At 47.6% G+C, this 70,810-nt stretch overlaps 2 protein-coding genes and 1 pseudogene across 2 annotated transcripts; all 3 read left to right on the forward strand.

The window, feature by feature from the left end:
• Positions 1 to 7,856: 7,856 nt before the first annotated feature.
• On the forward strand, positions 7,857 to 17,092 carry BPIFA2 (BPI fold containing family A member 2). The gene is made up of 8 exons (XM_059407687.1): positions 7,857 to 8,013; positions 9,680 to 9,824; positions 10,473 to 10,580; positions 11,916 to 12,065; positions 14,411 to 14,492; positions 15,515 to 15,578; positions 16,074 to 16,152; positions 17,020 to 17,092. The coding sequence occupies exons 1-8, from the start codon at positions 7,857 to 7,859 to the stop codon at positions 17,090 to 17,092; spliced, it is 858 nt and encodes a 285-aa protein (XP_059263670.1).
• A 12,001-nt stretch (positions 17,093 to 29,093) lies between these two features.
• LOC132022721 (latherin-like) lies at positions 29,094 to 37,978 on the forward strand (annotated as a pseudogene).
• A 16,433-nt stretch (positions 37,979 to 54,411) lies between these two features.
• On the forward strand, positions 54,412 to 63,953 carry BPIFA3 (BPI fold containing family A member 3). The gene is made up of 7 exons (XM_059407688.1): positions 54,412 to 54,532; positions 58,728 to 58,878; positions 60,722 to 60,829; positions 61,449 to 61,598; positions 62,841 to 62,925; positions 63,348 to 63,411; positions 63,919 to 63,953. Exons 1-7 carry the CDS (start codon positions 54,412 to 54,414, stop codon positions 63,951 to 63,953), a joined length of 714 nt encoding a protein of 237 aa, XP_059263671.1.
• The last annotated feature ends 6,857 nt before the right edge of the window (positions 63,954 to 70,810 follow it).

Here is a 70,810-nt window from a genome sequence, read left to right on the forward strand (position 1 = left end):
GACACAAAGGAATTCCAATCCAACAGAGGAGAAAGAGGGAGCACACATTCCTTCCACTAATGCACTTTTATGGAGAGCTTCCTCTGACACTGACCTTGGGTCAGTGTCACCCCAAAGGGGTGCCGGTTATCAGGATATAAACGAATGTGTAGTGCGAGAAACTCTGAGCACAGACTCTGGGACCAGGAGACCTGGGCTCAGATCCCCAGCACTGGCTACATCTGTGACCCTGAGCAATTCACTTTGCCTCCCTGTGCCTCGGTTTCCTTGTCTATGAAATGGGAACGAAGTAGCACCGGCCTCTGGTGGTTTGGGAGAGTGAGCAAGCCTGAGTCCATGCTCTCCGACACTCCTAAGCTGAGGGCTGTGGCTTAGCCACCACCCTGGGGGGCGGCCATCATTGGGACAAGTTCGCCTCGGGATCTAACATAGGGCGTGGCACTCGGCAGGTGCCCCATAAATGGTGATCAGATGGAATAGTAGTCCCAGCTCACAACAATTTATATTTGTTAAATGATTGAACAAATGGGTACAGAAGAGGAATGAGGAAAATGAGAGGTGAAAAAGCAAAACACATTGTATCTAAAATCAGAAAAACAGCAATGTCAAAACTGCGGCATGTACAACTAAAGGTCTTCAGACAGCATTGTGACTTGATTCACTGTTATGTGTAGCAGTCATGAAAATGACAGCGTGTCGGAAAACATTTGTTACTCGGATCTTTCTTCTTTGCCAAGAGTTCCTGGGCGGGCAGTTCAAGTGTGGGAAACTGGGGCCTCTTATAAATTGGATGAATTATCTGTACCTGACTGATTTCAGAGGAAAAAGGGACAAATCCTTTTAGCCTTTTTATAGTAAAATAAAGGAATATCACTCAGTGGGTGAGAGTGATCCCTCGTCACCTCTGGAAAGGGGGGCGGGGTGGGGGGTGGGGGGACAGAGCCTCAGCCCAGCCACACCACCCCCAACTCTTGGTCTCAGTGGGCTGGATGACCTTCTAGGACCTTTCTTGCCAGGAAATTAAGCCATGTTTGGAAAAAGATACCAGCTCAGAGGTTAAGAGCTGGGTCAGTGGGACCAGGAAGCTGCCACAGTGGGGATTAGTAGTCACACTGAGCTAGCTTGTCCCACTGCGACAGCTAATCCGTAATGCCTCGCTGGAGATTCTCAATGAGAAATTCATCCCACGACCCTCAAGGCTGGGGCCCTTGTCCCCAGGAGGCAAATACCTGCTATGCAAGGAGAACCCGTACCCTGGAGAGGGGAGAGAGGGGGGCCGGACGGCACCTCTTCTCTTTCCGGGATGACTTGGGCGCCTGGGCCTGGACCTCAGATGACTTCTGAAAGGAGTGATCTCCCCAACCACCACCAAAGACCCTTCCCGTGTCCCCTCGCACTCACGGCCTGGGGGGCTTAGAAGGTGTCTGCGGTGACACGGTGCCCCAGCATCGTGCCAGCCCCACACTGACATCCTGTCATGGTGTGTCGTAGCAGATGGGAGCAGCACTGAGCCCCGCACCTGTGCCCAGAGCAGAGAAATGGGCTCAGAGAGGCCAGGGATGCCCGAGGCCACAGCTGAGGGGAGAAGTCGGCCTGGCCAGCCAAGCCCACACTCCAGGCAACCTCCCAGACCCAGGGTCATGAGGAGCAAGCGGGGGCCAGAGAACAGAAAGGAGAGGTGGGTTGTACCATAACATCTAGGGATAGGTGGATACGTGTGGAAAGTACTGGAAACAGAGCACCATGGTTTTTCTCCTTGGGGAGCCACCTGGGGACAAAGTTCCTGACCTGTGTGTAGAAATCCTAAAAGCAACTCAACGAGCATTTCTTCAACAAGGGGTCGTTATGGCACTGAGGACGTGGCAGGGAGCAAAACAGAATCCCCACCCCCTAGAGCTTCCTCGGAAGATTCTCCCATTAGAAAGCACCCACAGGATGTATACATGATAACTGTCTGCTCTTTAGACGGGGCTGACACTCATGGTGTCCACTTTACAGATGAGTAAGCTGAGTCTCTGAGAGGGGAAGGCCACAGGACCAGAGAACGGCAGAGCGAGGATTTGAACCCAGGCCTGTTGCGTCTCAATGTCCCTGTTTATTGCAGTAATGATGATGACAACAGTGACAGGGATCCTTGGGGCACCTTCTCCAGCAGGAGCCCAGCTGGGCTCTCCACCCCCATCTCCGCATTTAGTCCCCACCAGTGGCTCTTCTGAGGTAGAGACCATTCTAATTCTCATTCTGTGCTAAAAATAAATAAATTAATAATAATAATAATAAATAAAAATAAACAACAACAACAACAAAAAACAGAGGCTCAGGGGCACATGGGTGGCTCAGTCGTTAAGTGTCTGCCTTTGGCTCAGGTCATGATCCCAAGGTCCCAAGATCTAGCCCTGCTCGGCCGGAAGCCTGTTTCTCCCTCTCCCACTCCTGCTTGTGTTCCCTTTCTCTCTGTCTCTCTCTGTCAAGTAAGTAAATAATCTTAAAAAAAAATAAAATCTTAAAACAAAACAAAACAAAACCCAGAGGCTCAGAAAGGTGAAGGCACCTGTCTGCTGTCACACAGTCATCCAGGGGCTCATCAGGACTTCCCTGCGCATGAGGGTCAGAAGCACATTCAGTGAGCAGTGAGCATCCTGGGGCGCCGTCTCAGTTCATCTTCTCCGTGATGCCAGGGTGGTACGGTGTGCAGGTGGGGAAACTGAGGTTGGGAGCAGCAGAGTGACCAGAAACCAGCAGTACCTATAATCGTCATGTGTCAAGGGCCTGCGGCATGCTAACCCTTTCATGCGGGTTGTCCTCAGAAACCTGAGGCTCAGGGAAATGACGCCCTTCATCCAGGCTGTTCAGCCAGCAACAGGTGAGGGAGAGGATTGGAACCCAGGCCTACCCAAGCCCGGAGCCAGGCTCTGAGCATCACCCTCAGGGCCCCCTCAGTACCCTTTTGATTTCCATGGGCCAATGCTAGGCCTGAGGACTGAGCCATGTTCCCCCAGGGCGGGAAAAACTCTCCTCAGAGATTTCGGCACTGCCCTCAGCTCCATGCCCCATGGCTGGAGGAAGAGAAGATAGAGCTTTGCAGAACTCTGTGCCGGACAGCAGGGCCGGGAGGAGGTGGGGGGCAATGACTGGTCCAAGGCCTCCCAGCAAGTGCCTACTGGAGGGTTCTGCTGGACCCGGACTCTCCCTGCTCTGTGCTCTCATGGTGGAGCCTGGGTCCGTGTGAACAGAGCTAGCTCCCCAGCCACCAGTCCTCTCCCACCCTTATCCAGGCCAAGTTCGTGTGAAGGACAGGCCCGCCGGGAACAGAGGAGCCCTCTGCCAGGGCCCCCCAGCCTCACGCCAAGTGGCACACTGGGGTTGCTTGTGGTCTGTTCCGGGTTGACACAGGCCCAATGCAGCAGGCGTTACAACCAACTCAAACAGCAGAGGCCAAGGGATAAACAGGATATTCGAGCTCAAACAGCTGGCCTCAGTGCGACAGGGGTGAAAGGACCGTCCCCGGGGACCCAAACACCCAGTTCCTGTTTGCGAAAGGCCTGGCCGAGCCATCCCCTTTCCCTGGACCTCGGTCTCCTCCATGGGTAAAGGGGCTCTCAGGGCCTCCTTGGGGCTTGGGGTTACTGTCTCCTAGCCCTGCCCGGTCCTGTCCGCCGCATAGTCCTTCCTTTCCAAGCTCCACGTTCCTCACCTGAAAAACAGGGCAGTAACATGCCCCACGGGGTTGCCGAGGGGCTGAACCCAGATGAAGCAGAAGCGCCCGGGACAGAGCAGGAGCCGAGTAAATGGCAGTTGTTCTTCTCAAAGGTCCGCTCTTAGGGTCTTGGCTTCAGCAGGATGGTCAGGCCACACTGTAGAGTGCTATGCACTTGAGCTGTAGCATTGCAAGGGTCATGTCTAGGCTGAGCTGGGGCTCCGGAGGTTGGGCTGGGGTCACTGCTCATAGGACTCAAGGCACAGTGCACCTCTGGGCCATCCAGTGCGATGGCTTCCATTTCTAATCAACCGCGCCCCACCCAGGGTAGCTGGGACACAGACTGCCCCTGGGGCTCCCAGAGCCCCTTGTCCAAACTAGCTGGGGAGGGACAGGAACTCCAGTGCCTCTATGGTACATATGCTTCCTAAGTCATTTTGTTCAATATTTTTTGTACAGCTATTGCCCAAAGTAAAATATTCCAACAAAACTAAAAGAGATACAATAAAAGAGGAAGAGAAGCAGGGTCCAACGTGACTGTGTGGCCTTGGACATGTACTTCTTTTCTGGGCCACAGGCTCTCCAGACTTCTCGGCAAGGAGGTTAAACTGATGCGCTCTAATCTTGCTCTGGCTTCGGGCCCTGCAATGCTTCCAGTGTAGTGTGTGACCCTCGAGCAGCCCTCAGAAGGGAGGAGGCCAATGTGCCACTATGAATGCCTGAGTCGGAACTGCTGTGGGAACGAGTGGCAGGAGACCCATTCACATGGGCCTAAGAAAGAAAGAGGGAAGAAGAATTTTATTCGAACTGAAAAGTCCTGGCACAGTTGGATCTAGGTGCTCAAACGACATTTTCTCATTTCCTTAGTATTGGCTTCACTCTCCAGTGGGCTTTGCCAGATCATTGTATCTAAAATCGTTAAAGAGCAAAACAGACCCAAGTGATCTATGGAGACCCAAATCCCCCTATGTAGGATGTGAGCTCTTGCATCTGAAGCAGCGGTAACATGATCTCTGGGCTTCTGTAAAAGTTCTCTTTGCAGGCAGGGAAACATATCCGTGTTGTTCATAGAAGTCTAGCTTGTGCCGACTTGTTCTTGCACGAGCACATACATACACGTGTATATGTGTGAACACGTATGTATATGTGCTTGTTCAGGAATCCCACACCACTGTCGGGAGTAGCATCTGGAGAGCCAGCCTCAGGAAGAAGGAAGCCTGGTTTCTCCCCACTTTGGTAGAGTTACACCAGACTTGGGGGTCCCCTAGATGCTTCAGCAGAAGGGGGCCCTGGAGGGGCAAGGTCCTGTCGTCATGTGAAGCGGGCCAAGGAAGCAGCAAAGGAGTTAATGACTGGGAGAATATGGCTCCTTAGGCAGCAGAACTCTTGAGCTGCTCAGGCGAGGACAGGGTCCACTACTCGCTGACCTGCCTCTGTGCCACCCCAGGCCCACCCCAGGGGACAGAAGCTTCTCATCAACATCACCTTAGAGCTCAGCTGTGAGTGCCAGTGGGAGGGGCAGTAGCCATGGTGGCTTCCAGAGGCTACAGTGGGGCAAGGCTGGGGGTAGAGGTGGGGGGGAGTTGGGGAGAGGAAAGGAAAGAGGCGAGAAGCCTGAGCCCTGAGCAAACCACATTCCTGCAAGGTGGTTGGGCACAGGCAGAAAGGAAACCTGAGGGGAGGAATCATAAACATGTAGATCACCGTTTAAGCACTAGGCCAAGGAGATCTAGACTCATGGCTCTAGCCATGTGAAGCCACACAGGACCCCAGCAGTTACCTAGTCCAATTTCTGAGCATCTCTGGTGATGGGGACCTCACCACCTACCCAGGTGGTAGCTGCTCTACAGGGTCCTCCAGGGAGAGGCTTGGAGCTTTCCAAGGACCGATCAGGGTCCCAGGGACCCATGCGACAGGAAGGGCCCAGAGCACAGGGCGGTTAGCTACTTGCTGGGGACAGGGAACCAGTTCAAACAAAAAATCCAATTGTGGTGATTTGTTGTGAAAAGAGTAGCAAGTTGCTGAGGGGAGGGAGCATCCGGCTATCTCAGCTAGACCCTCGGGGAGGTTCTGAGGAGGCAGAGTCTAGGGCTGGGGACAGCTGGGGAGGAGAGCTCTGGGCCGAGAGCACAGCCTATGCAAGGGTCCAAGGCAGGAAAGAGGGGGGCATCTTTCTGGAACAGAAGGAAGGCCAGTAGGGGCTGGGAGAGGCAGGTGAGTTTTGAAAGGCAGACAGCAGACGACACACGCTCTGTGGGCCACGGTGGGGACCCTGGGGGTGGGCTGAGCGACGCCTCTCTGGCTGCTGTGTTGACAGAGGAGCAAATGGGAGCAAGTGGGCAGAGGGAGACCGGAGATAAGGCTGTTGGGACGTGCCTTCTGACACTGGCTGTGCAGCCTCAGGCAAGGCTCTTAACTTTTCTGGGCCTCACTCTTGCTCACATTTGGGGCGGTAATGGGGGAGGGGGCAAATTTCGTTTACTCTCAGGAGGAACTCTCTGCCAACTAGATGGAACCACAGGCAGGCTTCCATGAAGCCCTCCGCTGTCAAAAACATTCACACCGAGGCTGGCTCCATTGAGCCTGGTGCTGAGGGCACTCGGATACCGCAAGAGCGTTAGGCAGAATGACCTCCCTGGTCCCTGACCCTGACTCTCCGTGGGCCACAGTTACAGCCCCTCCTCTGAACCTGTCCTACTGGATGACCTCAGACTGGTTGCTTCCCCTCTCTATACCTCAGCTCCCAAGTGAGGACAGAATTAGCCGCTTGATCGCTATGGGGCCTCTCACCAGAATGTTCTCCTGTTCATCCACTCTCAGTCTTTACCTCAGCCCCCATTCACGATGGCCGCTGTCTTGGCTGGCCGCTGGAGGCTCCGTGAATTTTGTCTTAGCCTTGGCGAAAAGGTCTCTACATGTCCATCCACTTCCGTTCAAGCATCCCGGGTGACCTTTCGGTTGGAAATCTCTCTGCTCATCCTGGACTGGGTTTATTTACTTTGGAATCTCTCTGGATGGCCCTGGAACTGGTGCTAGCTTCTGTGGGCAGCCTCCCATCCTGTCACCATCCTATAAAGGCCACCAACACTCAGCAGAATCCCAGCGGGACCATACAGAGGAGCAAGGATTTACGACCATCCTCCTCCAAACCTGTGAGTGGTGGGCTTTCCCCCGATGGCACCCCACATGGTGATCTTCAGAATGTTTTGGGGGAAAGAGGCAGAAGTATGGGGCCACTTAGATTAGCTAATATTCTGAATATAGCATATTTAGAGATAAATTTTATTAGAAGCATCAAACCAATGAGCAATGCAGGGTCATGACACGGTGTCCCTTTATTTGTTCATACTTTTATTCAGCAAATATATATTTCTCATTCCAAACTAAGTCCAGGTTTTTTACTGGGGGCTGGAGAGTGAATAGTAAAGTGGGTTGTGATCTCTCCCCTCAGGAGGTCACAGCCTTGTGGGAAAGGCAAACAAGTCATCACTAAATGGCACCAGAACTCTGATCAGAGAACAAAAATGGCAGGATGATGTGGTGGGACCCCCTAATCTCGACTCTAGGAAGGGAAGGGGCCTAGAGTGGGCTTCGCAGAGGGCGTGGTGTCTTACTAAAGCTGGAGAGTCAGTAGGAAATGACTTAGGTAAAATTGCAAAGATGAGGAAAGATGTTCCAGGCAGAGGAGCCAGCATGTACAAAGGACTTTTTTAAAAAAATTTAATTTAATTTATTTATTTGACAGAGAGAGATCACAAGTAGGCAGAGAGGCAGGCAGAGAGAGAGGGAAGCAGGCTCCCTGCTGAGCAGAGAGCCTGATGTGGGGCTCCATCCCAGGACCCTGGGATCATGACCTGAGCTGAAGGTGATTAACCCACTGAGCCACCCAGGTGCCCTATGTACAAAGGACTTTTGTGTAAAGAGCACAGACTTAGGGCTAAGTGTGACTTTTCAAATTTCAGCTCCTCCACTCACTGGCTGTGTACCTCTGGACAAGTTGCTCTAGGTTTCTGAACTGACTGCCCATCTATAAAACAGAAGCGAACCACATCTATCTTACAGGAATGTGAAGTTAAAAATAATAGGTGCTTTTCAAGGGTGCTTATCTGGGTAATTCTCACTCCTGTCCCTCCTATGACTGTTCAGGTGTCAAGTCAAGATGCTTCAGCTTTGGAAACTTGTTCTCGTATGTGGCCTGATCGCTGGGACCTCAGCATCCCTTCTTGAAAATCTTGGTGATAATCTGAGTAATACCGTGAACAAGCTGAAACCTGCTGTTGAGAAAGGACTCCAGACCGTTGACAATACACTTGATTGTGAGTCAGGACACAAGTGCCTCCTAAATGCTATCCCTGCATTACCAGAGGCTACCACCAAGGAATGCTATTTACGGGTGGTTTACCAAGAAAGTGGGCTGTTCAGTTCTTGGTTCATTCCCTTATTTTTCTGAGAACAGGGAATCTCAAATGAATATCCTCTTATATATTATATCATGGCAAGTTTTTCCTAATATATCCATAGGATAAGTTCCTAAAGTGGAGTTTCAAAAGTTCGGAAGGTATGCACAGTTTAAATTGTAGGAAGTGTTGACAAATAATCCTCTACATTAATATTCTCTCCAAAAGTCTTGGAAAAGTGCCTTTTTCTCTACTCCCTTGACAGCATTGGTATGGACAACTTAACAGTTTTGCTAATATCATAGATAAAAGATTATAGCTCATTTCACTTTGCATTTCTCCAATTATGAAAGAATTCACTCATTTTTAATATTTTATTCACTATTTACATATTTTAGCACAAATATTTTGTTCATATTTATAGCATATTCTTCTGCTAGGCTGTTCAGTTTTCTTACTGACATGTATTAATTCATTGGAAATTAAGGAAATTAGCCATAACTCAGCCTAGGTAGCTTTAAAGCCACCTAGCTTTACATTTAATCATGTCTCTTTTTAATTCTTATTTCTTAAAAGAATTTGGCTTTCTTTTCATTTTCAACATTAGCACACTGATAAACATTATAGGAGGAAGTAAATGCTATGTCTACCTTTCAAACGCTGTCAGGGCTTAGGTCTTGTTAGGGCTTAGAGCTTCAAAGATACAGAAGGGACCACTCTCCAATTTCACTGTTGGGAAAACTGAGTTCAGAAACAGAAGTGTCTGGATCAAGGTCACCTAATGAGTTACATGACCAAAAAGAGTTTTATTGAAATGAACTCCATTTGTTATACCATTATAACTAGGTAGATACCATCCACTGCACAGCCAAGTTGGAAAACCATAGTTAACATTTCTTCTCTTGTACAGCCTTTGTTTTTCCTTGAGTTAATAATTGCCTTGTTTTTCACTTGAATTATTTGCTACACATAATTCTTAATTCTTTACATATGCAATATTCTACATCTGCCATGTCTATCTAATCCCTCTTTTCTCTGGAGTCCTTCCATTAAGACACTTTGTTTTTGTACTCCTGTATGAATTGTTGCTCTCTGGGCTTGCTGCAAAGCTGTCATTCTGGGACTCCCATTTGCCACTTTTATGAGGTGGACCATACTTTTTCCTGGATTCTAGATTCTCTATTTCTTATTCTCTCATTTAGTTTGACCTAGTTTTTCAAACTTGCATGAACATCTCAGAGCAATAGACATTCTCCCTGTCTCGAGTCACAAATAGAAGCTGGTGTACAAGCAATTTGAATTGCCTGGTTAATTGATCACTTTGTTTATTAATGATGAATATATATTAGTAGGAAGGCAGCATGGAAGGAACAAAGGCTCCCCAGCCGCATGAATTTAGGCACATTTCTTAACCTTTTGATCCTTTATTTTCTCATCTGAAAATGCAGATAAAACCATATCTGGCTCATCTGTGTTATTATGAAGAGTAAATGAAATAACATAGGCAATAGTCTTACTTGGTGTCTGGTACATAGTCACTGCTTCCTAAGTGATGCACGACACTAATGGCAATTGTTTTTTTTAGCTGTCGTTCAGAAACTGACCTCTGACTTCAAGAAGCTTCAGGAATCCAAGGCTTGGCACCTGGCCCAGGAGAAGGTGCAGGAAGTGAAGAACTTGGTGAACGATGCTCTTGCTAAGATCACACCAGCTAAGGATGAGACTATGGGGTGAGTTTGTGCTTCAAGGTGGAGATCTTTGCTCCAAGAAAAAGGAACACGCATCTTTGGGGAGGTGAGTTTAAGGTCAAAGACAGAAAGGTTGATAAACCTTGTTGTCCTTGAGTCAAGGTGGTCTGAGGCCAGGTTCATCAGAGCTTGAGCAAATTAGAGGCAGGGCTGCAAGGCCAGTCTGGGCATCTCATGGGTTCGGACTTCCGTGTTATGTAATTTCAGGATCAGGGTGAAGATCCTCTCAATCCTTACCTCCACCTCTTTGGTGGTGCCTGAGGTCCCCTTTCCAAGGAGTAAGATGTTCTTCAAATATAGCTGAGGATGAAAGTACCAATCCCCTTCAGGAGAGAGAAGACAAGTTCATACCACATTGCTGGCTTCATGCGTGGAGTTTGGGAGTCAAGCAGTTCTGGGTTTGAATTCTGATTCTGGCACTTATTCCTCCCTGAATCCCTGTGGGCAATTACATCTGTCTGAGCATCCGTATGCCATGCCATAACATGGAGAGGGTCAAACCTCTGAATAGGGCGATTGCGAAGGCCAAAGTGGTGAGGCCCAAATGCTCAGCCTGATGCTGGCATAGAGAAGCATTCGGACCATGGCTGGCCCGAGGAATGCCAAAGAGAAATTGTGGCTTTCACACAGGTTGAACATCATTAACTCCCGCATCCTGAAAATCAAAGCGGAACTGACTCCTGATGGCGAAGGCATTAACATAAGGGTCCCCATCGTCGCTAATGTCACCCTGGCCCTGTGAGTATGCATTAGAATCTGGGATTTGGGAGAGGCTGTGCAGCATGGCCAATGATCTCCACACTGGAATCGGGCTCTTTCCCATGTTACCGTGTGACCTTGGGTCTCAGTCTCCTGCTCTGTACATGAAGGGGCCTTTCCCTGCTCTAAAATCTGAAGCTTTGAAATGTTATAATGAACTCTGGCCGTAATCAAGCCTCTTTGAAAAGAATCCTCCATTAAATATTTCTGAAATCATCACATTTCTCTAATTGTAAAATCTGAAAAACTGAGAAGACATGAGCACTCATAACTCTTTTTTTTTTTTTTTTGAAGATTTTATTTATCAGAGAGAGTCGGGGGGAGAGAGCGAGCACAGGCAGACAGACTGGCAGGCAGAGGCGGAGGGAGAAGCAGGCTCCCTGCTGAGCAAGGAGCCCGATGTGGGACTCGATCCCAGGACACTGGGATCATGACCTGAGGCCGAAGGCAGCCGCTTAACCAACTGAGCCACCCAGGCGTCCCGAGCACTCATAACTCTTTGGCAAAATTTCCACCAGCATTATTTCGTCTTGTGAGATTCTCTTTAAGTAACAGTGACCATTACGCTCAACATCTATTGTAGTGTACAGTATATAATGAAGGGCATGGGTTAAGAAGATGATCTTAAAGCATTTTGATTACTTTAAAAGAGAGATAGGAAAATGAGTGGAAGGAGAGAAATTGAGGACCCAGGGATTCCATCCTTCATTAGCTATGAGATCTTGGGATGGTTACTTAACCTCTCTATACCAATGTTTCCCCATTTTGAAAATAAAGATAATAATAGTACTTATACCTCATGGTATTGCTGTAATGATGACATGGATTAATCCAGGAAAAAAAATTTTTTTCTTTCACAGATTTATTTATTTTAGAGAGACAGAGAGAGGGGGCGGGGAGGATCAGAAGGAGAGGGAGAGAGAATCTCAAGCAGACTCCCCGCTGAGTGGGAAGCCCCACATGGGGCTCGATCTCATGTCCCTGAGATCATGACCTGAGCCAAAATTGAGAGTCAGATGCTTAGCCCACTGAGCCACCCAGGTGTCCTGAAAAAATGCTTTTTAGAAATGCCTACCATATCATTTGCCCTCCGTAAATGTTAACTGTTATTATTATTTTCATTATTAGGGTGGTGTTAAATAAAACTGTTATACGGACCAAATGGCAAGAAGCCCTTAATGTCGATGTCCAGTAAGAATCCAGACGATGCTGACATTACCCACAGACAAGCTGGAGGGTTAAATATCCACACAGGTGGAGGAACCCTAGGGCACCTTGGAGACCTCTGTTCACTGGGAATCTTATCTCCTGCAGGCCTGTCATTGGCAAGGTCAACCTGAAGGCCTCGCTGGACCTCCTGACTGCTGTCAAAGTTGCAATCGATCCCCAGACCGGCACCCCCCGACTGATCATAGGGAAATGCAGCAGTGACCCCGACAGCATCTCGCTCACCGTGCTGGACAGGTGAGGCCCGTCCATCTCAGAGGAGTGGGGCACTCGGAGGAGTGGAGGACCCCTAGCTTCCGCCCTATCCCCGTACCCCATAAGGTGGCACAACGTGGCAAAGGAACACAGGCTCTGGAGTCAGACCTTGGTTCAGGTATCAGCTATAGACTTACAACTTTGTGAACAGCTTAGCCCCTCCGAGCCTCAGTTTTTCCATCTGTAACCTGAAGGTGACAATAACATCTCCTCCCTGGCTGCTGACCGGACCATCTGGGAAACTAAAGTGTTGAGCCCAGAGCCTGGGTGCACGCTCGGCCCTCAGGGATAGTGCCATCCATGCTGACCGTGTCTTCTTGTTTTCCCCATTCCCAAGACAGGAGTGTTGGCCCCCGATCCCTTGGCAGCTCTGTCAAACCCACTTCCTGCTTTTGGAGTCTCTGTTTTTCCCCGCAGCACATTGCGGGTTATTACTGCTTCTTGAAAACTTGACCCCTTTATCATTATGTTATATCCCTCAACAACCATAACAGTAATAGTAAATGGTATTTTCCTTCCTGCCTCTGTGTGGGAGAGGGAGGAGAAGTAAATCCTTACCAGGGGCTCTAATTTCAGATTGTTCCCAGAGTCCTCCATTCATTTGGAAAATTCCCGAAATCAGAGATCTTAACAAACCGAATCCTCTCCATTGAAATCACAGATCCCTGCTAATCCATTATCTACTTCTTTTTAAGATTTTATTTATTTATTTGACAGATAGAGAGATCACAAGTAGGCAGAGCAGCAGGCAGAGAGTGGGGTGGGGGTGGGGAGGAGGCTCCCTGCTGAGCAGAAAGCCAGATGCGGGGCTTGATCCCAGAACCCTGAGATCATGACCTCAGCCGAAGGCAGAGGCTTAACTGACTGAGCCACCCAGGCGCCCCTCCATATCTATTTATTAAACTGTGTGCATGCAAGGGCAGGTTTGGTGGAGGAAGAGGGTGGTGGGGAGGCAGGGTGACCCTGGCGGCAGCTTTTGGAGAATGGTCTAGAAGTCAAAACCAGGGGCAGGTTGGCTTTGGCAGAAACAAGGCTGGGTTCTCAGCTCTCAGACCGGAGGGCCATGAGCAGAGGTCACTCCACCGTACCCCCTCAAGGGATCTGATCAAGGCATCTCAACCCCACGTACCAAAGAAAGGCTCTCCTGTCTGATGTTACTGGGGAAGGCTGGGATGTCAATGGAAACCCTGAACCCTGCTGGATACTGCCTTGTCTGCAGCCCCGGGGACTTCATCCTACCGCTCTGGGTCTCAGTGTCCGCATCTGTGAAATGGTCTTCCACTCTGTGGCCCAAGACAGCTCAGCCCAAGCACTCCCACCGCCAACCAGGCTCAACCCTCCTACCACTGCCCTCTCGCTCACTCCACTGCAGACACACTGGCCTTTTCTAGCCTCAGACAGGTTCCTGCCCACCTCCAGACCTGTGCACATGCTCTTCTGGCCTTCTAGAACACCTTTCCCCTCACTTCCACGTACTTCTCAAACTTCAGGTTCTAAAAAGGGTTCTTCCTCTTCTCCCTCAAACTCATCTACTCTTGGCCTCCATAGTAATTGTCACAAGCTGTCATTCTACGTTTTTCCAAAGATTTTATTTATTTATTTATTTATTTATTTGAGAGAGAGAGAAAGAGAATGAGTGGGGGTGGGAGGAGCAGAGGGAGAGGGAGAAGCAGACTCCCTGCTGAGCCGGCAGCCCAGTGCGGGACTCCATCCCAGGACCCCAGGATCATGACCCGAGCCAAAGGCAGACACTTACCCCACTGAGTCACCCAGACCTCCCATCATTCTATATTTACTTCTACGTTTACTTCAGTCCTTCTTTCAGCCAAAAATATTTGCTCATCTGCTCTGTTCCAGATAGGCTCTGAGCTCTAGAGAATGTATTGGTGACAAGAGACAAGGACCCAGCTTTCCCAAAGGCCTCCCTTAGGCAAGCAGTCAGGGAGGGCTTCCCTAAGGAGGTGTCGGTCAAGCTGAATGCTGAAGGTGGGCAGGAACCAGCCTTAGCAAGACCTGTTTGGTGTCTAGGTACCAGCTGAGGAGCTATTTGTGCTTTGCTCATCCCCACGTCCTCAGTGTAGTCAACGTCTGGCATGCAGGTGGTGATCAGAGTGGGATCTTAAGCCTGTGATGAGACTCTCACAGGTTGAGGTGAGCCTCTGGTCAGAAGTGGGGAACCCACAGGCTCAGGCTGTGGTTAGAAAGGCATTGCAGCACTCCTGGGTTTACCTGATTTCCAGGTGCTCAGCCATCTCCCCCTCCCCCACGCCCACCCCCACTGTGTGGCCACTCTGCCCACGGTTTTATCAGTTGCTACTCTTTTCCAGCCAAAATGCTATGATTGAGAAGGCCGTGAACACCCTGAGCAGCTTCCTGACAAAGACCATGTCCCAACTGGTAGAGAAGGATGTGAGTCCTCCACACCCTGGGGCCCAGAGCCATGCGTGGGGGGCGGGGGTGGGAGCGGTCAGGTGTGCCATTCACAGGAGCTACTGTACTCTCTGAGTGCCTTTTCTTCTTGGGGGCAAACTCCTCATTGGCCTGTCAGCTGGAACCTGTGCCCCTCTGCTCAGCCTGGGGAGAGGGAGAAATGACAAGCGGAGGCCCCACATTAGCTGAAATCACTGGATCCCAAGTTTGGGTCATTTGCCATACCCACCTACTCCCAATATGCCTTTTTAGCTAGTGTGGTCCTCCTTTAGACAACGCAATTTTACTCAAGCTTATTTAAATATGTATTTTAAAAAGAAAACTATCTACCATAATTAGAAATGCATATCATTCAGATAATTAATTTAAAACATAACAGGCCTATAAAATTGGTATTTTCATCTATGCATCACACAAAACCATTTTTACTGCATGCCCAAAGTTCCAGAGAGTCTGAATCCTTCTGGAAGGCGGCTGGGAATCTGGGTTTAGGAAAGAAAAACCCTCCAGGTGGCTCCATCACTCATTGGACTGGAGCCTCAGGACTCAAAATACGGTCCTCTGCCCAGCAGCTCGGGGGCCCTCATGTGGGAGCTGGTTAGAAACGCAAGCTCTCAGCCCCCCAGCCCTGCTGAATCAGAATGTGCACTTTAATGAAATCTTCAGGGAACTGTACAGAGTGAGAAACTCTCTGCTCTATGGTGCCCAGGACCCAATCTGATTTCTTAAAATTCCAGGGTTCCCAAGTTTAAGGTTTCTAAGAGTGTAGGATTCTGGGATGTTTAACACTCTAGATTCTCAGGGTTCTAGGATTCCAACGTTCTAAGGATTTAGAATTCTAGCATCCTATGGTTCTCCCGTTTGGGACTTTTAGGTTTCTATTGTTCTAGAATCCTAAGGGTCAAAGGTTCTGAGATCTTGGTGGGTGGGTGGCAGTGTGGCCCCAGCTGATAATGATCTGTTCTCCTCCCTCTCTCTCTCTCTCCCTCCCTCCCCCTCAGGTGTGCCCACTGATCCATGCCTTACTTTCCACCGTGGATGCGTCTCTTGTTCAGGACGTCATTGGTAAGTTACAGCCTGGGGACCGGGGGTACTTTCTCTCTGCAGCCTTCCAAGGGCAGGTGTACACCCTGTGCCCACCCCAGAGCAGGTGTGATCAGGGACCCCTGGAGAAGCAGGAGGACCCAGCGTCTGAGAGAGCTGGGAGAGTGTGGCAGGACCGAGGGGGTTCTGTAGGCCTCTGTGAGCCTCTGTGAGCTCTCTACCATCATCCCTCTTTAAATCTGCGGAACCTTCCTGGCAGAACGATGTGAGAAAGAAGGATGGGCCAGATCTGGGTTCAAATCCCGACTCTGCTATTTAGCAACCGTGGGGCCTTATTCAAGTGGCTCTGCCTCTCTGAGCCTTGGTTTCCTGCTGGGTGAACCCAAGATTAGAAACACTGGAGGGTGATGAGTGGATGAAAAGAAAAAACATAGAGTCTAATATCCAGTAAGCAATACTAGTAAACACCTGCCCTTCCCTTTCGCTCTTTATGAAAAGCTGTGGGTTCGCCTCCAGCCATGCGGGAGCTGTCTTTGGCCTTTGAGTTTCTAGGCAAGGCTGGGGTTGCTCGGAACACTAGAGCAACAGAAATGGGGTAAGTGAAGGTGTCAGGGTCCCGGAGGCGGCCCTTCTATGGAAACAGCCATAAGCCAGTTTCTTGGGCAATCGCTCTGTGCTTTGCATACCCCATTCCACTGAATCCAACAAACCTGTGGGGTGGTTACTGTCATTATACCCATTTTACAGGTGAACAAACTGAGGGTCAGAGTGGTAGACTGACGTGCCTGAGGTCCCATGGCTGTCAGACTGACCCCCTGGAGAGTGGCAGCCTTTGGGGTCTGGTTTCTATTGGAGACTGAGGCCTGCTATTTATTTTATTCCTTCAGATAAATTACAAAAGGAAAACCACCCACAAAACGATGTCTGAAGAGGGAGATGGGGAGGACTGCTGGTGATGCCCACCTGAAGGTAAGGGGTGGCTCTGTGCCTCATATAGAGGATGAGGTAGGCTGAACCCTAATCTTAGTCATAGACTGAGCTGTGACCCTGGCCCCAGCCTGAGACCTGATCCTGGTCATACCCTGCATCCTGAGCCTTATTCACATATCCAGACTGAGCCTAGATCCTGCTCACAGACTGAGATTTGACCTCAGTGATTTACTGAGCAATGACCTCAAGTCATAGACTGAGCCCTGACCTTGATCTCAGACTGATCCATGATCCTAATCCTACACTAAGCCTTGAACCCTAGCTCCAGTCTTGGCCTATGATCAGTCTTTTCACATCTGCATTATTCCTAAAATGAGAGGAGAGGACAATAAGGGGAGGAGCGGTTAGGGCTACGTGCCAGAGACAAACCCCAACCACAGATGCCAGCCCCCTCTTCAAGGCCTTCGACTCTGCAGGGGATTGTAGGAAGGAGTTTGTCTGGCAGTGTCTGATCGCTGTGGTCTCGTTCCAGATCGGTGCCCCATGGCTTGATGGTGTCCCTGGTAGCATCTCCATCTGGGAAGGTGCTGCCACCCCTAGCCTGAGCACAGCCAGAAGGGACCCTCCCAGAGATGATTCCTTGCAGTCAGGACAGCAGCCTCTGTGCTCACCACCCTCCACCCCCTGCAATAAAAGACCATTTCTGCACCCTCCTGTGTGGCCCATTTTATCCCTCCTTTGGGATTAAGGGGGAGAGGGCAACTAGAGGGGTAGAGACCTGGGTGGGAGCTGGAAGGGACCTCTGGGACTATTCAGCTTGTTTTATAAATGGGGACACTGATGCACAGAGAGGGGAGGGCAAGAGACTGTCCCAGGGTCACATAGCCAGTTGGTGGCAATGGCAGACTTGTTTCATCCATTCACAAGCTCAGCCAAGCATTTAGTGAGGGGAGGGCAAGAGACTACCCTGGGCCAGGCAGGCAGTGAGAATGGGACAGTCTCATTTGGGGTAAGCCCACCCAGGGTCTTTCTCCCTTCCCCTCCAGAGACTTCTAAGAGGCCTTATGGAGGATGGGGCACACTGGGTCTGTGGGCTCAGGAGTACAGGGACGAGTGACACAGGATCAGAGGCCTGAGCCAGATCTCAGCCTGCCCCTCCATGCCCTCCAAAGGGCTAGGATTTCCCCCGCAACGGAGATCAATTCAAGCAGCACCTGAGAACACCCATGGTCTCTCAACGCCATGGCTCACCTGCCTCCTACCTCCAGCCCTGAGAGCCTGTGCACCTACCAGCCAGACTGCACAGGTCCCTGCTTGCTTGGCAAAGCCAACCACCTAGAGGGTGCTCAGCCATCCCATGGAGACCAGCTCCTCTCTCTGGCAAGACCCCTCCACCCACACCCTAGAACTCAGCTCACCCCAGGCTATGCCTGGCTGTGATCATCACTCTGGGATGCTAATACCACCACCATCATGGACAGCTGACTTTGCTGGCACATGTGACCTCAGCAATTCCTAAGAATGCCAGGAGACACTATTCTTGTCCCCATTTAACAGATGAGGAAACTCAGGCTCACAGAGGCAAATGACTCATCAAGGTCACACAGTGAGCAAGTAGCAGAGTCAGGATTTGAACACATGACTATGAGAACCGTTGCTCAGAGAGCTTACATGCCTGCGCCCAGGCACTCGGCTGCCTCCCCAGTCCCCAGCAGGTGCTGCTTTCTTCTGCCCAGGACAGATGAGAACCTCCTGAGGCTATTCCGCCTACACGCAGGCCCCAGTCTCCCTTTGCCCTGCAGGGAGGAGCCCGCCACCCCTTCCACAAGGGCCTTCCCTCTGAAGAAGGCTGCCTCACAGGGTCAAGTCACCTCAGAGGACCCTTGAGCCCTTGGGGTGACCTAAAGGGGTCGCAGACCAGTTCTCCTGAGCAATCCTGTGAAGACCTCAGTTCAGGTTGTGCTGAGGGGCTGCTGGGCACAGGGCAAGGGCCGGGGTTTCAGACCCATCTGAACTCCACAGGGTCCCTGCCACTTTCTAGCCCTGAAATCTTGGGCAAGTTACTTAGCCTCTGGGAATCTCGGTTTTCTTACCTGTCAAACGGAATTAGCAGAAAAAAACCTCCCTTGCCGAGCTGTTGTGAGGGTGGGAAGTGTGTAACTGGGGCCTGACAGCTAGCGAGTGCAAGATGAGTGTCCCCTCTACATGCTGGAATTGCCGTTGTAACTGCCCTGTGTTTGTTGATTGACTGATGAAAGCCCTGATGTGGTTGAAAGAACCATGGTCCTGGGAGATCTTGGGTTTTCACCCATCTTTATGGCCAGACTACCAGCATCCCCAACAGTGACCAATTTTCTCTCCCTCCCCAGGTTTTAGCTGGGCATATGGCCCCCAGACAGGGACTACATGTCCCAGCTTCCCTTGCAGTAGCCATATGACTAAGATCCAGCCAATGGCATATCAGCAGAAGTGATGCATCAAATTCCACTTTGCGCTCTAAAAGAAAGGGGCACCTCACTGGCTCAGTCCATAGAGCCTGTGACTCAGAAAGCCTGTGACTCATGATCTCAGGATTGTGAGTTCAAGCCCGACCCTGGGCACTGTGCTTCCTTAAAAACAGACAGGGAGCATTCCCTCCCGTCCCCTCCTGACCTTCTCTTAGAAATTAGAAAAAGTGGAAAAACTGCCTGAGATCTGAGATCTAGAGGTGGAAGCCCCGCTTTGAAGACAGCAGAGCTGCTCCAAGAGCCCCTGACCACCCATCTCGGCCCCTGTGGCAGTAAAGCAATGAGCTAGCTTATTTAAACCATTGTGTTTTGGGGTCTCTTTGTCAAGGCTACTTTATTTCTACCCTACCTCATTCTGCTAGTAACATGCTGTGTGACATTAGGCTGCTAACTTCTCTTCTCTGAGCCTATTTCCCTATTTGCACAGTGGCCCTTTCTGCTCCAACAGGACAAGAGTTAATGCTCCCTCCAGACTGGAAGGGGAAATAAACATTTACGGAGCCCCTACTCCATAGCAGGCCCTGGATTAGACGCCTGCTTCTTAACCTAAGATGACTTTGCCCCCACAGGACACTGGCAATGTCTGGAGGTATTTTAATGGTCACAGACTGGGTGAGAGATGTTACTGACATCTCATGGATAGAGGCCAGGGATGTGGGTAGAAGCCAGGGATGTCACTAGTCAATACACAGGACAGCCTCTCACAATAAAGAAGCATCCAGGCCAAAATGTCAATAGTGTTGAGAAACCTTGCATTAACACTTTATGTACATTGTCTCGTTGAATTCTGTTCTTTTCGGGGTGATGCAGTGTATGGGGGAAGATATAGCAACTGAGGCTCAGAAGTGTGAAGTGACTTGCCCAGGGCCACACAGCTGGTCCGAGGCAAAGCTAGATTTAATCCAAAGTCATCCTCCTCTGGGACTGGGGCTTCCCTTCCAGTCAGGGAAGAACGGTGAGTTTTCCCTTCTCACTATTTTGTGACAAACCCACCTCTCACAAAAAAATACACAAAGGAGGTCTCAAAATTCAGGGCTTCTTTGGGCAGTAGCCAGCTTGAGCCTGTGCTAAGCCTTTGCCCATGCTGTTAAGCCTACTGAGGACACAGTGCCTTCTTCTCTAGCTCAGCCTTAAAATTTTGCTCAGCAGTCAACACCCAGCTAAGTGAGGGCTGCTCCTCCTTGTTTCCCAAAAAAGACCCTGTGCTTCCCAACATGTAGGCCGGCCCAAGCAACCTTGCCATTACTGTCCAACACGGAGAAAGCATTTAGAAATTGTCAACTCTGGCTAGTCTGGTTTTCACCTTTCTTACTCATCAGTCTGCCCCTTGAGCCTGCAAGCTCCTTGAGAGCAAGTACCTCCCTCTCCTTAGCAGCTCCAGGGCCCAGAGAAGGACCAGATACAGATACAGTACAAGCACTAACAAATGTTGAATGAATGAATGAGTGAATGAATGAATGAACCCCTTCTTTCTCTATACAATAACCAGACACCATCTCTGGGACACCTGAGTGGGTAGGTGTATGGGAAAATTCTAGCAAGCCAGGATTGGGGGTATGGGAGACTTGTCATTGTTTTCTGTTGACCAAGGCCAGATCCCTGGGCTTTGAGGACATAAACGCTATGGACCAAATGTGGGGCTCCTAAGTGAGTGAAGCCAGAACATGGTGGGGGGCGGGGGCCGAGGCCACACAGCCCCACTGGTGACTAACGTGGCCGATGGAGGGGAAAGGTGGCAGGGTGGAGAAGTGAGGCAGCATTCTCCTACTGGCAGCCCGGCACCCTGGAACCAACTCTGGCTCCTGGCCTACTCAGCCCAGACCTCAAAGAGGGATGAGAGCTTCCTGGAGATGGTGACCCACATGAAGGAGGCTTCAGGAAAGAGAAGGACATTTGGAGGAGGTGAGGGAACAACTATGATCAGGGAATATGTGGGTAGAAAAAGGCAAAACCTAACTGGATCCTGAATAATCCAGAAACTAGAGTGCAGGGGCACCTGGGTGGCTCAGCTGGTTAAATGGCTGACTCTTGATTTTGACCCAGATCATGAACTCACGGGCGTGAGATTGAGCCCCATCATGATCTCGGGGTGATGAGATCAAGTCCCACATGGGGCTCCACGCTGGGCATGGAGCCTGCTTGAGATTCTCCCTCGTCCTCTCCCTTTGCCCCTCCCCCACTCTCTCCCTCTCTCTTTCTCTCTCTAAAAAAAAAGAAAGAAAGAGACTAGAGTGCAAAACTGTGGTTCAGGCTACAATTTTGAAGGCTTAATCAGTTAAATAAATGCTGGATCTTTCCAATGTTTGCACGATTTCTTGAGGATAACATCTCAGGATCAGAATTATTTACTTTATGCGTTGGAATATCTTATGACCCCAGGAACACATCACAGAATTTACTAAACCGGATCTTTCTATTTATACTATGATGAAAGAGTATATACATTTCACCATATATTTGCCAGAAGATGGACACTTTTATTTTAAATATCTGCTCTTTGAATGGGAGTAGAATAAACATCACACTGGAAAAGCCAAAGGTCCCAAATTAGGATAATCAGTTGATGAATCATTTCAATAGATTATTTTCTGAACTTTTTTTTTAAGTTGGGGAAATACTGTGTTTCACAGCTGAGTGAAAATACAGATCTTAGGAGTTGCTTAACTGGTATGACAATGATGCAAAAAACTGAAACTGGGTAGGGGAACTGACCAGGATGCGACAATTTGACAAATGTCATTTGTTGGGGTGACTCATTTCTGTGTTAATGTTAGTACAATAAGTAAAATGGATTTTCAGAAAGCAGGAGGATTGTTGAGCACCTAGCTAAGCCAGGCCCTGCACTAGGCTGTTCAGGGGTGACCAAAGAGGGTCCCCCTTCCCAGCCCCTAACCACTACACCACCACCACCCTGCCCTCAGCTTAGCAGCATGGAGGGGGCTCATGCAAAATTCCTTGCCCAGAGCGGAGCGGGGGCACGGGGAGGGAAGAGGACAGGACTCAGGCACACAGCCTTCCCGGGGGGAAGCCGGGTGCTGTGAGGGGCCCTCAGAGAAGGCCTCCCACAGCAGGTGCTGATTGAGTTGAAATTAGAGAAGGGAGGCAAAGGCATTGCCAGCAGGCAGAAGCGACCACATGAGCAAAGGCCGGGAGGCGAGAGTTAACCTGGCATCCCCTGGGAACCCACAGGACCTGGATGCTGCTGGAGCAGAAACGTGTGAAGGTCAAATGGAGGGCAGTGTCTGGAATGCTAAGCTGGAGGCAGTTTAGAGGTGATCCTCTCAGCCAAGAGTTACATTTCTTTGTCCTTAACACGCCTTCAAAACCCAAAGACCTCAAGGACCTTTTGTCTACATGGATTCTACCCATCGATATTTGCCACAAAAGGAACTAATATATATATTTTTAAATACAGATTCATTGAATTCTTTTAAAATAATAAATGGATTGCATTTTAACAAAATGACATATTTTTATGAAAAAAGACTGTATGTTCCAAAAACATCATAACTGGGAAGAATGGCTCTTTTTACATTTTTTTAAATTCTCCATAATGACTGGCTTAATAGAAGACAGCTGGATCCTCACATCTGCTCTGCCTTCAGTTGGTTGTAATATCACATGTCATGAAGTGTCTAGAAAATTCTCTACACTTGTGACATAAATGAGAGCAAAGAGGCAAATAACATCTTCGTATTAATTTAGAATTTGGGGGGACCTTGCAGAACCCTTGAAAGTTTCTTTGGGGCCCCCAGACCACACTTCAAGAACTGCTGGGCTAGGTACGAGGAAGCCATGGAAGGTTTCTGGACAAGGGAGACAGCCTCGGTAATCAGTTTCCAGAAGCTTCCTCTGGCCAGTGATATGTCAGGTGAATTGAAAGGAAGCAAAGGCCATGGCTGGCCCAGGTCCCACCCAGGACAAGAGCTGTTAGGTGGAGAGCTGGGCTGAGGCCAGGGAGAAAGTGTGGCTCCCAGGGAAGGGGTGCCCACGAGAGAAGGTCAGCTAGAGCAGTCCCTCCTGCAGCTTACTCATGCTGAGCCTTTGCTATCCTGGGTCCCCAGACTAGGCTCCGGGGCCAGCGCTGATGGCTCAGGAGCCTGTATTCCACCCTCCTCCACTTGAGAGTGTTGTTGGAAGAGGGAAGACCTCACCTTTGGTTCCAGAAGAAGGAACAAAGTGATTCACCTTAGCTCATATCCAAGATCAGCTGGCAAAGTCATATTTGTCCCTATTGTTCTGCAAATTCTTGCCCATTCAACTGACCATGGGGAGCACGTGTGCTGACAATGGCACCTATGGACCTGCATTTCACAACCCTGATCGAAGCTTCCAGAAGGTCTTACTGCACCATCCAGTGATCACACTCCTTGGTATCTACCCAAAGGAATTGAAAATGTATGTCCACACAAAGACCTGCACATGGAGGTTTGAGCAGCTTTACTCGTAACTGCCAAAACTTGGAAGAACCAAGATGTCTTTCAGTAGGATAAATAAGCTGTGGCCCAACCAGACAGTGGAATGTGATGCAACATTAAAAAGATGAGCTAGCGTGTGTAAACCTGGCGATTCACAGACCTGTACCCTGGGGATAAAAAAATATATGTTTATTTAAAAAAAATTATATATTAAAAAAAAGATGAGCTAGCAACTCATGAAAAGACATGGAGGAACCTTAAATCCGTATTACTAAGTTAAAGCAGCCTCATCTATGAGAAGGCTACACACTGGGTGATTTCAACTATGTGACATTCTGGAAAAGGCAAAACTATAGAGACAGTTTTAAAAAAATCAGTATTGTCAGGGTTCAGAAGGAGGGAGGGATGAATTGTCAGAGCACAGAGTATTTTGAGGGCAATGAAACTGTTCTGTAGACTGTAATAGTAGATGCATGTATGGCACTTTGGTCCAGATCCATAGGATACACACCACCAGGCGCAAACCCTGATGTAAACTGTGGACGGTGGATGATAATGATGTGTCAGTGTGGGCTCATCATTATAACAAAGGCCCACTTCCGGGGGCAGGGGGACTGCTGACAATGCAGGAAGCTGGGTGTGCGGAAGGGGCAGGAAGTATATGAGAACTCTGCACTTTCTGCTCAAATTTGCTGTGAACCTAAAATTACTCAGAAAAATAGTCTATTAAAAAGCAAACAAGAGGCACCTGGGTGGCTCAGTGGGTTAAAGCCTCTGCCTTCAGCTTGGGTCATGATCCCAGGGTCCTAGGATCGAGCCCCACATCAGGCTCTCTGCTCATTGGGGAGCCTGCTTCTTCCTCTCTCTCTGCCTGCTTCTCTGCCTACTTGTCATCTCTGCCTGTCAAATAAATAAATAAATAAAATCTTTTTTAAAAAAAGCAAACAAGGGCACCTGAGTGGCACAGTCAGTTAGGCGACTGACCCTTGGTTTTGGCTCAGGTCGTGATTTCAGGGTGATAAGACAGAGCCCCATATTGGGCTCCACACTCAACGGGGAGTCTGCTTGAGATCCCCTCTCCCTCTCCCTCTGCCCCTCCCCCCTCTCTAAACAAATAAAATCTTTTTTTTAAAAATCGAAAAACCAAATAAACCTTCAGGGTAGAGGCTCCAAGCCTGGCATTATGTTTCCCCTAGAATCTGACCTCTGCCTGCCCTTTCTTCCTCCTCTCCTGGGCTTCCTTGCCCACATTCTACAAAAAGGAGGCAGGAAGTAATATTTCGGCGGGTAGTCATGCTAAAATATCTGCTGGGACCCCCTGCTCTCTAATGACCCGCATGAGAATGGCCTTCAGGCTCTAACACGTGTCCATGGCTAGAAAACATACCAGATGAAACTGAACTGTGATTAAGACCTTGGCTCTGGGGTCTACCTCCTGGGTGTGGATCTTGGCTCTTCTAGGGGCTGGAAGCACAGTCTCTTTTCCTGTAATGTGAGTGTTAGAGCATCAACCCCTCCTAGGGTTTGGGGAGGATGAAATAAGATGAAGTGTGCAGAGTGTGTAGTATGAGGCCTAGGGAGACAGACAAACTTAGATACAGCCCCTAAATCTGACATATTAGATGCAGAAGCTGATATCCTCAGACCTGGGGTTGAATAGGGGGACAAATGTCCAGCTTTGGAGTCAGACTAATTGCTACCAGGGAAATCTGTAACATCTTCTTGGTAAGGATGAGATTAGAACAAGGCCTCAAAGAATGGGTCCTTCCTTCCTTCATTCTTTTAGCACAGATTTAGGCAGTGTTTGCTGCTTTCCAGGCAGGCCATAGGAACAACCTGAACAAAGGTCCTGTGGTAGGAGGGGCAGAGCATACCAGGGAAAAAACAAGTAGGTGGCATTTAGGGATGTTTGGTGGGAGATCAGCATGACAAGGTCCCCATGGCTTGGACACCGTGGAACTGTCTGATCTTTGCCAGAATGATTAGGTGACTTAGTATGGCAGACAGGAAAGTATCCTGTTCAGCTGTTCCTTCAGGAAGGCCTGCTGTGACGAGGTTAGCTGGTTGACTATTCTCCACCTCTGTATGTATATCCAGGCACACAGAATGAAGACTAGAGACCAATGAACCAAAGTGCTAGCGGAGGTTATCTCTAAATAGATACTGTTTTCTTTATGCCTTTCTGTATTTTAAAATGCTCCCTTGTAAACACAGATCATGCAAATAATCTGAAATACATGTTTAAATACATTTTTAATTAAAGCTTGAGTGGGGTCTCACTTTCGGGAGCAAATGATGGAGCCTATCTGTCCTTCGGGCCTTGAGGAACAAGCTTTCCCATTGCAACAGAGATCTGTGACTCCCACCTTACGAGGAGGCCTCAGCTCTGCTCTAAAAGGAGGAATTTGGCATGTGTATCAAAGTTACAAGCTTGGGCTCAAATCCTGACTCTACTATAGACTGGCTCTATGACCTTGGGCAACTTTTTCTTCTCTTGATGCTTGGTTTCCTCACCTATAAAATGGGATAAAAAGACTAAAGGGATATAAAGACTAAGAATAGTCTTTATATCATAAGACTGCTATGAGGATTCCACAAGCATCTGTTAAAATTGCCTGTCAATGCCAGCTACTGTTATGATAGATGGAGAACCTGAGGCCCAGAAAGGACATGGGAGCTGTCCAGTGTCAAACAGCAAGGAAAGGTAGAGCCAGGCTAAAACCCAAGGCTCTCTCAAATGAGGCCAGTGTGCATTCCCCCCTGTCTCCACTCAGAGCAGACTGGTGGCTTCATCCCTGGGTCTACCTCACTCATGGCATAGGTGAGGAAACCTGCAGGACAGGGCCATGGATGAGAGTCATGAACAGTCTCCAGACTCTCTCAATGCTCCCTACCTTTTCTGCACCTCCGCATTTGGTGAGTTTCATGACGTACAGTTTGAAATACATTATTGACACATCGATTGACACAAATGAGTCCCTACCCCATTAATCCCCAGGCCTTCTATGCAGGAATGTTTGCTTTGGAGGTTTTGGATGGACGTGGTAAGATTGAGGGCTTCTCATCAGCTTCCCAGCTGTCCATCACCCAGTGCCATGTCTCCCCAGCAAGGGGGCCACTCATCATTTATAAAGTCTGCCTCACTCCAGAGCCCATCCAGAATCAACTAACAGAGACCCAGGGTGTCAGAGTGGTCCTGAAACTGACTCTTCTTACCTGGGATCCCCACAGGTACTGCCCCAAGATGCTGAAAGTATCAGGTCTCCTTCTTATCCTCTCTGGGCTGCTTGCCCTACTGTCTGCTCAGTATTTGAATAATTGAATCACCTGTGGTTCTGTTATATTGTATATTTTAATTTCTTGGATTTTAGTCCATTTGTCGTGCATGTGTGTGTGTGTATGTATGTGTGTGTGTGCCTTGTAATTTTTCATTGGATGCTAGACATGTTAAAAATCACAGAGGCTCTGAATGGCCCCATCTTTTTCCAAAGAGCAAAGAAGACAGCCAAAAGTTAGAATATAAGTGGATTGCTTTGATTCTTCTGAGGCTTAGATTTATGTTTTATGAGGGTAAAACTATTTTGATTTTGCTCTTACTCTTCAGGAGAAGCCTTTATTTCTAGAACGTGCCATTTCTCCTACAGCGTCTCCTACATCTTTTGGATCTTAACTAAAAGTCCAAGATGTTTATCAAGGCCCCTCCATCTTAATATAGTTGATCTTAATGGGAAGGTTGGTCTGGTAAATCTGTCATGACCAAAACCAGAACTCTGCAGCTAGAATTTGAACTTAGGGGTGCTGCAATGGTTCAGTTGGTTAAGCATTAGACTTTTGGTTTTCAGTTAAGTCATGATCTCAGGGTGGTGAGATAGAGCCCCAGGACAGGCTCTGCAGGGAGTCTGCTTGAGAATCTTTCCTCCTTCTTCTCCCTTACCTCTGCCCCTCTCCCTACTCTCTCTCTCTCTCTCTCTCTCTCAAATGAATAAATGAATGAATGAATTTGAACTTAGATCTTGCTTGAAATTTGTAACCACCCATTTAGGGCTCATGTTGAGAAGTTGCAACACAAGAAATGCTGCAACCTTAAAAAAATAACTTCAAGATTGGTTATTTCCAGAAAATGTTTTATGGGGAATAATATGACAAGTGAGCCAAGAAAAACACCCAAGTATGTACATCCCAGGGCTGTTTGGGATGTTAATACAAAAATGACCAAAAGGAAGAGACTGATTAAATAAAATTGGTCAATCCATACATTAGAACATTCTGCAGATAAGGAAGTAGAAAGACTATCATGATGTGTTGTCATTTGATAAAGTGATTCTATAGAAGCATGACAGGGCAATCTTGTTTTTTCCATAATGTTACATGAATGCATACGTGTATGTGTGTGTGTGTGTGTGTGTGTGTGTACACACGTGTGAGTATAAAAAGCTTCTGAAAGGACTTAAAACAGAATTTAATCTCTGAGAATTGATTTTTATTTTTTTCTTTGTATATTTCTTTTCTAATTTTTCTACTTGTCTGAAAACAGATCATCAAAATTAAAATATTAAACCAAATGGGTCAATTTACATGGGATTGGTGACTGGGACCGGGCTCAGAGTCTTCCCTAAATTTGCCATGTGTCTAAAGAGAAGATTGGGCCCTACCAGAATTTACATGTTAGTCTCAGGTCCCAAAAGGGGACATTTGTACTGTCTTTTGGCTAAAGCCTCTGAAAATCCCACCACCATGTGCATAAATGTCTTTAACTCATGATGGGGTATGAGGTAAGTGTCAAGGTCCTGAGGACCTATCCCAGCCCAGAGAGCATGCCGTATAAGCAGAGGGTTCCAACCCAGAAGCACTGCAAACTGGAGCATGGTCTCCACGTACTTCAGACCAACCCTAGTTCCCTGGCCTGAGGTACAGGTCCATGCCGCTGAGCCTATGTTTCCCACCAACTCAGGAAGGTAAGTTTTTTGAATCACCGGATGAGGATCATCATAATCACAAAGCTCACCAGCCTAATGGCAACCATTTGCGGAGCACTTCCAATGGGTAGAGTGCTGCACTCGGTATTCATAAGAAGGCTGAGGGAGAAGTATGTGTATGTATCATCCACATTTTCCAGATGAGGAAACTGAACCTCCAAGACCCTACATTGCCCAGATTTCCCGGCAAGTAGGTGGCAGAGCTGGAATTCCATCCCAGGCCTGTTCTGGCTCTGAAGCCAGGGCACATCACCACCAAATTCTTCTGTAAAAGGAGGATAATATGTCCTCGACCCAATGTCATGTGGTGAAGCAACTTGCCCTAAATCCCACAATCCCACACCTGGTAAGAGGTGGAGGGCTTCAGACACTATTCTTGTAACTGTAACACGTGCAGCCTCTCACAGGGGGCAGTGAGCACCTCTACCGGGGAAGACTATATCCAGGCAGGAAAAACTGTACATCCAGCATCCTTGGGCATATATACAGGTTGTGTATGGCCACTTCACTTCTTGGACTCTTCATTTCTTGCTCTATACTATGAGGAGAAGCATGTCTCCTCTCTGAAACTTACTGGCCCCATCTATAGAATAGACTACATGAGTTCTGTAGCCACCATAGACCCAAGCTCTGGGGAGACCCTCTCAGAGAATGATCCCACAGGTGACCCTCTCTGCCTGCTCCCCCACAGGTACCTGACCCAAGATGCTAAAGGTCTCTGGCTTTTTCATTTTCCTCTGTGGGTTGCTCGCCTCATCCTCTGCTCAAGAGGCCCTATCCAGAGCTTATTTCCAGATCACCAATGGTGAAACTGCCCTGCCTTCGTTCACACCTGGCCTTGTCAGAACCATAGGCCTCTCCTAAAAGTCTAGACCGTGAGCCATTGTAGGTTAAGTTCTAATTAGCATCATGCCTGGGACAGAGTTAACATGATGAATCATTAGCTGCTCTGATCATCCCAACATCACTATATTTAATACTGTTCTCCCAAGATTCCCCTCTTTCCTATCTCCTTGCCCTGATCTATTTATTAAAACCCACCATCAAAAGGCCCACCCCAGCTGGACTGGCCCCTGCTCCCCTCTCCTACCACTCCCCATTCACTGGCTCCCCTCCTGCCATAGTAGCCTTCTCAACACATTGAGCACACCCCAGGACCTTAACACTTGCTGTTCCCTCTGCCTGCAACACTCTTCCACTAACTATCAACATGGCTCCCTCCCTTCCTTCAAGTCTCTGCTTGAATGTTGCCTTTGCAGAAAACATTCCTTGACATCCTTGCATGAATTATTGCCCTCACCCAATACTATCAATTCCTCAGTCTGTCTTTTATTTTCCCTCATGACAGAAAGAGCTTCACAGGATACATGTATGGCTGTGGTGGTTAAAATAATGAAATGGGTTAAAGCCTCTGCCTTCAGCTCAGGTCATGATCTCAGGGTCCTGGGATCGAGCCCCACATCGGGCTCTCTGCTCAGAGGGGAGCCTGCTTCCCCGCCCCACCCCACCCCCCGGCTCTTTCTGCCTGCCTCTCTGCCTACTTGTGATCTCTGTCTGCCAAATTAAATAATGAAACGTTTTTCTAAATTCCCTGGGAAGAATCCCCTGCTCAGAGACTCCCCAAGTGATGCCCCTCATCACTCCAACCATCTCACCTTCTGCCCCAGGACTCCAGCCTCCTCACCAAGAAAAATCTAATGAGTCAATACTTGGCAGAGCCCAGGAACCACAGGACCTGGCTACAGAGCTATGGTTGATGTCCTTTCTGATTGGTTGGTGCCTGTGCCCAGCGGGTTCTTGAATATTTTGAAACCAGCCCCTTCGTAGCACTTATCTGCACTTGACTCACACACGTCCCTTTATTTGCTACTTTATCATCTCTCTTCTCTCATCCCCACCAGAATGCCAGCTCCACGAAGGCAAAGAGTGCTGCCTGTTCTCACAGGTGCAGCCTGGCATGGCCCTAGCGCACAGCAGGCCTCTACAAATATTTGCTGAATGATTGTGCCTGGAACTTGGCCCAACACCAAGCAGGCCAGGAAAACTAGGTGAATGAGGAGTAAGATCCACACATGGGACATGCTCAGAGGTCAAGGCTACATCTGAGAATCTTTGGCATCTAAATGTCTAATGTTGGGGTTTGGGGGCGGATATGTTTTTCAGCTTTGACACAAGGACTCCCTGGTACGAACATTCTCTCTGCCCTGCAGACAACTGACTTCCAGGGGTCACTGAAGAATGTCTTCAGCCTTGCAAGAGGAAACCACATCCTGGGTGGCCTGCTCACCAACGGAGATGCTACTTTTATGTGAGTGGTCTCAGATCAGAACCCCCCACGTCCAGACTGTCCTGGTTTGTTGGTTTATGAGCACCCTCCTGGCATTTTCTTGACTCTACAGAAGGCCTTTCCTCAATTAACAGCCCTTCCCACTCCAATGGGCTAAGACCCACTGGTGGAGAAATATTCCTACTGGGGGTAGAGACAGAAGCTAGGGAGATGCTGAAGACAGTTTCAGTCATTTTTTCTGGGAAGAGAATGGCTGCTCACTTCCAGTCTCTTCCCCTCTCTGAGACTCAACTCCTGCCCCGTTACATGGGGAACTATAGCATCTGACCCCATTGGACTGTCATAAATATTAAGTGAAATAAAACGTGCTTACACAGCTCCCTGCCCTCACTAAGTCCTCAGTCAACAGTACCAGTTTGGACAACCTCTGTTGTAACAATGTGGCAATCACAAAAATTGATGCCACCTGACCACCAGAGCTTAGAAGACCCAGGTCCCTCTTCTTAGTATGTTCAAAACTGCTGCTGATTCCCACCCCCTACTCGCCCCCCACACCCATCCCAGCCTGCTGCTCCCCAGCCCAGCCGATCTTAGATAATGAAACTCCACCTGTCCAGTCCCTCTTACCTAAAATCCTGACACCATCCAATGCCCCTCTCTTCACTCACTCCCCCAGGCAGCCTCTCCACACACCCTGTCAGCCAGGCATCTGACCATTTTCTCCACCTCCTCTGGTCTGAACCACCATCAACTCCCCAGGTCCCCTTGCTTCCACTGCAAGCCTCCTCCTACTCCATTCTGTTCCATCCATATTCAGAAGCCTCGTTCTAAGAAGTCAGCCAGACACTGGAACTCTCTTGCTCAAACCCCCCAATGTCTTCAAGTTGCTCAGAACCAAACCCAAAGGTCTTACCATGGGCCCACAGGCCCCCTGCGACCCAGCCCGGACGGCCCTCTCCCCTCCCCCCTACCCACCTGTCACACCGAGCCCATTGCTGTTCCAGCTTCAGGGCCTATGCACTTACTCTGTCTTCTGCCTGGCCCTTTCTTCTTCCCCTAGCTGTCCTCATGACCCTAACTTCATTCATGACCCTGCCCCAGTGTCACCTGCTGTGAGAAGCCTTCCCTGACACTCTAAAATATCACTCCTCCCAGTGTCATCCTCTTCACCTGAACTCGCTAGGCTTTTTCTTCACTGCACCCATCACCTGACACATTTTGTATGCATTCACTTACTGCATTTATTGTTTTACACATATATGCTCTGCCCAAGCTGTCTATAGCTTTCTGTCTTCTACTCATTATTTAGTCACTCATTTATTCCAGCCTGCTAGACATGACCACTCTGTGATGCATTAAGGCAACAAGTTCTTTTTGCTCAGGACCAGATTCCCTGAGCGTAACAGTTATGCAATAAATTACATGATTAATGAGTCAGTAACCATTTTTGCATATGTCCAGCTTCTGCTCTGCAGGGGACCTGCCTTTGCACAGTGTGGGGTCCACCTCCTGCTAGAGTCATAACCTTCCCTGTTGTGCTGTTTTTTCACCCAGGGTACAGATCACAGACTTTTTGACTTCTCCAGATCTACCTTGAGAACCCCCCTAACTTCAAAGGGGTCAAGTTACGGATACCATTGGTATTTTCCATACAAATAAAGTAAGGAACACTTTGTACAGTTCCATCCACATTCGCACTGATGTGTGGGTGTGGGAAGCAGCCATAACTAAAGGGTGTCCAGTGGAAGTCTCGTTGTGTGGTTGGGGCAAACACACCCTCCATCTCTGGGCTTGGGCCACTCTCTATGGTCGGTTTAGAGCATGGGAACACTTGAATGCCTCCAAGCTGGGGCCTCCCTAGGAAAAACAGAGCAGGCTGAGCCAGTTTCCTCTCTCTGCTTTATACAGAGAGCCCCACCCTCATTTATTTGGATTTCCTGAACCCACTCCCCTGACTGAATACAACTTAAGACAATGACACAGAATCTGCTCTAGACCCCAATGCCCCTTGGCACTATTGCCTAGAGATTGTGCACAGATGTATTTTCTTTGGTCTATACAGTGTATCTTCAGAGAGAACAGGCCTTCTTCGTTCATCCCAGCTGTCACCCCCTTTCTGTAAAACCAGTCCCTTATCCATTTCTCCCTTATCCATTTCTCAATGGTCTCCCTTACCCATTTCCAGCTCAAGCCTGGCCCTGGAGGCAACGGCATTTGTGAACTCAAGAAGAGTACTTTCCAACAAAGTCACAGTTTTTCAAATTTGATAGGATTCTATACCTAGAATCCACCATTTCCTTTCTAACTGTCCCCGGAGCCAGACATAGCTCCTGAACACGACCTGCCTGGCTTCCAACTGGCTGGATGCACGACTTGGAGAAAGCCATCCTCATTCACCTGAATCATCTCTTTTGAGAAATGGGGAAATGATCTTTACAGGGTAATTTCGAGGGTCTGTGCAAACATGTGAGAACACTCATTCTGGAAACAAATGGCAGGAAAGTAAGCTCTGTTGCTCTCTCCCACCAGCCTTCGTTCTTCCCTCCCACAGGTTTCTGGCTCTTAATCCCTACATATTCCACGTACGGACAGATATGAGAGTCCAGCTTTATTTGGAGAAGGGTGTAGACAGCAAAGACGGACTTGTCTTTGGACACTGCAGGATTACACCTGACACTGTATGGATCTAGTCCAAAAATCTGTAAGTTCTCCTTGTTTCTCTCTCTCTGCATCCCACTGGTTGGGACGTAGCCCCAATGAGACTTCACCGGAAAGACCTCACCAGCAAAACAATCCCTTCTCCAATGAGCCTTTTGTGCATCTGGGGATGCGTGTCTTACAAAAAGAACTTCATGTCATTTTAAATTTCTGTTTAATATGAAAATTGTATTTCCACGGACATGAAAAGAGATTCACTGAATAGTATCGAGGACAAACAAAGTAGACTTACTCCATTATTGGCTGACATTTAGGTTATTTCTGAATTTTTTGCTACTGTAAGTAATCCTGAACGTTTTGGTGCAGGAATTTATAGATTCTTAAGATTACTGAAAGAGTATAAACAGTTTTATGACTTTTAAACTTGAAGGTATGTCATAGTTGTAAGACATTCCAAATCCCTTATCAAATACCATAGAAATGACATAGAACTCTCGCTGGCATTGGTCAAATTTTACCCCATAGTCAATCTGGACGAATTATTCTCATTTTTACAACTTCTCTCTTTAGTAAGGATTTTCAGCAGAAAATCCCATAGATGTCATTCTCTTGACTACCAGTAGAACAAGGATTTCACCATCTGTTTATTGGTCTGTGACACCTTCTCTTCAGAGTAACTGTTTTCAGGGGTTTGCCCTTTTACTAAGTGTTATCTTCTAAATTTATAATCTCTTTTTTACTATCTTCTTTTATAAGATTTTTTAAAAATTTAGGCTCATGTCCATGATTAACTGAACCGAACAGTCATCACCAACCTATTATACACTGGGTCTTTTTCATTTGTTAATTCTTTCTGATTCATCTCCCAGTTGCTCACTCAAGAAAGATCTGAGTGTGAAATCCTTTCTGAGCTCTTAGACCTCTGGGGACGTCCTGTCCTGTTCCAGATAACTAAACCCTTGATTCACAACCATTTCCCCCAGGGGAAATTCTGTCAATGTGGCTCCGTGCCCTTTGAGATGTTGAAGAAAACTAGTCTTTCCTTTGAGGGACATCTGAATCCTCAGGCCAAAAGTGGTAGATTAGCCGATTTATATATAAAGCAAACACTTTGCCCGAGAATGAGATTTACCCTTACCTATAAGGATCATGGACTGAGTCAAAAATCTGAAGACATACTATATTGCTATTTCCCTACTTCCTTCTCCTCTCCCCCAACAGAAGAATGACATTACAATACTCCTGCCATGAAGGCATGACCATAGGGCTAAGGAAGAAAGTTTTGTTGTCATATTAGATAATGACAGTGATGTGGTTTTGGAATATAGATGAGGTTCAGTGGGGTGGAATCCGCAGCCCACAACCAAGAAAGAATTCTTGAGATGTCTTTGGTGCAAAATGGTAGTTTATTAAAGCATGGGGACAGGACCCGTGGGCAGAAAGAGCTGCTGCACCGGGGTTGTTTGGTGTGGCTGATTATATACTGTGGGATTAGGGGAGGTAAGGAAAAAGGGAGGTACTTTCATATGTTAAAGACTCACAGGATACTGGAACACTTGCCCTTGTCAAGTGAAGGTTGTTTTTCCTTCTAATAAGGCAGTAACAGTAAGATAGTTGGGATCTTCCTGGACAAACAGTACACTCTGCCTGCTTCAAGTACCTAGCTATGGGCTGCAGATGATAAGTACATTTAATTGTATCTACATTTCCTTCTGGAAGCTAGGTTATTGACAGAAATGGTTTGTTCCTGTAAATTGCTAAGACATTTGTAAACTAATGGAGACTCATGTCCTGCAGGATTGTGATCTCTATAAATCAACTATTTGTTTTTCCTTTCCTTAGCTTTAAGGCAGCCAGGAGTGCATGAGGAATGTCACATATATCCCATGTGTGTGTGTGGGGGGTGCGTTGTGGGGTGTCAGCTCTGCTTTGTCCTAACCATGCCTTCTGTTCCCTCATCAAGGGGAACAGGAAAGTGCCAGAAAGAGAGTGATCAGGACCTAAAAGGGTGATAGAAGCTGAAGAAGGGATTCCAGATGAGAGAATAAAATAGGCAAGGAGAAGGGGGGTCATGGGGAACAATGATGAGGCAGGGTGATTTCAATTGGAAGATTAATTTTAAGGAGCCCTAAGAGGTAGTTTGCAGTGGAAGGGCAAGGTTGGGTCATGGAATGCCCTGGAAACAGGAGGCTTAAATAACGTGGGGTCAGCTAAGCACATAAGTGACGTATAAATACAGGAGAGTTTGGGAGAATTTAATCTGTTCTGCTTTCATTCTTCATTTAGCGTCACCCCAGTGAAAAAAATTATTGTGGAAAACGTAGAGAGAGTCCTGGGAGACCTGATAATCCATCATTTGGAAGCAAAAGTAAGTATACAAACCCAGACTACTTCAGTTTTTTAGTCTGAGACCTAGAGTTTGGTGGACCACATCTTCTTAATCAACTGGAAGGAAATCGGGATGCCCGGGTGGCTCAGTCAGTTAAGCGTCTATCTTTGGCTCAGGTCATGATCTCATGGGTCCTGGGATCCAGCTCCATATTGGGTTCCCTGCTCAGTGGGGAGTCTGCCTCTCCTTCGCCCTCTGCCCCTTCCCAAATTTAAAGATTTTAAATAAAATCTTTAAAAAGGAAATCTTCCAGGAAGGAGAGTTGGGGAGAGTGGAAGTGGCGTTTATCAAGCTCTCACTGTGCAACCAGCACTGGTAAAGTGCTTTACAGATATTATTTAATATTTAAAGTCAAAATCGGAGTCTGGGTAATGAGATAAGCTGATAAGACTCTCCAAGACTCCATTTCTTATCTCTAAAATAAGTATAAGTAATCATAAAATGAACAGCTAATTTTCATTAAGCACAAAGGCACTGTGCTAAAGATCTTTCATGAATTTTCTTATCCTCCAAACAATCTCTTATTCTAAATAACAGTATGATGTCCATTTTTCACATTTAAGAAAAAGTTCCAGAGATGGCCAATGACTTACCTAAGTCACAGAGCTGCCACATAGCTCAGCTGACATGTGACCCCAGGCAGTCTGTTCCTCCAACCCCCTGCTTGGTTGTTCCCTAGGATAGATTGTCTTAGAAAGAGAACTTGCCTTGACTGCCCCCTGAATATTCACACTCCATTGGTGGAGCCCTCGTCCTGACTCTTGCATACTTTCTTGTCTTTCAGATGTGTCCCTTCATTAATTCATGTCTTTATAACTTGAATCCGTAAATGACTAACTAACTGATTAGTAAGTGCTGGTAGTGAGAAGACCAAGGAAGACCCCAGGAGAAAGCTTAGACTTCTCCCTCACTTTTATCTCCTCTCCCCTAACACTTCTCCCATCCTCAACAAGGCAGAATGGTTCCTGCTAACTCGCTCCTCATAAACTCAGCTGCTGCTTACTGAGGGAGTCCGTGGTCCCATGCCCAGGGTCAAGCACGCCACCTGCACTGACCATTGAAATCCTCCATCATGGGGTGCCTGGGTGGCTCAGTGGGTTAAAGCCTCTGCCTTCAGCTCAGGTCATGATCCCAGGGTCCTGGGATGGAGCCCCACATCAGGCTCTCTGCCCGGCAGGGAGTCTGCTTCCTCCTCTCTCTCTGCCTGCCTCTCTGCCTGCTTGTGATCTCTGTCTGTCAAATAAATAAATAAAATCTTAAAAACAACAACAACAACAACAAAAAGAAATCCTCCATCACTAGCCAAATACATGCTGGTTTCAATTCCATTCTGGCCCCAAAAGCCTAGAGAAGCTGAGCTATAAATGGGAGCTTCTCTGGGGGAAAAAAGCTGCCTGATTTCTACTTATCCTTCTAGAATGGATGTTACATAATGAGCAGAAAATTGGCCTGGTTTTAGCCCAAAGACTGCCTCCTTCCAGTAGACTCTATCTCCAGCACCCAAAGTTTCCAGGTCTGCCAGAAGCCAAGCAAGCAGCTGAGGCCCCCAATGGGAATCTGAAAACCAGCAGAATTTCTGGACTGAAAGGACTATTCCTCTGTTCACTGAAGACTCATTCATCCTACCAAGTGTTAACTGCTGGAGTTTCTAAAGTTCCTTTAAATTATCTCTCCCAGCAAGCAGTTTTCTGGCCTCTGTTCACATACCTCCACTGACACGGAGCTCACTACTGATGAAGTAGGAAGCTTGAGGCAATTAATCTGAATGAATCCTAAAGCTCTCAAAATGCGGCTCCCAGATTCACCCAAAGTAAATGTCAGTGGGGCAGCCTGACCAATACCCTCACTCCGCTGATACTAGGCCACCATTCTGGAGACATGGCTAGGCAAATGGGGATCAACTGCTGTAATGCCCACTTCCTCCACAGTCTCGTTTCAGTGTATAGTTCTTAAGTTACTAGCTTGGGAGGGAGCAGTTGTTCCCCCATTTATAGCTGAGGAAACCAAGGCCCAGAACTGTCAGTGAAGGGATCAAAGATGCCGGGGACTAAGTAGAGCCTCCAGCCCCACCCGCATGTCCCCAGGGGTTTGGTTCATTCCCTAACCCTGCTCTGCCCCTGTCTGGAACAGGAGAAAACTCCTTTGACCTCTCGATCCTCCTTCACTTCCACTGTCTCATAGTATCTGTTTTGCCTTTTAGGTCTGCTGATGCAGCAGGGCAGGTTCCAAGCCACCATCCAAATGCCCTCGAAGTAAAGGAGCCACTGTTGCACCAGTCCGGTGAGAGATCAGAACATATTTCCATTCCTTAGTGACGGCACTTGGCCTTTAGGGTCATTATAGATGGGCCATTCACTCATTCGTAAAATTTCAGTTAAGCTTCTACTATGTGCTAACTGCTAGGGATACGGCCATGAACAACACAAGACTGTTCTCTTGGCATTTCTATCTTAGTTGAATGTACTAATAATGAACTAGGAAACAAGTGCAGAGTCATTTAAATTCCAGAGGGTTGTGGGTACTATAAAGGATACCAAGTAGAGTCTGAGAGAGTGACAGGGGCAGAGAGGGGCAGAGAGTAGAGGCAGTCAGAAGGCTCTGTGAGATCTTTCAGCTGAGCCATGAATGATAAGGCAGGAGTTGTGCCAAGACTGAGGGGAAGAACATGACAGACAGGAGGAGCATGTGCAAAAGCCTCGAAGCAGGAATGTGTTTTCCTTTCGGGAGCAAGAAAGGAAGAGCAGTGTGACTGGGATGTGGAAGGGGCTCAGTAAAAAGAGGCATCTTTCTGTAAAAAGAGTTTTATTCATGCATCGTGTATTTATTTGCAACTATTCTATGTTGAACACACACTTGCTCGGGTCTCTCAAAAAAAGCCAGGGCACCTGGGTGGCTCAGTGGGTTAAGCCTCTGCCTTTGGCTCAGGTCATGATCTCAGGGTCCTGGGATTGAGCCCTGCATCAGGCTCTCTGCTCAACAGGGAGTCTGCTTCCCCCTCTCTCTCTGCCTGCCTCTCTGCCTACTTGTGATCTCTCTCTCTCTCTAAGAAATAAAATCTTTAAAAAAAAAAAAAAAAGCATAACTGCCACTCTCTTCCCTCCTTATTTTTCTTCACAAAATTCATTATTATCTGACTTTTTACAACACTGTTTCTTTTCTGTCTCCTGTATTAGAATATTTATTTCATGCAAGCAAGGACTTTTTCTTATTCCCTGTTGTATCCCAGGTGCCAGCATTACAAAAATGAATTAGACATAGCCCTAAGAGCCCCCAGCCTAGTAAAGGATAAGACAAATAAATGGGCAATTTCAGATGTAGTAAAGTATTCTGGCTGGGAGTTTGTGGAGGTAGAGAGGCAAGATCCAGCAATACTGCCTGGGGTCTTCCACAAGGACTTCAAGAGGATGCAGGATTTAAACTGGATGTTGAAGAATGGTTAAGAGTTTCTTTATAGGAAAAAAAATTAAAAGCAGAGGATACAGTGCACCTGGGTGGTTCAGAGGGTTAAGCCTCTGCATTCAGCTAAGGTCATGGTCTCAGGGTCCTGGAATGGAGCCCTGCATCAGGCTCTCTGCTCAGGAGGGAGCCTGCTTCCTCCTCTCCCTCTGCCTGCCTCTCTGCCTGCTTGTGATCTCCCTCTCTCTCTCTCTCTCTCTGTCAAATAAATAAATAAAATCTTAAAAAAAAAAAAAAGCTGAGGATACATGATGTGCAAATATACAGGAGCAGGAAAGGACCTGATGCTCTGAACAATGGGGCAGAAGCTCTAAGTGACTGGTCATAGGAGTCATGGAAGATGGAGGCATGAGTGGTAAGGATAAGTTTGTAGTGAACTATATACATGCTTTCTGAGAACAAGGGTTCATGTGATGGGTCGAGTCACCAAGAAGAAGGTGCAGTCCATAAAGGGAAGTTAAGAAATTGAATGGCCAATACTATAATTGAATCTATATCTTTGGGTTGATAGCTTAGTTACCTAAGATTCTAAACTAATGTTGTCCAATAGAAATATAACACAAAATACACACGTAACTTAGAATCTTCTAGTGATGAAATTTTTAAAAGGAAAAGGAAACAGATTGTATTTAGCAATTTATTTCATTTGTCAAGTATATTCAAAATATTATCATGTCAACATTTAATCAATATAAAATTATTAATGAAATATCTTCTTCTTTATCTTCTTTTTTTTTGTGCTAAGTCTCAATATCTAATATGTATTTCATACTAACAGAACATTTCAATTTGGACCAGCTGCAATTTAAGTGCTCAACATCCACATATGGCTAGTGGCTGCCATACTGGACAATGCAGTTCTAACTAGCTGCAGCACTCTGAAAACCCTAGAGCATCTCATTTTATACCCACCAATACATCTAGGCTGCCACCTGTCACAGCAGCTCCAAACCATGTCATATTCAGTCTACAAGTATAACTGGTTCAGCCTAGAAAGTATTGGGGTTTTTTTAAAGATTTTATTTATTTAAAAAAAATTTTTATTTATTTGACAGAGAGAGAGCACAAGCAGGCAGGGTGGCAGGCAGAGGGAGAGAGAGAAGCAGGCTCCCAACCGAGGAAGGAGCCTGATGTGGGACTCAATCCCAGGACCCTGGGATCATGAACTGAGCCAAAGGTAGCCACTTAACTGACTGAGCCACCCAAGCGTCCCTAGAAAGTATTTTGTAAATGTGACTCTGTTGCCAATATTAAAAATAAGAAATATGTCTTTTGATCAAGCAGGACAACTGGCAGTATTTTAAATCCTTGTGTCATAAACTAAGTCAAGGTGAGAAGGAAGATCTATCTCAGTTGATGAGAGACAGTACAGGGAACAGAATTTTTTATCCAGGGATAGGCAATCATGGATGTCCAGACTGGAATATGGTTCAGCACCATGGATAGTGGACAGCAGTCCAAGGAAATGAGCTAGGGAGAGGAAGAGGCTTTCAGCTCTGGTTGACACCTCCTTAAACGGGGTACGAGGTTGACTAATACCTTTATTATATCACACAGAATCAAGTCCCGCTTGCTGATCTCTCCTCCTTGGAATGTCCTCCACACTTCAGATCATCACCTATATAGATGCTCATGTTGATTATTCAGCTGCTGCCTGGAATTTCTTTATCCACCATGGACTCCAAGGATCCCCTGCTTCTTTGGTGAGGCTACTCCTTACCAGAATCCATGTGCTGATTCTCTGTAATCTCTTCATAATAAACTTATTTTTTTGCAGCTCTGAACTGTGGGCTGTCCTGCCTCCATAGTGCCATGTGGGGCAGGGGCAAAGATAGTCAGAGATGGCAGTGAGGCTGATCAGGATGACAAAAATTTGCAGAGTGGGGGAGGATTCCTAGGTTAATTTAGCCTTTATCTCAGAAATACCTCAACACTATGGCCTGGAGAATCCCAAAAACTATACAACAAGTCTTTCTGTCTTGTGTGAGATGGCTTCTAGATGATTCTGCTTGGGCCACAATCTCCTATTGTGAAGTTAGAATTTTGGTCTCATCGATAGGTCCCTCAGGCAACCACAGAGTTGTGATTTATGGAAGAAAACTTATCTCGGCCCTGGTAATCCCATTTTTCTTCCCTCTATCACCAAACTTCTCAAGAAAGATATTGCTATCCATTGTTTCTACTTCCTCACCTTTACTTTACCCAGTGCTCAATTTTGGATGGTCTGGCTTATATCCCCAACTCAAAATAACTCACTTTAGGTCATCAGTGACTTCCTTCATGGCCAATACTAGTGAGCCCTATTCAGTGTTCACGTTGCTCAAGTCATTAGCAATCAACTTTGCATGACAACTCCAACCTACTCCCCACCTGCTTCTCCCCCTCTTTTTCTTCCTTATCACTACCTCGATTCATGCCTGGCACTGCTCTTTGCATACATACAGTAGTACATCACTTACTCTTTTTAAATAAATTGTGTTGGTTATTAAGCTTTAATCTCTCGGTTACAAATTCCGCTTCCAGTCGGCGACGGGAGAATGAGGCACACATTAAGTCAGCTGCAAGAGACTGGGAGCAGGGAACAACAGTCGAAAAGGACTGCTGCCACGAGCAACTCCACAGTCTCACTTTTATTAGGTAGAAACAATGGCCAACAGAAGGCCCCGATGAAGGTCAAACATTGGTCCGGTCTTGCAGGCCAGCAAGGAGGAGGGTGAGGTTTCTAGTTAGCCAAGCACATTCACAGGACTCCTCTAACCAACAACGGGCGCTTCTGGGAAGAGAAAGGAGCGATAACGGAAAAGGGAAGCAGGCGGTTTTCATTGCACCCTGAGCTGACCGGGCGTTCCCAGGTGCTCGGCTTCCCTGAAGCAGGCGGCCTTCTGCCCTGAGGGAACCAGGTATCCCCAGCTTCCCAGCTTCTGTGAAGGGGCGGCGTTCTGCCCTGAGCAAGCCGGGCATTCCCAGCTGCCCAACTTCATCGTCGTACATCGTCCTTCTCCCCAAAGACCTGTTGCCAGTATATGTATTTCTTAAGGCCATATCTAAATGTGCTTGGTGAAAGACCCCTCCCTTAGTAGACAGATAGGATAACTAACCGCTTGTTTGCTTTTCTGTGAACCGCTGGCTTTTAGGCGTAAATTAGGTTATTAATTGCTTATTAATTGCTCTTTTGCCCTTCTGTAACTGCTTGGCTTATAGAAATAATAGAAGACGCCATGATGGCACTCCTACCTTCCCCCTTCTTGTTCCCCCTCCCTGCCTCTCTCCTCCCGCGCGTGGGCCCTCAGAACCAATCAGCTTGTTCCCCCTTCCCGCCTCTCTCTTCGCGCGCGCGTCCCCAAAGCCAATCAGCAAACTCCACTAAGGCCTTTTTCAAAAGTTCTAACTGTCAACCAATCAGTTGCGCCCCACCCAAAACTTGTTTGTACCTGTCTATAAAAACCCGGCACCACCCCAGCTGGGTGTGCTCAGCTAGCAGGAGCTGCTGACCACCCGCAGGCGCGCGCTGACCACCCGCAGGCGCCTGCGTAACAATAAAGAACCTCTTGCTGATTGCATCCAGTGGCAGTGTTGGATTCTTGGGTAAGGGGATCCGCGGGTCTTTCACTTGGCAACTAGTAAAATCCTCCAGGGGTTACAGTTTAAGTAACAAATTGTTCCGAAGGGCAGCAGCATACAAATCTCTATTTCTGTACTCTCTTTTGCAGTGCTGGGTCTGGGACTCTAAAAACCACCCACCTTCTTTACTGGCTTGCTCCTTTTTAGGATCCTTTACTAGAGGGAGATTGCAAGGCTGAAGGAGGAGAAAACAAAACTCTTCTCTCTCATTTGCTTCCTCTTCCTTTAAGCATCACCCAGCAATTGTTTTTCACCCAAACAGGGAAAGTTGGTTTCAGTTTACAAGTTGCTGGTTTTTGGTTTTGGTTTTGTTTTTTTAATGCTCCAAAATCAATTTATTATGTTCTTCAGAATACTGCACCAGCCAGCAGGAGCCCCTTCCTCAGAAGCCTACTTCCCAGTTCCTGGCATTTCTCCTCCAAGACCCTTAAAACTTATCCCAACCACCCTTCGTTGCCACTAGACCCATAACTTGGTTCATATCTCTTCATGCTCCAAGGGGACAAGAATAAAGATAAAATAATTTACATACTCAATTACTTTTTATTTGGGGGGGGCTAATTTATAACAGCAGACATGGGGAATATGTGTAGCAATTATATGAAAAGGTTGGGGTCCAGGAACAGTCAAGAAAGAATTCTTGAGATGTCTTCAGTGCAAAGAGGTGGTTTTATTAAAACGTGGGGACAGGACCCACAAGCAGTAAAAGCTACACTGGGGTTGTGAGGAGTGACTGATTATATACTTTCAAGTTGAGAGGGGTTAGGGATAGTGTTAAGTCTCTAGGGAATTTGAAAGCGAAGTTTCCAGGACATTGAGGGACTAGCTGTTTTTAGGAAGAGGTCATTTACTACTGTCTAGTAAAACCCTAGTCACAAGACCCTTCAGATGTATATCAGTGGGCCACAGGCTTTGATGTGGAAAGCAAAGGCAGAAGAAAAATTAATAATTTCCTTACTACCTATAGCCCATTGACAAGTCCTTGAAACAGAGAGTGAAACTCCTCTAGGGACTCAAACACGTCAATGTTAATACTTTGCTAAGGGCAAAAGGCAATCCTAGCCTGACCCCCCCCCCAACACACACACCCTCCACCAAGATCCTGTAAGTCTACTTAAACATAAAAATTCCTTTCGAAACTTCCTTTACCTCTAAACTCCCCAAGATATGTTTTAGCAATTATCCCCCAAGCATACGGCCCATCCACATACATCTGAAGGGTCTCATGACTAAGGTTTTATTAGATGGTAATAAATGACCTTTCCCAACAACAGCTAGCCCCCCACCCCCAACCCAAGGTCCTGGAAACCTTGCTTACAAAATTCCTTAGAGACTTAGGCTATCCCTAACCCCCTCCCAACTTGAAAGTATATAATGCGCCACTCCTCATGAGCCCATTGCAGCTCTTTCTACCCATGGGTGCTGTCCCATGCTTTAATAAAATCATGTTTTTGCACCAAAGGTGTCTCAAGAATTCTTTCTTGGCCGTGGGCTTAGAACCTTAACATCCTCTTTCCTACATCACTTGGAGGATGATGGCTAACATATATCGGTGGGCGGCAGAGATAAAGGAAGTCTCCAAAGGGGTTTTTATATGTTAAAGAAGATTTATTAGATCCTGGGGGTTAGGCTAATGTTAAGGTTGCCTTTGGCCTCTAGCAAAGTACGAACATAAAGGCAGCTAAACTCCTTGAGGAAGGTCACTCTGCCTGTCCCAAGTACTTGTCAAATGGGCTGTAAGTTATAAGGAAGTTTAATTCTTTTTCTTTGCCTTTGTTCTCTGATGAGGAAGCAGAGGGCTAGCTGAAGACAAAGCACAAGCTGTCCCCTGCAACCTCCCCTCCCCCACTCCTGGGTGGGACAAGTGTGACTTTCTTCCAGGAAGCTCCCAACTATCTTAATGTTAATACCTTGCTAGAGGGGAAAACAACCTTAACTTGACAACCGCAAGGCCTCTAGTATCTTGTAGGTCCTCTCTAGCATTTGAAAGTCCTTTTGAAACCTCCCTTTCCCTTAACTTCCCCAACTCTGGAGTCTGTAATCACCACTCCACACAACCCCGCGCTGCAGCTCTTTCTGCCCACCGGTCCTGCCCCCATGCTTGAATAAAACCACCATTTTGCACCAAAGATGTCTCAAGAATTCTTTCTCAGCCCTAAGCAACACACCTCTTCCCCAACAAACCTCACTTATATTCCAAAACCACATCTTTCTCCACATCAGCAACTGATTCTAAATATGTTAGACCAAAGATGATAGACTATGAACTGGGTTGCTTTTTAATTGATGGGTACCTTCTGTTAGGTCCCCCGATTATGGGTCCGTGATTAAAGGAGCGAGACTGATACAAAGCGAAGGTCAAGCAAAGCTTTATTTTGCGCCAAGCATCAAGAATCAAACTGAGGGTGCCTGGGTGGCTCAGTGGGTTAAAGCCTCTGCCTTCCGCTCAGGTCATGATCCCAGAGTCCTGGGATCAAGCCCCACATCGGGTTCTCTGCTCAGCTGGGAGCCTGCTTCCCTTCCTCTTTCTCTGCCGGCCTCTTGGCCTAATTGTGATCTCTGTCAAATAAATAAATAAATAAATAAATAATCTTTAAAAAAAAAAAAGAATCAAAACACAGAGAGGGCGACCTCTCTGCTTCACAAACTAGCTTTTAAGGGCAAAGGCCATGTGGTTGGGCCTGGCCACGCACAGGTGGCCAATAAAATTGTAACACACGGAGAAAGCTGCACAGTCATGTTAGGTTACACATAAGTGACCAATTGAATTACAATTTACCCTAGTAGATATTTGAGTTAGCCTATCACCTTGGTCAGAATTGGCGCCCAAAAGGTGCCCCCAAGGGGCGGGGCCCACACTCCTTGGTAACAAGGGAGACAGTATATGCCCCCCTACCAATCGGAGAGATATCTCCATCTGGCCTGACCCACCCTTGTATTTGGGCTTTGTTACCTGGGACTGGTTTCTGGGACTTATTTTTAATTAAGCCCCTTGGGAAAAGGGGACAAGGACAGATTAAGGGTTAAACAACAAGGTTATTGTTTAACGGATGGAAGTGCTCTGTCTAAATATGTCCTTAAACCTTCGTCAAAGATTCTGGACTTAATATTAGATCACACAGCTGAAAATGACTTTGATAGCTTATTGTGTTGGTTACTAGAAAATAAACTCAAAATGGCCTTCATTCAATGAGACTGAGAACTTTCCAAGTTCAATACAAGTAAGGAATCCAAAGGCTTGGGGAGATTGGACTGTTGGTGAGGATTTATCGTTTGTAAACACATGTGCCCCAACCGTTACATTTCCTGAGGGGGTCCAAACAACAATTTCTTCAACTAAATCAACTAAAAAGTTGAAAAATACAGTAGGAGAGTATCCACATCCTTGAAAAGCTGTTTTTTATTACCTGGGAAATGCTGCCATTGAGAAGGACTCCGTAATTTTGACGGGGGAGGATGAGATATACCAGTAACAGAGCAAGTGGTGGAGCAAAACTGGCAGAAACGAGAGGGCATGCTTATTGTAATGGAAGGCAAGGATAAATGGTAATCAGAATATTTGGCAACTGCTAACTGATCACAGTTTCCCTAGGAAGGAAATAGATGGTCCTCCCACTAAATGTTAATTGATCATGAGAATCTCCAGATTTGGAATCCAAAAACTTGACTTGGGTTGCCAAATGGAAAATCAGAGCTTTTCATCCAATTTCCAGTTAAAAGCCAGTTCAGGATCAGGAACCCCTTGATTGAAGGGGAGCCAAGGGATCCTGCAACACTGCCACAGCCTATATGCCAAGTCTTCCTTCAAGTCTTTCCCAAACTGGCCTGTTGACATTTATTAGAATCATGGTGCACTGTAGAAAAATACCCAGAACTTTTGGGACTATGAGATACTGGCTCTGAATTTATGCTGTTTTCCAGGAACCCAAAATAGTTTTATGGTCCACCAAACTGGGCTTATTGTTGTCAAATGATAAATGGAGTTTTGGCATGAGTTTGATTTAGAATGGACCTGATAATTACATGGACCCGTTCTATGATTATTTTTCCAATTCTTTAATGTATAATTGGATGAGACATAATTAGCAACTGGCAGGATCCCCATTTGGCTCTCCAATCCATGGAGGGAGAGCTTTCGGGAGAGAAAAAGCCAAGTGGAAACTCCCAGAGCTTTCTCTTACAACACAATAATAAACCAAAGCAATCCTACATCACTAGGGGAAACTGGAGAGACAGAGGCCATCATCCCCCCCACCCCAAAGGCCATCATTTTAAATTTGACAGACAAAAGGATGCTGATACTTGTATCAGTCAGGATTAACGCAGACAAGAGAAAGACAAAGCGAGGGATTACAAGAAATTGATTTACAGGATTATGGGGGTTAAGCAAAATCGAAACTCATAGCTCAAGCCGTGAGGAAGGGAGAATTAAGCACCAAAGCTGTCCACAGGAAATTTCTTTTTTTTCTGCTCTTTCTTTTTCCTCCTCCCCTGTCCTCTTCCTTCCTCTTCTCTGTGTTTCTCTGTCTCTCTCTACCGCCTTTTCCCTCTCTCCCCTCAGCCTTGCTTTTAAGTCCTCCCAAGTAATTAAATTAGTCCTACCTGGGTTATCCAGGATAATCTGCCTTACATTAAGTCATCTCATTATGGACTTTAATTATATCTGAAAACGCCCTTCAGATCAACACCTAGGTTAGCATCTGATGAAATAACAGGATTGTAGCCTACCTAAGCTGACACACTAGGGGGAAAAAAAACCCACAATACTCATCCCATCCCCATGTAACAAGACTGTTCACTGGCCTTAAAGTCAACCCAACCCCTGACACCAGGAATTCACTATTACCCCTGAAAATGATTTCCCCCCTATTTCAAAATTTAGGGATCATCAGAATCAGCTTGCTTTTACTTGGCAATGCTATCAGGACACAGTAGTTTTTCCCAGCACTACTGGTGCTTTCTACCATAACATAATCTATAAAAATCTTGATCATAGTGACATCACAGAACATCACATATGCCCAATACATTGTTGACATTATGCTGATTAAACTCAATGAGCAGGAATTAACAAGCATTTAAAGGCATTTGTAAAATACATATGAGGAAGAAGGTGAGATACAATCTCATAAAAGCCCAGGTCCCCAGCACTTTGATGAAGTCTCTGCAAGTACAAAAAGGCACAAAGCTTCATGGTCCATTTTAATTTTTAAGGTAATATGTACCACAATTAAAAGTGTTATTCTGATGCACTTACTGAGCAACTCTTAAGGAATCAGTTTGAGTAGGAATCAGAATGTGGACAGGCTCTCCAGGAAGCAGTGCAAGTTTCTCTACCACTATGTCCTTCTATGACCTAGGTAGAACCCATTATACTTTCAGAGTACCTGTGGCAAATGAGGATGTTTATGGATGCCCTGGCAAGCTCTAATAAGAGAAACAAAGCACAGATCTCTAGAGCACTGGAGAAAAGCCCTATCCTGGTCTGCAGATAACCGTTTTAATTTTGAGAAACAGCTCCTTGTCTTGCTACTGAGTCCTAGTAAAGATGAATATCTAAGCATGGGGCATCAAAAAACCATGCAATCTGAGATGTCCTTCATGGCCCACATATCAAGTTTCTTGATAGGCTGTCTTACACTGATTTTCAAATGCAAACTAAACTTGATTTCTTGAGATAACCCCCCAGTTAATCAAGATGTATTATCCTTTGTATACATTTAAATCTGTACTGAAGTCACTTAGATGCTGTTGAGGATTTTGGTCTCTAGGTTCACGATAAATTGCTCTGTAGTATTGATCCTAATCTGGGTTTTGTATTAGGGTAAGGCTGGCTTCATTGAAGGACTTGGTAAGTATTCTCTCCCCTTCAATTTTCTGGGATAGCATGAGTATAATATGGTGTTTGGTGATGAAGCAATCTAAGTCTAAAGTTTTCTGTGCACTGAGGTTTTTATCTACAAATTCAGTATCTTTAATAGATACAGGGCTTTTCAGATTATCTATTTCTTCTGGAGAAGCTTTGGTAGTTTGTGTCTTTTAAGAAATTTGTTCCTTTTATCTAAGTTGTAGAAATTAATTGGCATAAAGTCATTCATAATATTTCCTTCTTATTCTTATAATACCTGTAAAGTCTGTAATGCTATCACCCCTCATTCCTGATACTGGTCATTTGTGTCTTCTCCCTCTTTTTCTGAATCTACCTGACTAGAGTTTTATCAACTGTATTAATCTTCTAAAAGAACTGGCTTCTGACTTCATTGGGTTTTTTTAATGTTTTTCAGTTTTTATCTTATTAATTTTTATCCTAATCTTAATTACTTCCTTGTTTTGTTTTTATTTATTTTTTTAAAGATTTATTTATGAGAGAGAGACCACACACGAGCAGGGTGAGGGGCAGAGGAAGAGGGAGAGAGACCCTCAAGAAGGCTCCGTGCTGTGCACAAAGCCCAACAAGGCACTCGATTCCAGGACCCTTATATCAAGACCCGATCTGAAATCAAGAGTCAGACGCCCAAAGGACTGAGCCACCCAGGTGCCCCGCTTGCTTTGTTTTCAGTTGACATCTCCTATTCAAGCTTCTTATGATGGATGCTGAAGTCTGATGTGCACTTTAAGGAGAAGGACTCAAGCACATTTCCTCTTCCCCACTGGCTGACATTCAAGGCAAGTGTGGCTCTGAATAGGTGGTTATTGTGAATGGCCTGCCTCCCTCATTTTCTCCTGAGAACATCTCCGCTTGGAGGGACCCTGGGCTTGTCAGGGGCCAGTTCCCGCCCCCTACTGGTTCAGAGAGTTCATGGTTATGGTGAGACCTGCAGTCTTCACTCCCCCTGGTGGAGCAACGCCAGCTCACTGAAAATCTATGTTAATTGCCATACATGCCCATGAGTCTTTAGTGGCCTCTCTGAAATATGAGAGGAAATGGCCACTGAACAAGACAGGCTCACAGAGCTCAGGGTGAAGGGTAAGGGCTGTGGGTGAATTTATCTAGATGATACACAGGCCACAGAGCCAGATAGCCTGAGTTTGAATCCTGGATCCACGCTTACCAGCTGTGTGTCCTTGGGCAAGTAACTCCATCTTTCTGTCTCAGGATTTGCATCTGTGAAGTTCAGCAATAACAACGCAGCCCTCCAGGGCTATTGGATTAATGAAATTAATCTACAACGAATGCTTAGAGCAGAGCCTGGCACAGAGTTGGGGCTCAACACAAGTCCACTGTTGCTCTTCCTGCCTCTCCTTTCAATGCCAGTGGGGGCCGTGGGATAGTGCTGGGGAACAGAGTGGGGTGTGGGAGGAGGAGGTAGATGGGGACCCGAGTGATGGCTCCGCTGATCTCCCTTCTGTGAGTCTGGCTGCCTTGTTCCTGCCCCAGCCTCACCTGTCCTGCTGGTGACTTCAGGGATTTTATTCAACTTCTCTGTGCCTCTGCAAAGGGAGGCCAATTATAACATGATCTCCCTCAAAGGGCTGTGTGGAGGATTAAAGAATCCATTACACGTAAAGCACTGAGACTGCCCTCTGAGCACAGTCAGCTCTCAACAAATGTGGTCTGGCATCATCTTCCTAATTCAGCTACATGGCTCTCAGGCACCCCGTGCAGCAGACTCACCCAGAAGCTCAGTTCCAGCTCCCACCTCCAGAGACAGACTTAAGTCCTCAGGGGTGGCCCAGGAATCTGCATTTCTACAAGCCCCACTTGTCCTCCTGAAAGCACTGCAGGGTACCCAGAAACTCCAACTTTTCCACGTTCCCTTCCCTGCTTCAGGCCACACCAGAGCTAGAACCTCATCATCCTTTGTCCAACCCGATGGTCCATTCAGAAGGCACCCCACTCCCCTCACCCCCTTTTCCAGGAAGTTTGCCTTTGGGTTAAAGTTCCAGTCTTTAGACCTCTATAATTATTAAAATATACATTTCTACCAAAAAATGGGCTAAATGAATGCCTGTGTGAATAAAGAATTCCATTCCAGGGGCGCCTGGGTGGCTCAGTGGGTTAAGCCGCTGCCTTCAGTTCAGGTGGGTCCTGGGATCTAGTCCCGCATTGGGCTCTCTGCTCAGCAGGGAGCCTGCTTCCTTCTCTCTCTCTCTCTCTCTGCCTGCCTCTCGGTGTACTTGTAATTTCTCTCTGTCAAATAAATAAATAAAATCTTTAAAAAAAAAAAAAGAATTCCATTCCATAGGAGCGTGATTCTCAGTGAACGAAACCAGCCCACCCCACTGAATCAGGTGCAGGAATCTTGCGCCATTCTGCTTTCATCCATTCTGCTTCCCCCTGGAGTTTCAGGACCTCTCCCTTTGGCTGAGGACATGGAGCTGCCTTAGCGCCCAGGGAGTTGCAGTGGGGTAGGGGTGCGGTTGCAGGGTTGGTGGAGGTGGGCACCTCTGCCCAACTATATAGGAGGGTGCTCATGTACAAAAGCCTGCCTGACCTTTGGTTTGGCCAGGGGAAACTCCTGCCTCCTGGACAGGACACCCCCTGTCTGGACACCCCCGCCCCGGAGCTATGACCAGGAGCCTGGGCATGTGGGCTCCAAGATCTGACCCCACAGGTGCAACCCAGCCACACCCGGGTATCTTCCCTTATTCCTCCTATCTGCTGAGCCTTTTCCCACCTCAGGGTCTTTGCCCCTGCCATCCTGTCTACCAGACACACCCTCCGCCATCTATACTCAGTGCAGATTCCATCTCCTCCTGGACTCAGCTCAAAGGTCCCCTTCTTGAGAGACCTTCCCTCCCCATTGCCCAAAGTGGCCTCCCTCCTATTCTCAGTCTTACCCAACTTTTTCCCTTTGATATGATCTGTACTTGTTTCATGTACTGCTTCTGCCGTGTAATGCTTCTGATTCTCTCACCAGACCAGAAGTTGCTGGAGGAGCAGGGTGTCTGTTACTGCCTAGAGCCAAGCACAATGCCTGGCCCATCACAGGCCCACAGGGAGTAATGGTTTGACAGATAAATACATTTTTATCCAAGTCAAACTCCTTGAAAGTCAGCTACCCAGGAGAGCCAGGGCTTTAACTGGCGTCGATGGGTACATCTTAGGAGGAGGATGGAAATCCTACTACTGCGAGCAACATTTTTTAACGAGGTGCATTTTGTTTTTCTGAACAGACAAACCAAAGTTTTTGTCACATTTTCAGAACGCCCTCCCCCAAAAAAGGTGAAGTTTGTTTGAAAGGAAGTTCTTTGAAACAGTAAAGGTGATGGTAACAGATGAGGTTTGGGGGCCCCAGCAGCTCCACCTTCCAAAGGAAGCAACATCTCACTACTGTGGGAAGGGCCCGAGAGCCTGCTGGAGGGGGCAGCTCCCCTCCAGGCTGGGAGCTCCGCAGGCTGCTGCTTTCCTCTCGGTCCCTGTCCCCTCACATGCGTTAGGAAGGTGCAGTGAGATCACCTGCAGAGCCGGCTTCGCACAGTGAACAAGGTCCACCAAATAAATGTCAGCCCACTGCCTTAGAGGTAGCTGCCAGGGATGGAGGATGGGGGTGGGTGACAGGCTCGGGGGAGACGCCACACCAGCTAACCTTTCCTTTCAATGTCCTCCTCAGGGAGGTTGTTTCTCTGACAGCCCCCTCCCCACTGCTCAGATTTTCCCTCACTGGGCCCTCGCAGAGCACCTCTACCTCCCCTTCACAGCCACACGTCATCACCACGTGCTCCCAGCTGGGATGGCTGGAGACTGTCAGCCTCCCCAGAGGAACAGGGGCACCACCAGGACAAGCAACTGCAGGGCTCACCACTGAGCAGTGGCCTCCCACTTCCCTGTCCTGTACTGGGCTTGGAAAGTCCACACCCTCCACCCCGTCATCTCTGTAGATTTGGTGGCCCTGAGAGTCACATCCCGTGATGGGGCAGGACTAACAGCCCGCCCTACTCCCAAGGTCAGACCTTCAAAGAGCAAGGACAACAGGTTTGTTCCTCCCAACAGTGCCCACTCTTCTCCAATTTTCTCGACAAAAAATAACAAAATCCCAACTGGTTACACAAGACCAGGAAGACTGGAAAAGTACATTTCGAGGTAACTGATATTCTACAAACATCCCCAAGGGGAGTGTGAACCCTGCGAGGGCGTCAGTTCCGGCAAGCCATCACCCTGAACGAATGCTTTCGTTCTGATCTCTTACAAAACTGGATGGGAAGTGCCCAAGCATGGCCCCAGGGCCTTGGGAGCTCTGCAAAGGACCCTGCACATTCCCTACAGCCCCAGGAGGAGAGCACAGGGAGTGAGGAGTGCCTTTGTCTCAGAGCTCCTAGCAGCTGAACTGTGGGGCCCGGACCCCCGAAGCCTGTGTGGCTGCAGTGGGAAACTTGAGAGAATTTTGAGTAGAGGCGGGCCCTGATCTGATTAACGTCTTAAAATGATCATGCAGGGGACCCTGGGGCAGCTCAGTTGGTTAAGCATCTGATTCTCGGTTTTGGCTCAGGTCACGATCTCAGGGTCATGAGCTCGAGCCCTGCGTTAGACTCTGTGGAGATTCTACTGGAGATTCTCTTCCTTCCCTCTCCTTCTGCCCCTTTACCCACCTCAAATGAAAATAGATAAATCTTTTTTTAAAATGATTATACAGGCTGTGGTGTGCAAAACAGATTGTAGGTGGGCAAGGGAGAAAGCCACGAAACCAGGTAGGGGCAGCCCAGTGTAATCCAGGGCGATGTGAGGGGGGCTGAGGAGGGGCTGCTGGATGTGGTCAGGTTCTGGAAGTGCTGACAGGGTGGCCTGACAGATGGGTGGTGGGCAAAGTGGGAAGAAGAGTCGAGAAGGACCCCAAGAGCTGGGGCCAGAGCAACTGGATAGTTTGTGGCACTATTTCCTGAGATGGTGAGGACAGGGGGATTTGAACTGAAGTTTCTCCGACCCCCAACTCCAGGGCAGTGAAGTAAACCTAATGCTTTGGCTTCAAGGCTCTCTGTCCGCCTCCTGTAAACCTTATCCATAAACCATCCATCCAACTGTTCATTCATTCATTTGTATCATTTAACACACACTTAACTGCTAACTACCGTGCAGTATACATGGGCAGTACTGGACACGGGAAGATTAATTCGCCTCACACCCTCCCCTACAGAAACTTAAAGTTTGTTAGGCGGTTCAGAGATCAACTGTTCTCACTCATTCATGTGTTCAGTCATTGAGTCACCCAACAAACATTCATTAACACTAATTCCTGGCAAGCAAGCAACATGGTAGGCATTGCGAATGATCTTGACCTTAAGAAAGTCCTAGTCCACCTGGAAAGACTGAAATTAGATATCCTCGTTCATTTACTGTAGGATCCCCAATACCCAGCCTGAGCAGGATCTGGGAGGGGACTCTCACTGGATGACCCAACAGTGGGCTCTAGTGGGCGTATCCAAGCAACACAGCCTCCCTCTGAATCCCTGGCCCCCCCCACAGGGTTCCACCTGCTGCCCTCACCATGTGAGCAAAGCCCAGAGGCAGCTGCCAGCGCCTATCACGACACCTCCCCACAGCATGCTCAGGGCTAACTCTGGTGTCATTCTCCCACAGAAAACCATGAGTCCACTCATTCAGGCAGCCAACCCCGCAACCACCCACCTGGGTACCATATGACTCTTCTTGACAACTGCAGGTCCCAGAACCCAAGATGTGTCCAATCTGGAGGCTCCTGGTCCTCCTCGGCTTGCTTTCGGTGCCCTCAGCACTGCACAAGCAGCCTTGGCATGGTCTGGCCGAGGCCCACATGGACAGACCAGCTCTGGCAAGAAGTAAGCTCACCCCGTGCTCTGCCCACTATCCCAGGGTGGGTGGGGAGGGCATCATCCTGCTGGGTGACCTTGGGTCAGTCACTCCCTCTCTCCCTTTTTCTCTTACACCTCAAGTGTAGAAAACTGAGGTTGAATTGATCATATGCCAGTTCATGGAATGTCATCATTACTGTGAATCGTGGCAAGGCCCTCTTGGGCTTATTCCCCTTTACTGCTTATTCTCATTCCCACTCCTCTTCCTTGGCTCTGTGGTGTGTTTAACACATGTGTTTATATACAATCACATCCTGATACAACATAACAGTGTTTTGATTTGCATAGATGGCATCACCATATAGATCTTGATTTTTACTGTTTTCATTGGACACTGTGCTGTTGACATCTGTTGCTTCATGCTGATAATGAGAAGTCCATGAGACTGGACTCATCACTCCTTGGCCACTTCCCTAGGGATGGACTGCTGAGTCGTCTCATAACTCCCCACTAACATAAGCTACCCTGAGATCAACATCCTTGCATATGTCTCTGTTAGGGGCCGTAGAAGAATGTCTCTGGGAGAGACCCAGAAGTAGAATGCATGGCTAGGCCCTAGGGTGGATATAAACTCAATTTAACGAATGACTGTCAAATTGCTTTCTAGAAGGGCTGTGCTGCTCTATATGGGCTCCAGTGACTAACAAGCATACCCGTCTCCCCAGCCCTGTTTCCCAGAACTGGAGAGGATTCATCTGCCTCAGTCTACTCCAGTGGCCACAGCAAGACACCACAGGCTGGGGGGCTCAAACAACAGACATTTCTTTTCTCAAAATTCTGGGGGCTGGCAGTTCAAAATGAAGGCGCCCACAGGGTTGGCTTCTGATGAAACCCCTCTTCTCTCTTCCTTCTGGCTTGCGGGTCTCTGCCCTCTCCCTGTGTCCTCACATGGACCTTCCTTCCGCGTGTGCTCGGAGAGTGCACTCTGCTGTCTCTCTTTTCTTAGAAGGACACCAGTCTTATCAGATTAGGGCCCCAACCCTAAGACCAGAGCTTAAGCTTCTTTACCTCCTTCAAGGAGGTAAAGTCTCCAAATGCAGTCCTACTGGACGCTAAAACCTCAATATGTTCATTTGGGGGCAGGAGGAGCTACACAATTCCATACGTAACACGGTCTTTCTCCCGTCTGCCAGTCTGAAGTGCATGTGAGTGCTATGGAATTGTCTCAGCTTGACTTCCTCTGATCTGTGGGAAGTTCGAGCCCCTCATCCCAGTTTCATTAGCCATTTGACTTCTTCAAATTCCCTGTCCTCATCTCTTGTCCATGTTTCTCTTTGCTTCCCCAGGGATTTGTTTCTATCCTCTCTGATTTGAGCACTAATTTATTCTTTTTTTTTAAATTTATTTATTTATTTGATAGACAGGGAGCACAAGTAGTCAGAGAGGCAGGCAGGGAGAGAGGAGGAAGCAGACTCCCTGCTGAGCAGAGAGCCCAATGCGGGGCTTGATCCCAGGACCCTGGGACCATGACCTGAACTGAAGGCAGAGGCTTTAACCCACTGAGCCACCCAGGCGCCCCGGCATTAATTTTTTCTTGACGCTGGTCCTTCTTCAGGTCTAACCAGTGCTAACATTTCTCCCAAACTGTCACAGAGTTGTAGATGTAGAATACTCCACTAAGCACAACATTTTCCGGAGGTTTTTGAAATCTTTTTTATCATGTTAAAGAAATCCCCATATTTCTGGTTTTCTGAATTTTTCTTTTTTTATGAATTTTTCTTAATCATAAATCAATACTGGCTTTTAACAAATGTTTTCCTGTCTCTAAAAATTACTCCATTTTTTCTTCTAAATTGTTAATGTGATAAATTGTATGAATAGATTTTTGTCTGTTGAACCCATCCCAGCATTTCTGGAATAAGTTTGATACTTTATAATTTATTAGAATGATATATTTATACTGTACTGTTTTTCTAATGTACTAGAATGTACTTATAATGTAACATACTAAAATATATTTTATAATGTAATGTATTTTTAGAGTTTTTTTAACATATAATGTATTATTTGTATTTTTATAATGTACTATTGGCTACTCAATTTGTTAGCTAAGAATCTTATAGGAATTTAGCCAATTTTTCATACATGAAATCAATGTGGACCTTTTTTCCCTAATACTGATCTGGAAGCTGGGCAAGTTACACTGGCCTCATAAAATGAATCTGGCCCCTTTTTCTTTTTTTTTATCTTTTTCACAATTACCTCTTTATATAAAGTTTGGTAAAACTCTTCCCCAAAACCATAAACATCAAACACTTTGGGGGAATGGAATCTTCAATTAACTATTTCTATTTCTTAAATCTTTTACATTATCACTGTTTCCCATTTCCCTCATCACAACTTGGCATTTTATGGTTTGCCACAAAGGTATCCATTCCATTTAGGTTATGAAATACATTCACGTGTATTTGGGGGTCCAGGCAGCCTCATGGTTGCAATGGGTATAGTTAGAATGCTATTTCATGGGGCCACCCTGGAGATTTAAATGAAGAAAAGCATGGGCCAAATGCTTTTTCAACTGTGAATATATTTATCACTATAACCATGTCCCCTATCAGTTAGGGTACTTAGCTGCACAGAACAGAAAACCCAATTCAATATGGCTGAAAAAAAAACCAAAAACGTTATTTCACATAACCAAAATTCACAGGTAGGACAAACTCCGGGTCTGACTCAAAGTTGCCACCCAGAGCTGGGTTTTACTCATTTTTTTTTTTTTTAAATCTCTGCTATCATCATACTGTCATCCTTAGGCTGCTAGTTCCCAGCAGGGTAGGAAAATGGTGGCCAGTGACCATCAGAGCGACACACTGCCTTGCTCCCTTTCAGTAGGAGACAGAGAAAGAAACTTCCCCTCAAATGTGAAACATAGGATCGTCTGTTTAGTCTGATAAGGCCAACTTGGGTTACATGCCCACTTTAAACCTGAAAGAGTCACTGGGCAAAGACGGCTCAGATAATCAAAGGCCTCATCTGGACAAAGAACTGGACAGAGTGCCTGAACCAAAACAGGGTTCAGATGGGAATGACAGGATGGATGAATGGGAGTATGGATAGACAGAAGAATAGATGGGTAGATATTTGAACAGATGGAAGATGGACAGGAGGTGGATGGATGGATAGATGGATGGATATTAGACAGACGGACAGATGGATGGATATTGGGCTGGCAACTACCAGTCCACGGCTCACAATTTTCCAAGTGTTGCTATTATCATTAGCCAAGAACTACCAAGAGTTCTAGGCATACCTATAGTATCACTCTATCTTTGAAACTAGTCAATGTATATCTCTCTTACTAGACAGGAAACTGTTCTGCGTCTTTGGTATGCACCACAAGGCCTGATACCCAATAGATGTTCAATAATGTTCTTTTTTTGGATAAATGATATTTATCCAATTCTGTTTGGACAACTTATCTCAACTTAAAAGAATTTTGTGAGATATGCATTATTACTGCCCCCATTATACAGTTGAGGAAATCAAGACCCAGGAAGGTGGCAGCATTTCAACCCAGATCTAGGACTCCAAACATACTTTCTTCTTTGCAGGCAACAGAAACAGGGGATAATGAGGGACAACCATGGTTTCTGCTGCTCTGCAGTGTGGGTTCTGATTCCAGGGAGGGGGAAGTCAGTGAAATACATGTGTCCTGTGGTATGCTTAGAGGTTCACCAGAACTGGACCCCAACCTAGCATCAAGACAGGCAGGATTTCAGTGCGCCTGGTACTTGAAAATCCCTTCCTTTTCGGAGTTCGTTCTCTGCTGGGACCTCTGCTTAGTCCTGCTGCTGATTCCGGGCACAGGGTAGGAGAAATTACATTCATTCTCTTCCTAGTTGTTCTCTCCAAGCAACATTTACTGTGATATACATGCTGTACACTAGGTTCTATGGCCCGGATTCAGAGATCGCACTGGGCAGGCTTCCCACCATTACATTTCCTGTGAGCCGCTGTTGTTGGCCTCAGCCCTGAAAAGCACCACTTTCCAGATGAGACATGTGGGTTTCCGTGTAGAGGGTGGAGTTGAGGAGTGACAAGCACCCATCACTCAGCAAGAAGCAGATGCAGCAGCCCACACACAACCTAGGCTTCTTGACTCCAAACCCCCTACCTTGTCCACAACACTGTGCAATGTCACTGGTCCCTTGTCCATTTCCAGTTATTGCCCAGGGCCTCATGAAGCACAACGCAGAGGGTCGAATCCAGAACCTCCGCCTCATGGACAGTCTGAATGCCTCAGGGCAGATGGCCCCAGGGATGGTGGGCCGGCTAATAAATGGTATGAACCTCCAGAAACAGCAAGAAAGCAGGTGAGCCCCTGAACCCCATCTCTGGCCCTAGGACTCTCTATAAAGCTCTGGGTCAGAGAGCAGAGCTCAGGACGTGGGGGCACACGGCTGTGAAAGGGGAAAGCAGGAAGACTGGAAGAAGGGGATGAACGGCCCGATGCAAGACCGAGTGGGGGGCCCAATATGAGAGGTCATTTGGGGAGGAAGCGTAACAGGGTGATCAAAGCAAAGCCAGGAAGAAAAGTTCCTGCACTTAAATCCTGGGTCTGCCACCAACCTTGGGGAAATGGCCTGAGCACTCAAGCCTTATCTACAACATGGGTGCCCAGAGCACAGCCTGGATCAACGTCTGGGGTGCCAAAGGAACCCAGGACTAGAGTCTGACATTGGAATCCCACTCTGTGGCTTGATAGCTGTGTGACTCTAGATAAGGTGTTTGAGGTCTCTGAGCTTCAGCCTTAAGCCCTCATCAGTAAAAAGGGTGAAATAACTGTCCCTGGATCAGGGCCTTAGGAGCTTTCTCTGTCACACACAGTAGATGTGTAGACCTTGGGCACTCCAATTAGCCCAACAGAGCAGGACCGGCTGCTCGACCATACTTCCACTCCTTCCTCTGGAGGGCAGGGCCTCCTCAGCCTCCCAGGCCCCTAGCCCCTCCACTGCAGCAACCCGTTTCCTGCCTGCTATGCCCTTAAGCTCCCTTCTCTCTCATTCCGCCCCTCAGTCCTGCCCTTCTAATGAGCCCTCGTACTTGCTGGCAGGGTTTCCCTGGATGTCTGCAGCCACAACACTTCCCACCTTCCATTCTGTTAATAATAGTTGTTACAAGCATTCATTGTACACCTGCTGGGTACCAGGACCTGGGCTGGGTCCTTGGAATACAGCTATGAACAGGACATAGGGTCACTGCCTTTTTGGATCTTATATCCTAGTTATTTAAGTCACAAAAGTAAATAATTTCAGGTACAGGGAAATGTTCTGAAGACAGCTTTAGCAAGGTAAGAGTGGGGCTGATCAGGAAGACCTTTCTAAAGAGATAATCCCTAGGAAGAATGAAGGGAAGGGAGCAAACCACATGAAGGACATAGGAGGGCAGTAAGTGCAAAGGCTGAGGCAGGAAAGAGACTGGTGTGTCTGAGAATGAGAAGTCCTGTGTGGCTGGTGGGCAAGGCAGAGGGTCGTAGAAGGTGCGGCAGTGGAGGCAGGTAGGGCCAGACCCTGCAGGTCTTAGGGGTCACAGTGTGGAGTTCAGCTTTTATTCCAAGAGCAGTGAGAAACCCAGGGAGAGTGTTAAGTAATAAGGCTGCCTCTTGGCTGCCGCATGGAGAATAGTTTGTAGAGAGACCAAGTTCATGGTAAGGAGCCCAAGAACATCTCCAGGCGAGAAGCGATGGTAGCCTGGTCCAGGTGAAAGGGACAGGAGGAGTGGGAAGTTGCCAGACTCTGGGTAGATTTTGTAAGCAGAGCCAGCATGATTCACTGTTGGGTTGAATGTGAAGGGGAGGGATGGAGAAAGCCAAGAAGGCTCCCAGGGCTTGGGCCGGGGGACCTGAGCAGGTGGTGGTCCCTGTGCTAGGAGGCAGTGGTTGGGTCTGAGAACAGCCCCCGTGTGGGTCTGCAGCTGGCTGTGGGTTGCACACGTTCGTGGTGTGGAGCTGTGAAGGGCCCTCTGGGACAACGTGCAGCCCTAGGCTCCTGCAGGTGGCTCTTGCCCTCCGAGCATCTTTAAAAGGATCTGACTCAACTCCCCCCCCCCCCACCCAGGCCCTTTTCATAAACAGCATGCCAGCCTTTCTTGTCAGCCTGAGAACCTGATGTCTGAGCTCCCTCCCACTCAAAGGGCCTCTGCTCTTTCCTTCTCTAGTGCCAACATCACCAACATTCAGCTAGACTACAGTGGGATCCGGATATCTTTCCATAAGGAGTGGTTCTCAGCAAACATCTTACTTGAATTTGACATTGACTTGAGACTGTGAGTCATACAGCAGCAGGGTCGGTGGGGTGCTGTTCCTCCTCAGTGGGAATCTGGGAGTTGGGGGGATGTGGAATTTGGCAACCTGGGGAACCTAGATCTTTATGACTCCCACCTGGTTCAAATTCTGTTTCTGAACTCACTCACTATGTGACCCTGGGCAGGTCACTTTACATCTCCGAGCCCCAGTTTCTTCAGCTGAAATGTGGGTGGCAATCCCTGGTCATTTGCTCATTTAAGCCTATGTGAGTTCATTACATTGATTTTTTAAAAAAGAGAGAAACACTTAAATTATATCATCACCTTCCCTCCATCTGCTCAGACTATCCTTTACCATCAGCTGCCCCCAAGAAAACGGGAGATGACAGCTAAACGGTACAGACTTTTTAAATAAGATAAACTCTACTTCTGAATATCGAAAGGCCCCTTAGCTGGTCTGTCTAAAGGATTTTCAGAAGTCACTCTGCCTAACAGCATTTTCTCCTTGGTCACTGGTTGCGGGAGTCAACAGGCCGGGCTGGTTTATTGAAAGAGTCACTCTTCCCTTTGTGTGGGCTGTTTCCACCACCTCCTCTCTGTTTCCTGCCCTTTCCCTCCTCCTCCTCTCTCTCGTCCCCAGGTCCTTCAATAACAAGATTATAAAGACACATGCAAGCATGAACCTGGTTGTGGAGTTCTGGCTGGAGAAAGACGAGTTCGGCCGGAGGCATCTGGTGATAGGCCATTGCTCTGTAGAGCCGAGCAGCATCCACACGACAGTCCTAACAGAGTAAGATCCCAGCTGCCCTCCACTGGGCTGGGCCCCTTCCTGCCTAGCCTTAGCTGTGGCCATGCGGCTCTACCACCTCCTGGATGAGCCCAACACAGGTCTCACCCTTTCCCCAGGACCTACTTCTCTTCCTGAGTCAGCATCCCAGTGACGGCCCAGCCAACCTCCCAGGAGCCAAATTCTTTGTCCTCCTCACGCCCAGCTGCCCACCTTCACTGGCTCCCATCAATGACCTACTGGCAGCCCCCGCTTGTCTCCTCTCTCTCCATCCCCACAGCTACTACCCCAGCTCCTAGACCACTCTGTGGACTACTGCAGGAGCCAAGCTGGGTTTCCCAGACTCAGAACTCACCTCCTTCACTCCATTCTTCCACTGGGCAGAATTAACTTTCTAGCACAGAAACGGGGTCATGTCTCCTAGCTCCTCCTCCAAACTCTCCAGTGGTTCTCCAAAGCCCTCTGAATGAAGAGCAAACTCCTGGATGTCAGTCAGGACCCCACTTGTCCTCTCAGCTGCCCCATCCTATAGCCCTTTGCCCTCTTGTGTTGCTGAAGGGCCTAACCCTCTATCAACACACCATGGATTTTCATACCACCGTGCCTTTGCACATGCTGATTCTTTTGGTTGGAATGCCCTTCCCTTCTTCTCTAGAACTCTTCTTCATCACTCATTCATTCAACAACTACTGATTGAGAACCTACTATGAGCCAGACATGGCATGCCTGATGCTAGAAATACAGTTGTGAATAAGATAGAAAAAAAAAAAAGAGAACTATTTGTAGGGCATATTAATTAATAGAGTATAATAGGTTTATATACTGGCTGACTAAGTCTATCAACTCAGCAGAATGTGAGACTCCTGAGGGCAAGATTTGGGTGTGATTTCTCCCTGCAATTCCAGAATGCTGAAAGCAACTAGGTCTTCAGTGGGTGTCCATTTACTTACTCATCAGACATTCACTAAATGCCTAAATCATGCCAGGCATTCAAGGCTAGGACAGTGCAGAGGAAGGTCTGAACTCTGGAGCTCTACTGACCTGGTTCTAATTTAATCCACACTTACTGGCTGTGTGACCTTAAGCAAATCACATCACCTCTCTGAGTTGCCCCTTCAACTACTGACAGCAATGCCTCTAGTATAGGGCTGTCTTAGGATGACTGTGTAAGGTGTACTCACTGCCTAGCGCCTGGCATTGGTAAAGCACGGATTTATCTGTTCTGTATATCTACCTTCTTTCTAGAGATATCTCACCAAAGATGAAACATTTTCTCCGCAACTTCAGGGAGAACTTGGCAAAAGTTATCCCACACCTGGTGGAAAGTCAGGTAAGTTTGAGAAAAATATTGTCCCCTGGGGTATCTTTGCGTCTGCGGGTCAGGACATACATACTGGCAATTCAGAAAAAGAGTTTCCAATCTTGGGCTTTAGGACCTGAAAATTTTCCATTAAAAATTTCAGTTTGTTATCTACTGGCTTGGGTGTCCTTGGCAAGGGACTCAGCCTCCCCGCACCTCAATTTGCCCATCTGTAGCATGGGAGTCCCTGCAGTTCCTGTCATAGAGTCGTCACAAGGATTAGGGCAGCGGAAGTGCTGTGCACGGCATCCCGCCGGTGCTCAATACAAGGGAGCTGCTCTTGCTATGACTCCCTCTGGAAATCCAATGAGGCCTAAGCTTCCAGCCGCAGGCTCTCTAGCTTTCTTTTCCTAAGTCCTGGCCTGACCCCTCTCTCTGTGTTGGTGGCCCAGGTGTGTCCTCTGATCAGTGAAATCCTCAAACAGCTGGACGTGAAACTGTTGAAGAGCCTCATGGGTGAGTGTCCATGTCCGTCCAGGGAGGACTCAGGATTGGTAAAGGGAGGAGGTGTCCTAGTGCAGCTCCCAGTGAGGCCTGTGGAGGGGTGTCTTCCTGTGCTTTGAGCACACTTAGAGGGGACCATATGATGATGACTGTTCCTGTCCCCCGAGAGAGCTAGGACAGCAGAGGGCATGCCTACCAGCTGTGCCCCGCCAGTCATCCAAATCTCCAGATTACCAGAAACTGCAGCTCCTCCCAAGATCTCCATTCAGTCCTTTAGGGATCACTGTACCCCACCCCGAAACTGAGACCACCCTCCATTTGCAGAGAGACACTGTTCCCCCCTTCACGGAGCTCACAGTCTAGTGAGGGAATAAGCGCATAACTACTTACCATCTGGAAAGAATGTTAAACCAAGTAGCTCAGTCACTGGCCCTAGGTTGGCATGGGTGGATGAGAGTCCCCTGCAGGGCCTGGGCGGACAGTCACCCTAGTGACTGATGCTGCCTCTTCTCCTTACAGAACAGGCTGCTGCTCACAAATTCAACCAACTATGAGTCCAGCCCACTGACCTGGAAGGAGGTTCCACACCTTGGGACTTTAAGTCTTCCTCAGAGTGGGCCTTCCACTGCCCCCAAACACCTTTACCGCAGGCCCTGTGGCGGCCTGTCCTGTCCCATAATAAACGCTAACTCTAAAGAGTACAGAGGTGCCCCTTCTTGGGCCCGGAGTTTGGTGTTCCAGAAGTCAGACTTGATGAAGGATCCATACTAACTATGCCTGGGTTTGCTCATCAGTCTAGAAACGCCAGAGAAAATACTGTGTTTTCCTGTAACTGGCAGTGAGAAGCCCATCTCTAGGTTTGCTCATCAATGCAGGGAGGGCCCTGTTGAGAGTTCCCATTCCCTTTTAGCCCATATTTGTTGAGTACCTACTATGTGCCAACTGCTTTGCCAGGCTTCAGTGGAGTGTAGGGGAAGGATGACAGTGGAAAGTGTAAATGTTGGCACTGAACAGATCTGAGTTCAAATTCAGTTCAGCCCAATGAGAAGTCCTGTGTGGGTATGAACCCTGTGCCTCAGAATGACCACTGATCCCTGGCCCCCAGGACAGGGCTGGCCCAGAGTGGAAGTGCAGCAAGTGCCTGTGAAGGTGGGTGATTCTGGTTTGAGGACTCACTGGCTGTGCTGGGGACAAGGCAACTTCCCTTCAGGTCTCCCTCACCCACATAGCGGGGATAGAGATCTTCCAGGATGTGGAGCAACAAGAGCCTGGACCCCACTGGTGGGAGGTAAGGTGCACCATTGCTTTCCGAATCCCGGTGGCATGGCTACAAAAGCAACCCATAGGCCTGGCCTGTGGCCCTGCAGCCACTCCCTGCAGGCGCCGCACAGAAACACAGGACTGAGGCCACCACAAGACATGGGTAAGACTGCTCACGGCAGCAGTGGTCCTCACAGTCCCTGAGCCAACACCATGAATGCCCATCAGGGCTCATTTTCACGACGCTCGAAACAAAGCCCGGCACGGGAGAGCACACACTGCATCTCCCATTTATATGAAGCTCAAAAACAGCAAAAGGAACCCATGCTGTCAGAGATGAGGGCCATGGGCAGCCTTGAGGAGGGTGTTAGTGACTGGGAAGGGCTGGAGGCTTGCTTCTGTTTCTTGATCTGGATGCTGGGTGTGAGGATGGTGTTTAGTTTTTGAAAATTTACTGAGCAAGGCGCCTGGGTGGCTCAGGTGGGTTAAGCCTCTGCCTTTGGCTCGAGGGTCCTGGTCTCAGGGTCCTGGGATTGAGCCCCACATCAGGCTCTCTACTCATTGAGCCCCCTGCCTGCCTCTTTGACTGCTTGTGATCTCTGTCAAATAAATAAATAAAATCTTTTAAAAAAAAGAAAAGAAAGAAAATTCACTGAGGTATTCACTTATGTGCATTTTTCTTAGATATATTAGACTTTAACACATTTCTGAAATAAAAAATATTTATCATGGGACGCCTGAGTGGCTCAGTTGGTTAAGAGTCTGCCTTCAGCTCAGGTCATGATCCCAGGGTCCTGGGATGGAGCCCCACATCTGGCTTCCTGCCTCTTCCTCTCCCTCTGCCGTTTCCCTTGCTTGTGCTCTCTCTCTTGACAAATAAATAAAATCTTTAAAAAATATATTTACTATGTGATGTTTATAGGAGCATATGAAAAAACATTTGCAATATTTTTAGCACACGCTAGGTCCATGGGAAATGCTTATGAAAACTCATTTAAATCATTGTTAATTATTTGATTAAGGACTACTCACTTCTTAAATATTGATTCTCGCCCTCCTCCCAAGGGGAGGCAAAGCATTCTGAGAAATCAAGGGGAAATAACACACACATATTAATCATAGCAGCACACACATATTAAGCAGTTGGCATGTGCCAAGCCTGGTGCTCAGAGATTCTATTCAGTGTCTCATCACATCCTCACAGCAAATTCATGCAGGAGGACCCCAAGGCTGAGAGAGAGAAAGCCCCTAGCCCAAGATCACACAGCGAGGAAACAATCAAGCTGACTGTGCTCAGGCAGCCAGACTCTAGAGCCCAGGCTTGGCCTCATGGATTCACCCTGCAGACCTCCCACTCTTCCTCCTAGCAGCCCCCCCCCCACACACACACACTGAGGGGTAATGATGACTGAGGCCATTGGCTGGACAAGTGCAAACAAGGAAGTGTCAACAGCTCAGAGATGAGAATGGGGTGAGAAAGCCTCCTGTCTCCTTCTTTCAATTCAGACTGCCTAATCCAAAATGCTTCATTGGGGATTTGCAACCCTAAACGCCCAAGTTCTCATACAGAGGATTCCCCTTGAGTTTGATGGGGGGAGGATTTCCAGGTCATGATTCTAAGATCAAACATAGGAGGGCTGGGCCCCATTGTCCAGCGAGGTTGCCTGGCCCCTTGCTGAAGGCAGCTTTTGTCTGCCTTCCTCCTGACCCTTCCAGGGGAGATTCAGGGGCCTCCTTCCTCAAGGGGCCTCCCTGGGTTTCTCAGATTCTATTTTTGTTTTGAGGGTCATAGAGCCATAGACTCATCATGTTTTCTCCCAGCAAAGCTTGTGGCACAATGGGCTTTTATTATGATACCGGGGCTGGGGTATAATCCCATAATGAGGGATTTAAGGAGAAATTCAGCCCCAAGTGCCCAAATGCTGGCTCCAGGCCCCACCTGTCTGTGCCTTGTAACTTCTGTGCCCTTCTGTTAAGGAGTACTGACTCTGCGCCAGGCACTGGGCTGCAAGCTGCCTTTGTTTCCCCTGCTTAGCCCTCTCCACAGCCCTGGGGGTGGGTGCCATCAGCCCCACATTGTAGGGGAGGCAATCAAGGCTGCAAGAAGGAAAAGCACCTTGCCCAGAGGCCTCATCCAAGCCAGGAGTGGGACTCAGGGCAGTCTGACGGCTCAGAGGTGGGAAGGCTCCAGAGAACATGAGCAGGAACTTTCTGAAGATTACGTGCCACAAACTCACAAAGTTAGGAGCACTGAAGTTGGACAGCCCAGGGTGACAGTCTGACTTCACCTCTTTCTAGTTGGTCTGACCCGGGGACAGTCACTGTCCTCTCTGAGCCTCAGCGCCCCCCGCCCCCGGGTTGTTCTGCATGGTAGAGAAATGGTACAGGGCTCTAGGGTCTCATTTTTAAAAACTATTACTATCATTAGCTACAAATGTAGGTAGAAAATCCATCTCAGTAGTAAATGGGACTTAAGCAAATTCTCCTTAAGAAAACACATTTTCTTGGGATGCCTGGGTGGCTCAGTTGGTTAATCATCTGCCTTCAGCTCTGGTCGTGATCCCGGGGTCCTGGAATCGAGTCCTGCATTGGGCTCCCTGCTCAGTGGGGAGCAGGCTTCTCTCTCTGCCTGCTGCTCCCTCTGCTTGTGCTCTCTTTTTTTTTTATGAAAAAATTATTTATTTTTCTTTTTCTTTATGAAAAATTTTTATTTATGAAAAATAAATAAATAAAATCTTTATTTTAAAAAAATACATATATATTTTTTCTGTCTTGCCCATTGCAATGGCATGAATGGAGCTAGAGGGTCCTAGGCTAAGTGAATTAAGTAAGTCAGAGAAAGACAAATACCACATGATTTCACTCATATGTGGAATGTAAGAAACAAAACAGATGAACACAGGGGAAGGGAAGGAAAAATATAGTAAGATGAAAACACAGAGGGAGACAAATGATAAGAGATGCCGAACTCTAGGAAACAAAGTGGGGGCTGCTGGAGGGGAGGCGGGTGGGGAAGGGGTAATCGGATGATGGGCAGTAACGGGGGGCAAGTGATGGAATGAGCACTGGACGTTGTGGGCAACTGATGAATCATCAAATTCTACCTGAATTCTTTATTAGTTTTTTATTATTTAAAAGAAAGTATATTTTCTCATCAAAGTTGGGGCACCCAGCTCCCCGTGAACCCTTTTTGCCTCTGCCCCTCAACAAAACCACTGGGGTTTCCTTTTTTTTTTTTTTTTTAAAGATTTTTATTTATTTATTTGTGTGTTTAAGGAAGAACACAAGCGGGGGGAGTGGGAGAAGGCTCCTGCTGAGCAGGGACACCCCCGCCCCCCTGCCTCAGCCAATGTGGGGCTCAATCTCAGGACCCTGGGACCATGACCTGAGCCGAAGGCAGGCACCTAACCAACTGAGCCACCCAGGCACCCCACCACTGAGGTTTCCAAGGCCTCCTGAAGATCCCCCTCAGTCTGATCTTGCTCCTAGGCAACAGAACCCAGACCCAGCACCCCACCGAGATGTAAGAAGCAAAAGGCACCACCTCCAGTTTCTGAGAAACACTTTGGGAAGGCACCGACGTCACCAAGGTGGAAAACATTGTCCTGAAATGTTAGCAGCATGACCTTTCACGTCTCCGGATTCTCCACACCCCTTGCCCTCCTCAGGGCAGTGGGAGAGGCAGTTCTGAGGAAAGCCCAGTCTGGCAGAAGTGAGGAGAAGGTTTATGGGTTTCCAAGGCCTGGGTCTTCAAGGAACAGGTAGTGACAGAGAACAAATCAGTGATTGCCAGTGGGTGGGGGGAGAGTGTGACAATAAAAGGGCAGCGTGGGGGTCTGTGGGGCGTGTCGGAGCCCTTCTATATCCTGATCATTACGGCAGCTATGTGAAACTATATGCTTATTAAGAGTCACAGAACTAGGGGCGCCTGGGTGGCTCAGTGGGTTAAGCCGCTGCCTTCGGCTCAGGTCATGATCTCAGGGTTCTGGGATCGAGTCCCACATCGGGCTCTCTGCTCAGCAGGGGCCTGCTTCCCTCTCTCTCTCTCTGCCTGCCTCTCCATCTACTTGTGATTTCTCTCTGTCAAATAAATAAATAAAATCTTTAAAAAAAAAAAAAGAGTCACAGAACTACACATCAAAGTGGGGGGAGCCAATTTTCCTAGATCTTTTTATTTTTTTAAGCCTGGGTTTTTTTCATTTCAAAACTCAGAGCATAAATTAGCATTTATATAAATTGAAGCAAGATTTCCTGCTTCCAAGACTAGAACATTCTCCATGTCAGACTGGGGGAGTGTGCAAGTCCAAGAGACACTGAAGAGAACATAGTTCTAGTGGGTTCTGAAAAGTGTCCGGTGCCCTTGCTACTCCCCAGGCAAATCTTGGCAGGAGAGAAGGGACATCAGAAACCCCAAGTCGGTGTGCTGGATTCATGAATGGAGGGCACCTGTGCCCATGTCCCCTTCCAGAGCCATGAGAGGTGTTAAGACCCCAGGGAGAGAATGTTAACTGGAGGGTCTAGGTAGGTCCAGGGAGATGGGCTGGGGTGGACCCGCACAGTCCTGCCTGAGGCCCAAAGGAATTGAGAAACAGCAGAACAATTCTGAGTGTCAAACAGGGAGTAAGAAGTAAATGTTAAATCTAAGGGAGCCTTTTGGACAGGAAGGAAGCACACTGTCTTGGCAATAAAGAGGGGGCCAGACGGCATGGGGAAGTCTCTCCATTTCCAGCCAAAATAGTGAAAGGGCAGCCTCCTTTTAGATGCCTTAATACCAATGAAGCCCTTGGGACAGAATTAAAACCCCAGAGAAAAGCGGGGAAGCTTCTGCATCCCAGCAAACTGGCATCTGAAATGGTAACTAAGCTACAGATACATGAGAAAGAAAAACATAGACACAAGATTATGAACCAAGATTCACACCTGCTCCCCAGACCTCATCCCGCCACAGCCCAGACTGTGGATAGCATCCTCCCCTTGTGCAGATGAAGAAACTGAAGTTCAAGGGGTTAGAGCTACTTGTCCGGGTCACGGGATCTGAATCACGGCGATTCAGATTGGCCATCCCCTGACCCATCCCCTCTGTTCCATAATATATGAGCAGCCTCCTGGCTTCAAACCAGTGGCTGTCGGCTGTCCAGAAATTAGCTGCATGAAATTTAATCAGTCCCTCGACATAATGACCTCAGTTTCCCCACAAAGATAGTAGCACTGGAGTTGTACCAAGAGAACAAAAAATCAGACCCCCCTGAGGATGGCTGACGACAACAAGCTGTGGAAAGAGTCTAGAGAGCGTTTCAATGGGTAAGTGAGTTCAGAGCCATGGTACAAGCCCGTTGGAGACACCAGCCAGGCTCTGCCAGGAAGGAAAGCAGTTCCAGGGAGGGCCTGGTACGAGGGAGGGCAGCCTGGCTCACTGATTACATGGGCATAAGACACAGAAATGAGTCCTGACTCCACCGTTCACTTCCTGTGCATCCCTGGGAAGATGTCCACCTCTCTGAACCTCAGTCGTCTCATCTGATCTTTGAGGGGCCACAACAGCAGCCCCTCCTGACAAGGATGAGGTTCAGGTAGGAAGAGCACCTGGCATGCAGTAGGCGCTCAATAAATACACACCTCCTGCTCCTCTTCCTGCTTTTACTCATAAGGTGTTAGGTTTAGCTGCTCTCTCCAGGCTAAGACCTTGACCTCTCTGTGTCTCAACGGTTTCATCTGCAAAATGGATTCAAAGGCCCCAGAGTGGGACAAATGGCTCATTAATTACTTCACTTAGGGAAGGGAAGAAGGAAGGGTAAAGGTAGAGACCAGGATGCCATAGCATCCTTCTGGCCTGGCAACCTGCACAGACTTTTCCAGGGCATAAATGTGAAATTTCATGGGATCATGACATGCAGGAAAGCAAAATTGGCAATGAGTGTATGGAAGGTGTCTTCACGTCCCAGCACAGTGATTTACATGCAGTGTGAAGGGCTTGGCCTTGGCCCCAGGCCTGCTGTGCACACCTGGATGTGCCTACCTGCACCACAAGCCTCAGTTTTCCTCTTGTAAAAGAGGGGTGCTCGTTCCCAGCCCACACCCCCGGGAGGATTCCTGAGAATGCCATCTGCGGGAAGCAAAGCTGGGCCGGGATTCAGCAAGAGCTCCGTAAGGG

The sequence above is a fragment of the Mustela nigripes genome, chromosome 7 (genome assembly GCF_022355385.1).
Source record: "Mustela nigripes isolate SB6536 chromosome 7, MUSNIG.SB6536, whole genome shotgun sequence".
In the NCBI taxonomy this organism is placed as follows: domain Eukaryota; kingdom Metazoa; phylum Chordata; class Mammalia; order Carnivora; family Mustelidae; genus Mustela; species Mustela nigripes.

Excerpts from the sequence above, each read along its gene's own strand:
- BPIFA2 (XM_059407687.1), top strand. The coding sequence starts at position 7,857 with ATGCTTCAGCTTTGGAAACTTGTTCTCGTATGTGGCCTGATCGCTGGG. Across the intron at positions 14,493-15,514 it reads CCCAACTGGTAGAGAAGGAT|GTGTGCCCACTGATCCATGC; the intron begins GTGAGTCCTCCA and ends CCTCCCCCTCAG. Across the intron at positions 15,579-16,073 it reads TCTTGTTCAGGACGTCATTG|CCATGCGGGAGCTGTCTTTG; the intron begins GTAAGTTACAGC and ends GTTCGCCTCCAG.
- BPIFA3 (XM_059407688.1), top strand. The coding sequence starts at position 54,412 with ATGTGTCCAATCTGGAGGCTCCTGGTCCTCCTCGGCTTGCTTTCGGTG. Across the intron at positions 60,830-61,448 it reads TTTGACATTGACTTGAGACT|GTCCTTCAATAACAAGATTA; the intron begins GTGAGTCATACA and ends TCTCGTCCCCAG. Across the intron at positions 61,599-62,840 it reads CACACGACAGTCCTAACAGA|AGATATCTCACCAAAGATGA; the intron begins GTAAGATCCCAG and ends CCTTCTTTCTAG.